General features: G+C 35.6%; 1 protein-coding gene, 2 long non-coding RNA genes and 1 other non-coding gene across 4 annotated transcripts; 2 read left to right on the top strand and 2 right to left on the bottom strand.

The window, feature by feature from the left end:
* Positions 1-30,756: 30,756 nt before the first annotated feature.
* Positions 30,757-35,245, bottom strand: LOC113317852. The gene is made up of 4 exons (XR_003344050.1): positions 35,008-35,245; positions 34,773-34,893; positions 33,132-33,238; positions 30,757-30,928 (listed from the first exon to the last, which is right to left on the bottom strand). It is a non-coding gene; the product is annotated as an uncharacterized LOC113317852 (long non-coding RNA).
* LOC113319905 lies at positions 32,055-32,194 on the bottom strand. The gene has a single exon (XR_003345877.1). It is a non-coding gene; the product is annotated as a small nucleolar RNA snoR134 (small nucleolar RNA).
* A 5,781-nt stretch (positions 35,246-41,026) lies between the features above and the next one.
* Positions 41,027-42,334, top strand: LOC113317633. Its single transcript, XR_003343785.1, has 3 exons — positions 41,027-41,222; positions 41,968-42,097; positions 42,212-42,334. It is a non-coding gene; the product is annotated as an uncharacterized LOC113317633 (long non-coding RNA).
* Positions 42,335-60,104: 17,770 nt separating this feature from the next.
* Positions 60,105-60,707, top strand: LOC113318466 (glutamic acid-rich protein-like). The gene has a single exon (XM_026566630.1). It carries the CDS (start codon positions 60,105-60,107, stop codon positions 60,705-60,707), a length of 603 nt encoding a protein of 200 aa, XP_026422415.1.
* Positions 60,708-72,089: the final 11,382 nt, after the last annotated feature.

Below are 72,089 nucleotides of genomic sequence, written 5' to 3'. Positions count from 1 at the left end.
AAGGTCAAAAGAGAGCAGCATTTCGGTCTTGTTATTATTATTGTTACCATCTTGTTCTTCTAATAGTTGATTAGTGACCCTCCAGAAAAGATCAGCACCGCAGAGGGTGGCGGAAGCTGATGGACAAAAATTTCTGGAAACTCTTGTTACCATGCGACTAGGAAAAGGAGAAGAACCTGGTGGTGGTGACAATTCAGCAGTACTAGTAAGACACTTTCTCCAGGAATTAGTACCCAATATAAAGACCATGCAAAGAAACCCATCATTGGTTCTTGAAGTAAAAACTAGTACCACCTTATACTCTTGTGACAATGAATCAAAACCAAAACCATGACACAATGGGTTGTACCCAGATCCTTCATCAGTAGGATTCCGGTAAGTGATTCCGAGTGTCTCGCCCCTGATGGGGTTGGTGACACTTACTGCCCCATAAGTACCAACATATTCATTCGCTATTTTAACACATACTAAACCATTACAATTACCTACTGGTTCATTCTTGAGCTGGAAAGTTGCGATATTGCGACATTTAAAATCAAAGGCATGATATTTTTTACTCCTTTCCAAACTAAAAAAGTAAGTGTTTTCTCCAAGGGGTTCCTTCTTCAAAGAGAGACTATGGAGACTGAAAAAGAGACTTAATTTATTTTGATTTTGAGATAAATGAATGGTAGCAAATCGTTTATCATTGAGAATTGTGTTGTACCATAACTTACTCATCAAACTGCATTTGGCTAGAGCCAGGCATGATGACCTTGTCAGTATATTTTCGATTACGAATTCCTCGGGAAGATGTTGAAGAGGATAATCATTTTCACTTACTGTAACTCTTCTCCTTTTCTTCTCTGTGATGTTTTTCCCTCCTCCTTTTTCGACCGTTTATTTTCTTTTCCTGTTTTTCAGCACTCCACCATCATCGTCGATTTCACTTACTAAAACTCTTCTTCTTCTTCTTTTCTTCTCGGGTTCTCCTCCTCCTTTTTCAACCTTTTCTTTTCGTTTTCTGTAGATAACTTTGCTCTGCACCACACCACCATCGACAATTTCAGTTTCAGTTTCCCTGCTCCTGCTTCTCAAACACATGGTGAGATTGTTCTTCGACCCATCATCGGCAATCTCATTTTTCCTGTTTCTCAAACACATCCTCACTTCTGAAACTCAATAGAATACTAATGTCTGTCTGATATGAGGTTTAATTGATCGAATCTGTAGTATTTTTGTCTGCCGATATCAGACCAGAAAGCTTACGAATGATATTAGACCAGCGTCATCTATTTATTTTTTTGAATATTAACCTGGCCGAATCGCAACTTGTGTGTAAAATCAATTGAGAGTTACACTTAAAAAAAAATGCTTTGATCGATTGATCAAGTGACAATGTTTAGTTCTACAAACCTTTTTTTTATAATACTAGGCTTTCTTTTATAGGTTTCGAGAATTCCTAATTGCATCAGGACCGATAAATAGAAAATCACCTTACCTAGGAAATTTACCAAAACTAAGAAAAAGTAATTTTTAATTAATGAACAAACTTTTTTTTTTTGAAAAGAAAAGGTTATATTAAGGGGAAAAGAGATGTACAAAACTTGAGACAAAGCCACATATGTATCACAGTGTCCCAATGAAATAGGATTTGATTAACCAAAACTAAAAACAAGGGTTTTCAACAAAACTCATACTCATGTATACACATGTATAAAATTTTAATATGATCAAAGTATGAACAACTCATGAGATCATCAAGCAAAAAAAAAGAAAAAAAACTACTTGTCGGAGCAGGCCGGAAACTGTCCGGACGGTGATCGGACGGCCGGTGACGACGAGAGCTCCAGCGAAAAAATTCCTCCCTGCTGACGGCGTGAAGAAGAGGAGGGGATGAAGGTGGTGGTCGGTCCTAGGTGAAAAAGAATAAAAAAAAAGAAGAAATTAACTCCCTTTTATATTAATTTTATTTCCAAAAACCTAATTCCACGAGGATTTCCTTATTTGGGCCCGGCCCACGAATCCTAAACCGACCAAGATTCCACCATCCAAATCAGCGGTTCTACACCAACTTATACTCATTGGATGACGCTCTATTATGCCACTGTATTTTCATTCAAGCCATGGTTTGCTCATTCAGTCAAAATCCGGTAACGTCTTATCTTACGACTAAGTTCAATTACTTATTTTGTTTGAAACTAGAAAATCACCATTCAGTGCTGAGTGAGGACACATGACTGTCCCTCACTAAGTAGGGGACTTAATGTAGATGGTGGATTTTCAACAAGGGCTAAAATCGTAAAACCATAATTGTAATGCTCTTGATCCAGCTATCAGCTGAGTATTGAGGCTCATGTCTCTCGTTGAAAGCATGGAAGCTCATGCCGCAAAATGTCTGACCGAGAATGTTGTCTCTCAGAGTATATGTAGATGTGTGGTCTCTCAGCTGAGGCAATGGCGCATCTCATGAATACAGAACAATTTCAGTAATTATTTCTATATAGAATCGAAAGATTGGACGGCTCCTAGACAGCACGCCTGCTAGTATAGAGCAACAACGTCTTCAGGATACAACAAAGTGTTCCCTGACTATATAAAGGAAATGTGACGTCTGAACAAGCTCATGTTTCTCAGATAATTAATGCTCCTAGACAGCATGCCTGCTAGTATAGAGCCATCAGTTAATTGTCAGTAATCGTGAATATTCAACAATATTCTACGATTCTTCATAATATTTCGTCACTTCAATTTGTGGTTCTTCCAGCAGAATTCCATGGGTTAGTGATAAATATTCAATGTACGGGCATTTGAGAAGCTCTCGAGTAAGACCCTACCAAAATGGTGCAAGTGTACTCAGCAATAATGCACAAACGAGCACCTGAATGCGCAAACGAACATTCCAAAATACGAAGGAACGATGAACCTACGAAAAATAGAAAGGAAAACAATAATAATAAAATATTAGCAAAGGCGCTAGGGGACTGGGCTCACCGGCCGGCCAGTCACGCCGTGACCAATCCCACGCCCAAAATTATATTTTATCATATTTTATTATTTTTCTCTGATCCCATGAAAATTCTCTGGTTTCATGATATTTCCTTAAACTCATGAAATTATATAAATTAGGGAGAAAAACACACGGGACGCATGGGCTCACGGGCCGGCCGGCCATGCCTTAGCCGTTGCCGGCCCCACACGTCCTTGCCTTATTATTTTAATATTATTTGTTTCCTCATCTTATGGAAACTCCTCCACTTCAAGGAAATTCCCTAGTTTCAGCAAACTCCTTGGATTCATGAAATTTCACTAAGTTAATGAAAAATAATATAAAATTAGGGAAACCCGTGGGACGGGCCATAGCCGGCCAGCCATGCCCTAGACGGTCCCACACGTCCTTTTATTTTATTATTATTAATATTTTATGTTTCCTCATCCCATGGAAACTTCTTGATTTCAACAAATTCCTTGGTTTCAACAAATTTCTTGATTTTGTGATATTTCCCTAAAATCATCAAAATATTATAAATTAGGAAAAAAGTGCCTTGGGAGCGGCTCCTAAGCCGGCTGGCCATGCCTTGGCCTAGACGGTCCCACACTACATGATTATTTTATTATTTTATAATTTTATTCCTTCATCTCATGAAGTTTCCCGGTTTTATCAAAAATCCATGATTTCTTCATATTTTCTCAAAATGTTGCTCAACCGCACACCGGAAAATATCAAAACTCCCAGGACTGAGATATGGACATTATGGTGACGCGGACATGTCTCCTTGACCGACCAAGGATGGCCCTTAGGCTTGGAAATAGCCGGTCCCACATGTTTTAATGATTTTGACCTAATTTTCTCAATTGCTCATACTGGGTCCAAACTCTTCTCAAACAGCTTAGATCTTGCTCACATGACCATCAGCTGGTCCCATGACCACCAAGGGATGGTCTCATGCCTCCTTGGTCGGTCCCTCATATCTCCAGGTTTTACTACCTAACGCTCACACGAGCACTATTTTAATAAATGATTAAACCAGCATTTAATCATTCTTTCACCAACTGGTCTTCATGAGACTTTGGTATTTTGCTCACTTGAGCATATGGGCGTAGAATGGTCGATTCCTCATTCCGTGTATCTGGTCCCTCCTTCATTTTCATTTCACAAATGATTTTCAATAAAATCGTCAATTCAACAATTGATTAAAATTAGGGTTTCGAATCCAGAGCTCTGCAAAAACATAATTCTGAGCATATTAAAACACTAATAATTTTGCGTTGATCCCGTGATCAACACTTAAATAATTATGCGCGGCTCAGACGCCAGCATTTTAAATTAGCATTTCCATCAAATGTGCAACATTTGCTCAGATGAGCACTATTTGCTTAAACCATGAATGTTGGTTTAACTATCAATATTCAATAATTCATCAGATGATCAATACTTGCTTAGACGAGCAATATTTTCTCACACCAAAGAATATTATTTCGGCCATTAATATTCTACAATTCATCAGAGCAGCATTTGCTCAGATGAGCAATATTTGTTCAGACTAGCAATATTTGCTCAGACCATGAATATTGGTTAAACTATCAATATTTTCTCAAATGACCAACATTTTCTCATTCCATGAATATTGGTCCGGCTATAAATATTTAATAAATCATCATGTGAGCAATACTTGCTCAGTCCATGATATTGACTATTAATGTTCAGTAGTTTATCAAACGAGCAACATTTGCTCGTACAAGCAATATTTTATCAACTTAAAAATCACATAATATCTTCTTCTCAACAGACGTGTTCAACTCATGAGTCTCAGAACATTTGCAAATTATGTTCAACTCAGCAAGGACTCATCGTCCTATAAAGTCAGCAATTGACTGCACATTCACGAGACATCAATCGTGTAACATGGGGGGATATTAACTAGGGTTTTGGTCTGGCGGTCTACGGCACGTGTGTTCAAACACATGATGAGAATGTGAGCAAGTCGTGCAATCAGTTGAAGAAGTTAGCGTAGTAGTGGGTGGAAAGTTAACCAAGTCTCCGCATGATGAGCAACTGGGTTCAACACGATCTTTCACTTCCCCACTCTTTAACTTCAGCAACTGTCACACTTCATGGGATCATGGTGTTTTCAATTCGGCAATATAAAAAGCCTCTGAATCCTGATTGAGGAAAAGAAGAATTTTTTGACAAGTTCACATAGACAATCTTTCGTCTACACGAACTCATCGTATGAGCAATCACTCTCAACTGAGTAAATTCAATCATTCAGAACTTTCTTATACAGAATGCACAATACACTTACAATATCGATCACCATTGATCTCACATATTTCTCATGGTCCCTCCTACAGATCAACTCATCCTCTGTTGTGACCGAGTTGACTATGGAACGGCCATTGTCTTGGTTTAGGATGGAGTCTTACATATTGATCTCTCGAACTTAAAGCACTCCCTTCTTGCAATGCATCTGTATGAGTTTGAGCATTTTCTCGGTTCAAGGAGTCTTCTCCGCACGGTCATCTCCTCAATTCCGTAAAAACCAGCAAATCCTTTTTCCCCATATACACCTCTATATCAGCATCAAGGAATATCAATGTATATCATCTGCAAATTGCAGATGTGAAATATTAATCTCATCTTCTATCACTTGAAATCCATCTAACTGATCCCTAACAACGGCATCACTAACCAATTTAGATTAAACCTCCACCACCAACAAAAAAAAAAGGAGATAAAGAATCTCCTTGCCTCAAGCCTTCTGATGGTTTAAATTTTTCAGTTGAGCTACTATTAACCAAAACATAAATATTTTATGTTGAAATACATCATTTAATCCAAGATATCCACCTTCTCCCAAATCCATGTTTCTCAATAATACAAATTAATGTTTTCCATTTCACATGATCAAATGCCTTCTCCATATCAATCTTACAAAAAATTCCTGTCTTTTTCTTCTTCAATCTGCTACCTATACACTCACTAGCAATTAAAACCCCATCCAGAATTTGTTTGTTTTTAATGAAAGCTACTTGATAATCTGACACCAACTTAAACATCAAAGTCTTTAATCTGTTTGCAAGTACTTTAGATAAAATCTTCTTTTTTAGGAATCAAAGACAAAAAAGAAAAATTTATTCTCCAATCCAAACTTCCGTACCTGTAAAATTCCCCCATCAAATTCATAAATTCTTTCTTGATTATATGCCAGCACACTTTATAGAACTCCATTGAAAAGCCATCTGACCCCTGGAGATTTGTTGGTTCCAGCATGTTTAATGACTCCAAACACCTCTTGTTCTGTGAACTCCCTCTCCATCCAATCCTTCTCAGCATCATTCAAACAAGGAAACTCCAACCTATCTAAAGTAAATCCAAATTCATTTTGTTCAGTAAATAAATTTGAATAATAACTTCTCATTTCCAATTTAATAGCATCCTGATCAAAAGTTTCCACACCATCAACCTCCAATTTTGCAATTGTGTTCCTCTTCCTCCCTGCACTTGCAATTCTATGAAAGTAAGCAGTATTAGAATCACCCCATTTAAAATCATTTTTTTTTGGCTTTTGTAAACCATTTCCTAGCCTCCTGAGCTTCAATTTGCTTCAACTTCAAACAACATTCAGTTCTCTCTTCAAACTGAGAATCATCCAAAGGATAAGATTCCTCCAATAAATCAAACTAATAAACCAATCTTCTATGTCAGCTCCTTTTTCTGTATTTTACTATACCCAAATTCCTCCTGACTCCAATATTTCAAAAAAAATTCAAGTTTTGAAGATTTTTAAAGAAGACATAACTTGCCTGCCCTTGAAAATTCATTAAATCCCACCAATCATGTACCTTCTTAACAAATTGTTTATGAAAAATCCTAGAATTTTCAAACTTAAAGTAAGGTTTAGACCTCACATTTTGCTTTGTATCCAGCATTAATGGCTTGTGATCTGAGATGACTCTTGTTAGTACAACTTGAATAGCATCTGGAAAAACACCATCCAAATCCACACTAAGTAAAAATCTATCCAACCTGCAAAGCAAAGGGTTACTATGCATATCTGACCTTGTAAAAGCTCCACCAATAAGAGGTAAGTCAATCAACTCTTGATCATAAATGAAATAATGAGAAACTCATTGTTTCTGTTATCTCCCTCCCCTTTATTCCTCTCCTCCTCAGATCTCACTGCATTAAAAAACTAAGGAAGAATTATTTGGATTAAGGAACAAACTATAACTAATAATAAAAAAATCCGCTAATAAAAGAAAATCATTATAAAAAATAAAATAGATTAAACTTATACTATGGCTAACCACAAGAATCGAAGCATGGAACAAAAATTCCCAAAAAGACGAACCTTATTACTTAAAGAAATCATACACATCGTTGGAATGCAATCCACCTGAAAAATTATATTAATTGTCAACTTTAGAATATCAAAAATTAAATTTCTTCCAACTCACAAAAAGTGTGTTTTTTTCTTTTATTTTTTTTATCATGATACTTTTCTTATATGCTATTTTTTCCAAATAAATTCCTACGAATAAACAATGGTACTAAAATTTTCTCTAAAACAAATTACACTTATATTGGGGTACCTGATGAGTGCCAAATAATGTATATATTTATCCCTTTTTGTTGGCATTTAACTCATCTTTTGTGCAGTAATTCTACATTTTATCCCATATTCTGTATTTTCATTGTTTTCAAGAATAGATATTTTTCTTACTTAATTTTGCATTTTTAGGTAATAAATAAAGTTTGGATGAATAGCAGAGCGGAAAAGAGCAGAAAAGTAGTGAAAAGCCGGAAGAAAATTACGCAAGGAAGCCGCAAAGAATGGAGCGCACGTCCAAAAAGCTAGGAATGGGCTCAAGGAGGAAGAATTGTTCTTAAAGAAGATATGGGCTTGGCATACCCAAGGCCCAAAACCCTTACCCAAACCCATTTTCTATATCCATACCCGCCTCCATTCTCAGCCGTTAGATTGGATCCATCTCATCATCCAATGGTCGCTTCTTCATCGTGCATCAAAATCTGAAGTCCCTGTAAAACACCATAGTACCTAAATTCCAAGCCTTCAGATTAGATCACATTTAGATCCTACGGTCGCTTCTTTGCCTGCGCATCAAACCTCGATACTTCCGCTTAACACTACAACACCTAACTCCATCTGGTGTCGTTAATTTTGTTGTATCTCATAATCCAACGGTCGCCACATACCTCTCCATCGTAGCCGTTCGATTCAATCTATATGGGATCATCCAACGCCTTCCACTCACTGTTCATCAAACTCCGCTGAACCTGCCTCACAACCTAGCGACCGAACACCTACAACCCAAACAAACAGACCCTTCTCCCATTCTATCGATTTCTCCTCCTTCTTCCCCTTCTTCCCAAAATTTTCAGAGCTGCTCCTCCTTCTCCCGACCAAATCAGAGCGTCACCACCAGTTCCATCACTGCCACCACCATCTCTTCACCGACACCACCACCATCTCTCCAGGCTAGATGTTTTGCCCATTTCACATCCCGTGAAGCCCTAGGGTGTGGAGTTTGTAAAACAGCTAGCTAGGGCATCAGTAGGGAACAATAGGAGCTGAGGAAGAGCATCAGAGACGCATAAGAGAGATGGGTTCGACAGAGGAGACAATTTCAGGGTAAGGGTTAACTTTTCACAGACCCTAATTATGTACTGTTTTCAATTTTGGGAAAATGGGTGATAACCCTAATTTGATGTATTGGGTATAAAAGGGAATTGTGGGTGTTGTTGTAAAGTCATGCTGGACTAGCCAGTGTCCAGGACTTTCAAGTTCTGTTAAAATTGTTCTGTTAAAATTGTTCTGTTAAAATTTGTGCTCCTGTTTAATCATGTGTTCTGTTAAATGTTGTGATGTTCCTGTTAATGTGTGTTGTTTACATGTGTTGTTCCTGTTTTTCCATCCTAAGTTGTTCCTGTTAATGTTAATCCTGTTAGTGTTTACTCTGTTTAATGTGCCTTTGTTAGTTTAAATGCTCAACTGTTGTTTCAATTCATTGTCAAGAAGTGATGATATGCTAGGTTAGAGCTTTCAGAGCACTGAATTGATTGAGTAGTGGAAGAAATCAGTGCTCAACTGTGCTTAAGATTGATTGTACTGTCAAAAGACAGTCAATGCTAGGAGCACATCAGTTGAGCAAGCTGATTATCTTGCCATTCCATTTTTGTATGCTTAGGATGCATTGTGTTGATTGAGCATTGGGAGAAATTAGTGCTCATAGCAAGCTAATTCTCTTCCCATTCTATTTGTATGCCTATAGCCACTGCCTTGGCCTTGCATTGTCACCATTTCAGTTTCACCATCTCCCCTGCCCTTGGCTTAGGCCTTGGTTCATTTGCATTGTTCTCTGCTTGTTTAGTCATTGTCTTGTAAATTTTCTCCATTGTCTTTCCTGTTAACTGCCTTTGTTCTTCATTGCCTTGTTTTGCCCTGTATTCTTCCCTTGGCTTGCTGCAACCCTGTTGCTGCTGTTGTCTGCTTCCACTGCCCTGCAGTACTGCTCCACTGCTGCTGCCTTTTCCCTGCAGCTGCTGTTGCTGCAGCTGGTTAAGGCCTAAGTCCTACTGTTGCTGCTGCTCCAAAGCTCACTTCAACACTGAGCCCAATTCACAGTTGAACTGTTGAGCCCAAAGCTCAAATCAGTTCACTGAAACCAAGCCCAGTTCATTGCTTGGCTATAGGTCCAGTTCAATACCAAGCCCAGGTTTGAACCAAAAGTTGAAGCCCAGTTCATTAAGGCTCCAAGCCCAAGTTCATTATTAAGGCCCAGTTCAATTCATTTTAAGACCAACTGAGTCCAAGGCTCAGATCAATTCAAAGGCCCAAGGCCTAAAGCACAATCATAACCCATTGGTTACCAAAATCCATTGGTACCCAAAGCCCAACAATAGCAACTAGAACCCAAAATAGCTAAACACTCCAAAACACACCCAGTCTCTGTGGATCGACCCGTACTTGCACGAGCTACAACCGACGACCGTGCACTTGCGGTATTACATGTAGGCCCGCGTTTTATTGCGCTTCATTTTTATACACTCCTCCGGGCCCACCAGTGTCTTATATTTTCCTTTTCCGAATGATAATGTTTATCTCTATAATGGGATTTAACACAAGTAGTACGTGTTGAATCTTAGTAGATATGTCCACATAGTTGTGATCGATTACGATGCTTGTTTCTTGTGGGATTCATATCTTGAAAGATAGATAACAAGTTTATTACTTGGAAGAATCTGATTAAATTATTTTGATACGACTAGATTGATCTTGGATATTTATTTTTGAGATCGTCCTACTACTCTTCTTAACAATCAGGTTCACAGACTCCTTTGTCTAGACTTTCTAATTGAGAAGATATAAAGATATAAACTTGAAAAAGCGGGGGTCTAACAATACCACCCAATATTTCATTTGGCAATTTGAATAGACAAACTACAATATACTTTCAAGAGAATCAACTAGACAGTTAGACTCAATCTATCAAAACTATATCAAAGAGTTTTATATCTCTATCTCTTGATTCAATCCGCAATCAGCAAATAGGGATTTGCGAGCCCAATTGAATATAAGAGGATTAACTTGAACGGTACCAAAGACCAATGTTCAAGTGTCAATCAATTCACTCAACAACCCTAAGGCCGGATACAAGAACTGATTGATCTTAACGTACAACCTGTGATATTTCTATTATATAAATAAAATATAATGCAGAAAAGAAATAACACAGACACCAGAATTTTGTTAACGAGGAAACCGCAAATGCAGAAAAACCCTGGGACCTAGTCCAGAATAAACACACACTGATTATAAGCTGTTACACCAATTTCCTACTACCTATTCGGACTAGATGTAATACCTTCTTCAGCACTTGTAGAACTCCTAGCAGAATACCGATCCTCTTTAGAAATTCTTCACACAAATCTTCTAGCAGAACCCGAGGATTTCTTTAGAAGATACCACAACACGATTGATACGATTCGATATTTTGTTTGCACAAAACACCGGTTTGATTTCCCTTTAGATATGAATCAAGGTTTTGAAAATCTTGTGTTTATTTTGATAAAAACAATTACTAGGTAAAAGTAATATCAAAACAAACTTGTAGATTAGGGATTATTATACTCTTCAATAATAGGAAGAGAAACATAATAACTCTACAACAAGAACAACTAGAATAAATCTAGAGATATCTTGTTTAAAACTTCTCAAGGATTTTACGAGATGCCTCAATAGAAGTTTTTCTTTCTAGTCTTCGATTTCAACTAACAATTGTTGGTATACAATCGGAAACTGAAATCTATCAAAACCTAGGGTTTATGATCAACAACTCTTGAATGGTTTTATATCAGAAGAGAAAACCTTAGAATAGGCAAGAGATGAAAAACCTAGATTACAAGTTGTATAATCAATCACGAAGACTTAATTCAACTTGGATTTGTGATCCCCGATACAAAGACTTTATCTCACTCTTGTTTACGAAGAACAGAAGACATGGAAACAACCTGCAAAACTTACGCCTATTTTCCAAAAGGGATGAAAAACGTGCAAACTCACGAACCCTTTATTTATAATGAACAATAGCTTGGAAGCTACGCAAAGTTATTTTCCATTTTCAAGACTCTCCTAAATGTGGGAGTCTTTCCTAAGTTACAAATATTATGTATAAATAATTAATTAATTAGCAAATATTTATTTATGTGAATAAATCACATTCTAACTTAGGCAGGAATTAAAAGTTATCACAAACACTTTAATATGGTAATCAAATATGTTTGGATTAATAGCCATCTTGCTTAGACAAGGAAACATCACCAACTTGACCAAAAATAGCTTTTAGTCACGTAATTGGGCCCAAGTCCATGAACTGTTACAAACATCCCATGAATTGTTTCCTACTAACTAACTTTAATAAATCACTCATAACTTCATCGTTATAACTCGGAATTGAGTGATTCTTGGCTCATTGGATTCATAAGCTCATTCACTATAACATGAGATTCTTTATAAGTATAAAGGTTATTGTCTCCAAGGTCATGAATCAACTAACCTCAAGTATATATATACATAAATGTACATTTACCGTCATTGGAATTGTTTCATAGAGTGAGCATTTATCTTGATAGATTAGAAAGGTAGAATTGAACAAGTATCCAAATGAAATCAATCACATACCTTTGTTGATAAAGCACTTGTTGATGTCTTCTTGTAGTCTTCAATCTTCATCCTTTAAGAATAGCTTCGATTCAACTTCTTAGACCTAATCTAGTCCGAAACTATCTTTAGTATGCTAAATCAAGAATGCATTTTGACAACTAAAATTGACAACTAACTTGACATACCAACGCTAGTGGTTTCAACCGAGCAGTGCTCTAAAAATCTCCCCCTTTGTCAATTTTAGTGAAAAAACCATTTTACATATGGCTTGCACTTGTTAGAAGCAAAAACGACAAGCTTGATTTTCTTGGTTCTTCAACTCTTCGTTTGTTCATCTTATACTTGTTGAAGATCCATCATAGTATTATTACACAACATCAACTCTTCGTGTGTTCATCTTGTACTTGTTTGGTGTGGCACGACGCAGTTTAAATCCATAGCCCCTGGATATTTCAGCCCCTGCTAATTAGATTTGCGGATTTCTCAGTCGAACTGTGGGCTTATGGAAACTCTCTTCTTGGGTTAGGCAAGCTTCCTTCTTGGACTTGGGATTTATATTCATTTGTTTGGGAAACCTTTTGTTTCATTTTGGTTAATTCCATAAACCCATGAGGAAGATTCTGGAAGCATGCAGGACCAGTCAATGCAAGTTATGACAGGGAGGCATGCAGGGCCCATTACTACATGAGGCATGCAAGGGACAGTTATTGCATAAGGCATGAAATGCCAGTTATTTCAATTGATGCCTGCATCTAAAACGGAAAATTTGTAAACATATAAATGGACGTTTTACAACCCAAAGAAGGTAGGAAATTCTTTCCACAAAAACTCATGTGAAAAATACTAAAACTGACTATATCATCGGAGGGTTTTTTTGCAAGTACCCCCCCATACAATTCAATTGGAAATCGAAGCAGCGGGTCAATCTTCAATAAAATCATCATAGAAATTCGTATTTGGGGTAGAAGTAATTTTACCATACAAACATTGGCACCGACCAAGGGGATCGAGAAAAGATAATCGTGTTTTACCAAATCGAGTTATGGAAGTAATCAGATAGACTGCACGGAGGGACGATTCTGACAACGACTCCCAACAACACAGGAGAGACAAAGATGAAAGGCACGAAATTGAGGTTCAGTCAGCCCCAGCAGTACCCACTAGAAACAGGCAGGGTCGAGATCATGCTCATAACAGATCCCTGGTTCATGGACGAGAACGAGATCGTTTCTGTGACAGAACTACAGATCTGTATCGGAGAAGGGAAAAACAACCAGTGATCGGTGACGAAGGAATGAATGTTGATGGGGAAAACCCACAAGTTCGAGGAAACATAGGGCATGTGTTCGGTAGCCTGTCTAGGAGGAATGGCGATCAACAGGACCTGCGAGATGGGCACATAATTATGTTGAATGCACAATACTCTTTGTTTTGTATTCGTAAGTGATATGTTGAATTTTTTCTAATTTATATGATGAAAATGAAATTGAGAACATAATTATTTACTATTTGACATGATAGACTTGAGTGAAGTTGGGGTATGGTTTTGAAATGAATTTTTTATTCTTTGGATCTACTTTATTACAACGAAAACAGATTTCTAAAAGAAATAGAAATATATATAGTCTGACTGTAAAATAGTTTTCACTCATTTGATTTAGTGCCAATGTTTTTGAGATTAATTGTGATTGCACTAGAAATGAGTATGGTAGCTCAGTATGTTTCTTTTCTATGTGATTGACTATATATAAGTATTTTTTGTAGTGGGGGTTTATTATATTACCTCCGTACTGGGGGTTTTATATTCAGATTTACCAATCCTAGTATGGAAAATTGGTAAAATTTTGAGAAGGCTATGAGGTGTTTCAAACACACCTTACACCTACAAATACACTATCTAAATGGTTACCGCAATCCTTTAAGGATATTGCGAAGCTGATTGGACATCCTTTCACTTGAATCCTTTAAAGGATGGACTGATTCGTTCCTCTATAGTGGATAAAGGAAAACACATATTAATCCAATGTGATAGTACCACGGCTATTGCAAGAATTGAGAACGTAATAACAACTACAAGATTTGATGTTATGAGAATGGATTATATAGTGTATGGAAAGAGCTTTCATTAGTCCTTTGACGAAAGGATTGATAAGAAGATGTGAATACATCTTAGGGATGAGTTTGATGCCCATTGAGATTGAGTCATCTATGATGGATACCCAACCTAGAAATAGGTTCAAAGGGACTAGACGAAGTCATAAATGATATGGAGATGTGAGAATCATGCTTTTGAAGAATTCATCCCACGACATGACATCCTGAAGTGAGAAAAAAGTTGAGTTCAATTTTAATTTTAAAATTTTAAACTCTTAATGATTGTTTATATATCTATTTAGAGTGAGGTACTTTCAGGAAGTACTCTTGATAAACTCACCTATATGAATGTGAAAGTGTGGATGCTTTCTATGAGAATATGGGAACTTCTCTAGATCATTCATAAAAACTGGGATACAAGCACATGGCCGTAATGCGCTGGCTTTAGACTTTACACTAGTATAGTCGTGTGTGTTAAGCAATAATTTTATCTCCTAGAGTTCAAGATTTATGTTCACTCTATGGTCGGATTTCAAGAGAGCCTATTAACACTACGTAAAGGTTCAAGTCGCGAGACACCTTTGCTTATGCACAACTCTATACGTTCTAGCTATATGTTTTGAAAAATATAAGTGGGGGATTGTTGGGAATATATGTTTTAAAAACATTATTTATTTCCAATAAATTAGTGTCTCATTAAAATGGTTTTAATATGAAAATTTATTATTCCTTTAAAGAATAAATTTATTTCGTTTTTAATGTCAAAAACCGTTTTTTGTTGAATTGGTTAATGATGCTAATTAACAACTTATTAATGCATTTCATTTAATCTTATTTAACTCTTGGCTATTATAAATCAGTTTTTTTTAATGAAAAGAAATTAAAGAGTCGTTAAACCTTTTTTCTATTGTGAGAGCTTTACGTTTTTACGTCTTTTGAGTTTAAAAGAAAATGATTTTTGAGAAAGAAATACAAGTGTGTGATCATCCTTGGTTTTTCTAGAGAGTTTCTTAGCAAGAATGAAGTGTAGAAGTTTCACATTCTCTCATCGTGCAAGAGTGATTGTGTAAGAGATTGAACTCGGCTGTTTTATCCTGGGGACGACGCGACATTGAAGAACTGTTTGCATAATCTTGGGCAGAGCCGCGAAACGTCTTAAAGAAAGCAACCTAGTCCGCGACTCAGCCATAACAATGTTTTTTTTGTGATTATTTTGCAGGCATAATTCAGCAATTGTTCCAACAATTTTAAGACGATTTATTCTGCCACGGAAATCAATATGAAAACGATTGCTGAAATGCGATAAGTATCTTTGTTTTATTTCGTTTTATAAAATTATAACCGATAAAATTTTTATTTAGCGATTAAACATGATGCTTGAGATTTTAGGTAACCTGGTACCTAAAGTTAATTTTATGTCTAATCTTGAGGGACTAGGAATGTAATATGAATAATATTTTTTATATCATGAATATCTAACGTAGAAAAATAATATTGATGTGAAACGAATATTTATAACATGTTGTAGAGTTTTATTTTTATCTCCTACACAAAAGTGAATTGGGTCTTAAAATTTTAACCGGGTGTATTAGATATCATGAGGATTCTCCACGTAAAATTTCAGAATTTTTGGAATCTGAAAAATATTTTGTAAAGTATTTTAGAAAACTGAACAACGTATATGAAAAATTCTGACAGGCAGAAATTTAATCCTGATTGGATACGTTTTCTCAAATGTTTTTGTAGATAATTTGAATTCATATAACATGAAACTTATAAATCAGGATCTTATCTACAAAATCCATTTTTGAAAGTTTCCATTTGGAGTTTTAGTTTGAGAGATGTGGTGATACCAAAATCGTTATGTATGTATGTCTAAATATTTGAAGTGATACTTGAGTTTAGAGAATACAGATGTAAGAAATTACATAAATAGTCATTCTTTGATTCTTGTACTTCATATTCTTGTTTTGGTAATGAAAAATAATATCATTGTTAGCAATCAAACTAGTGCACCACATATGTTTGATAATATGCTTGATGGAAAGTTATAAACTGTGATGTTATAACTATAGAAATTTTGAATCTTTAATTGATGCATTTGAGAAACTTGAAGTACTGAATTTAGTTGATTTTTAAGTAATTATGTAAGTGCATACTTTACTTATTTTTGGTTTCAAATGATCATATATAAATGATTGTGACATGTGAAAATTACTTACTTGAGAAAGTTTTTATTTTCCAATGAAATAAAAATTGCGGGAGACTAAACGATGTTATGAGCAATGGGGTTGCTGATTTCTTTATTGGTGCGAAGAATGGACAATGGTTTATAACCAATTGAGCTTTAAAATAAATTGAGGTATGTTTGATGAACTATTTGTGGTTATTGTAGTGATCAAATAATGGCATTCTAAATTGAATAAACTGATTGTTCAATCTTAGAATAAATTTTAAAGAAACAAGATATTGAGAATTATTGTCTACGACAATAAACATGTGACTCATATAAGTTTGGAACTTATGAGATGAAATTTTATACGAACCCAAAACCCAAATAATTAGAAACCTAGTCAAAACTAATGTGAATATCAACTCTCACCAAGAAATGAACATAATATTGATTATGAATTTATTTGCTATTCTTGCATGGTATTGCAGGGATATCAAATGTTATCAACAACGATTTTCAAGCTAAGTTAATATGAATTGTGGATACAGTGAGAGCTTGGTATATATTGGTATTTTACACCATGTTTGTTTTGATAGGTTATGTTTCAAAAGTTGAACCAAATCGTTTGAAAGAAAGTGGTGTTGAGATATACTCACTTCACTAGGATTTTCGGTATGGGTATGGTCTCAAAGTTTACTTCGGATAGAAAAATTTTATTAAAAATGTTCATACTTAAGAAATGAGAAAGAATCTAGTTTCCTCCTAGATTGAGATTAGATACTTGTTGAATTTGACCATTGAATTACTACAAATGATATGTTGTAGATAAAATGTTTGAGCACAATATTGCAATTTTATCATAACATGAATTAAATTTTGAATATTTGAAATATGAGTTTTTGTCATGCTTTTAAGAAATCAATGAGTTATTAACGAATGTGAGCATGTTATATTTTCTTATAAACTTGGTGAATATTTTGAGTAACATGTATGTAATCTTACCTAACTCATAAAAGCATGTACACTTTGAAATCTTACGCAACTTGCAATATTTTTTAATGTGAGACACAGTTGGAACACACCACGAAAGTTCCTCTAGTTCCCTTAGAAAATACTTTTGCTTATCTCCCCCTAACAATGGGAAGACTGTCTCATTAAAATGACAACCCACAAATCTAGCGGTAAGAAATCTCCTGCCAAAGGTTTTAAAATACGGATTGTCGTTGGAAATTCTTTTCCAACATAGTTACTTAATCATTTTGATGACCCATCATAGTACGATGTGGATTCGTAAGGGAACATATATAGTGCAACCAAAAATGCGTAAGAACACAAAATGTCAGGCTTATATCCAGTTACCAACTGGTAGGCAAAGAATGGTTGACCAATTGTGGAAACGAATAAGTGAAGATGCGTGTAATATTGCATATTCCCAAGCAGTTAAAGGTAGGTTTGTATGCATAATCATGCCTTAGGCACCATCTGTAACCTTTTGATGATAGCCTTTGCGAGACCATAAGGTATAGGATGCTCTTGATCCTATTAATTATGCAATAACCATCACGTCCTTTTGATGTACACTAGCTAGCATTTACAAGGGGTGGTGATCCGTTACATGTATAATGTGTGCTAGTATTTTTCCAAATGCAAAACTTCTTAGGAACTATAACTAGTCCAAAATGTCAAAACATTCACCAAAGCCATAAGTCACTTTAATGGTCCGCATTCTGCAGTAATATTTTTCTAAATCACCTTGTTTTCTTTGTAATAAAGATTGTTTACCATTTTCATCTTAGGATGGTCTGGATCCTGTTTTACTTAAGACTTTGTGAATATGGGCGAAAATTGGGGTGGGGGAAGGAGGTTGTGTATCTAGTACTTTAGAAAACACTTATTGAGTGCTATGCCGTCATTTCACATTCTGTCAATCTTTCTCCGATTTTTGTTCACTCAAATAAATTGATGGTCGTATGAGTCCTTTCAAAACGACCATCATATCACAACCAATGTGGATTTATGGTTATGCCCAAAGCCTGTATGAGTCAATTCCAACATTTCATCGTCGGAGTCAATATGGATTGAATAATCCAAATACTTTAGTGATTTACATTTCACCAGATTGACTCACTAGTTTCTTTAATACATTAGAGACTATAAAAGATGCATTTAATTACATTCTAATCACTGTGAGTTTCCACATGATATCCACTTGCATGGGTTTCTGTGGAATTTAACAAGGTGTGATTATCTCTTGGTACATGTAGAGATTTTGTGAAATCTTTGTTCTATCTTGGAAACAAATTTTATGTAGTGTTTCGCTCGATGATCCAATACTCCTAGTCACATTATAAGGAAAAAGTTTGAAAGAAAAAACAACTATGAGTTAGACACTTGGATCTTGAGAGTTTTAATAAGTGGTTTGGCCTTATTACGTAATAAAAGTGGGATTCATCTCAAGTACTTTAGGGTGAATATATATAAGTGTCACCCAATATATCTCAAGTGCTTTAGAGAATTTATGTCTCGTATTTTCATTCCATAACGGCAGACATTGGATCTGGTTCAACTCAATAAGATAATCAATTGGACCGACAAAGTTCTTGTTTCCATTAAAGTTGATGTGAAAATTGGTTGCTACTATGATACACACATTACATTGTATATACTAACACCTAAGACCATGTGCATTTCCAACTCTTATGATGGGAGATACGATTACATTTTAGTTGATCTCATACTCGGTTGATACTTGTGTATTGGTGTTATTACTACCGAAGAAAAAAGTACGTCTTTGTCTCATGATACATATGTCCATTTTCACATGCTTTATATGAGTTGGTACGTCTAACCCTCATTACTTTGGGGTTCTTTTCCATTTTTAATTTTGTTACATTTAGCTTAATTTGAGAAATTTCTTTATCTCAACAAGCCAAGAGAATCTCACTATACATGTCAACCAATTACTTTAGGTTGAATAAATTACTAAAAATAGTTCTCTTGTTGTCATACTTCAACATATGCTGGTTCGTACGTATCATGAATGAAGTAGAGAAATGGAAATTTTCTGATTCATATCATCTTTTGTGAGTTCTTCCACAAAAATTGGAATACATGTGATTTTATTTGCAACTCTTTTGAAACTACTAACTCTTTAATAGTCAAGCACGTGGATTACATTCCACGAAACTATCAAATCTGGGGAGACAATATCAAGTACGTAATCATGGTGTTCAAGTACTTCTGAACCCAAAATAAATACATTGGAATTGAGTTGGTACAACCAATTGAATAAAATACACCATTCAACTATAGCCAATATCATATTCAAGAGAACAAAATATCATTAAGATCAAAATTCTTAATGATCGCCATCAACAATCATAATTTAAATTGACCATTTATATGCCGTGGACTTATCTTAAAAATAAAATAAACAAAACTAGGCATGTTCTAAAATAAAATAAATAAGCCTAGCAAGTATTCAATGTATAAACCCAGGTTACAATTACATACCTCATACTTTGGTTCCAACTTCATATACACAAAACCAGAACGACTTTGATCGTGCACGGCCGAAAAAAAAAAATCAAGGTCGGAACAGGAAAGAATTGAACCGAACCGAACCGGGTCGAACCGGTTGGCTGGGCCGGATCGGGCCGGGAGGCTTTCTTTCTTCTCTGAATTCCAAACGGACGAACAAAAATTCAGACCAGAGATCTCCACAACTGACGCACAAACAACCTTCAGATCAAGTACATCACGGTAATTTCGAATCAAACATTGCATGCAAATATGAATATTATTATATAATAATTGCTTTGAAACTGTTTTGTGTATAATAATCATCATATATTCATATGGTAAGATAGTATATATTCGCATTACTGATTTGAACAAAATAGAAGATCATGGAGAAAAAAAAAGATCATGGTATAAAGTATAGATTTTTTTTTTCTTTCTAATCAATCAATATGGTACAAAACAGATTAAAAAATCAAATCAATTCCTTGCAATTTGATTCTAGGGAAAAGAAAAAAAATACATATAGGAAAAAGTCAATCAAACTTAGCTTATTTGATTACCACGTTATCGTCAGCTAGCGGTATAATTGGTGCATGATAACGTGTTTTAGGAGAATTATAGGTGAAAGAAAGAAAGATAAGAGGAAGGAGAAGAACAATCTTATTACGAGATTATAGTAGTTACATTACATAGTTTCCTTTATATACAACCCTAGGAATCTAATTGGACCGCACATCCATGGGCCGTAGGCCCTGTAACAAACTTTATATTTTTGTTGCATCCTAGAAAAAATGTTATTGATATTTATTTTAGTTGCTTAAGAAAATCAACCATCAAGTAAAGTGTGGTGGCCCAAAGATCAAATACAACAGTCAATAATAAAAAGTTTCAACAACAAGATTTAAGTTCAAGATTCTTTTCAAGAGATTGTTCAGGTTGTATACCACAATTTTCTCCGTGTCCAACTTAATTGGAATATATGACATATATATTGAAGGGACCGAGGTGATCACGTGCACATGAATAAAACATTAGATATTTAGAAAAGTGTAATCTTTTAGATTCTAATAAGTATATTTTAATATTTAGAAGGATTACATTTTTCATCTTTTCAACTCAAGTGCAAATGTAATTGTAATTCTAATATCAGAATATTCAAATTCTGATGATCAATATAACTCACCCTTATGGGATTCTCCGTGGACGTAGGTCGAGATGACCGAACCACGTAAACATTGTTTCAATTATGATTTTGGTATGTAGATTTTATATTTTGATTTTTTTAAATCATTAATTAATTTTATATTATTAGTTAGATCAATGATGTCCATGTCATTTTTGATCAATTTATAAAAATCTAACAAACTGTGCTCAATAATGTTGTAGACGTTTAGAAGCTGGATAGCTTTGCTATAAGGATACTGAGCCGTCGCATGTTATTTTCTCTATAGTTCAACTGATGATGTTCCTTAAACAGAACTTTTTTTATCTTTCTTGGTGTATACACATAATTCATCATTTGCCACGTGCCGAAAGAATCACACGTGGAGGACGCATAGCTCGAGACATCAAGGCGCGATGCCACGTTCTCACATCCAAGGGACATTTATCATCTATTCATGATCATCATCGAGTTGATCCGACGGTTAAGAACCTGGGAGCACTGAAGTATTGATCCACTGAGAAGTACTGAGAAAACCCAAAGATCTACTTTATCCCATCTCGAGGAGGACCTAAGATCAATGGTGGAGATTGGAATTACTGACACGGATGTGACGGGAGCCGCAGACACCTGTCTAGCGCATGCAGGAATCACAACCACCCGCATTAAACACCCTAAACATAGGGTACGTGTCAACTAACATGTGAAGGAGAAAGAGACGACCCATCGTTACCTTGTGTGACCGCTGGGGGCATCGGTCGAGAACGAAGACACCATCGGGATCAGCTCGAAGAACAAGAATATAAGGTTGCAACTATCTCTGATAGTGGACCCCATGTTTTACCCCTATAAATATCCCTCTTCACTGAGAGAGGGGGGGTCGACTATTTTCTAGTTAGAGTAAGAAAGCTTAGGAGAGAGAAATTGTTAGAGTAAGTATGAGTTACATTTCTTCTCTGGCTTCATTCGACACTCAAAGTCACTTGACTATCTTTGTAACCTCTGAATACATAGTGAAACCCCAACCCCCATGGACGTAGGCCTTAGTGCTGAACCACTAAATCATAGTCTCATTTATATTCAGCACTTTACCTTCTGTTTTATTATTGTGTTTTGACTGTATGCATCGTTTCATCTATCCCTCTACGGCCAGATAATGACGAGCCCGAAGGCTCAGAATCTGATAGGCTTCGAATTTATCATGTTACACATATTTCATTCCTCCCATTGATTTTATATGAAATGCGAATATTGTATGTGAACACGTAGAAACCATCGTAATTTATATGTTCACACTTGGTAGAATAAAAAAATTTCAATCTCTTGCTTTGTTATCAATCTCATATTTTCTTTTTTTAATTTCTTTCTAAAGGGGAGAAGGCCCTTTGTGGAGGTCAATATGAGAACAATCGTAGTGAATTGTATTTGATGGTGGCAGATCATAAATTAATTGAAATTTATTTTGGTGATCAGGAAACTTAAATTGAGTTATTTCTTTATGCTTATTTTTCATATAATTGTCCGTTTTCTATATCTACGGATTCTTAAGGCCTTAACTAATAATGAGTTTGTTTGGGGTTACTATGTATCGTATGTAGTGTCAGTAGAAAGAGATTTCTTTTAAAATTATAATTACGTATTAGGAAGCTTCTTATCAACTGGTCCGAGAAAATAGAAGAAGCATGTGTGTTTTTCATGCTCCACTCCGTAACAAACGGAAGCCATAGTTTATACTCACAAAATTGGTTAAAAAGACCAAAATCAATAATTCCTAGGTGAAAAGACATCTATATTTTGATACTGTTTAAATGGGCAAAAATATAAAAATAGCCAGGATGTAAACAGTTTCATCCTACCCATTTTCAAATACTTTTTCTTATTTTTAATTTATATCAGGATGCATCCAGTTTCATCCTCGCTATTTTCTAAGTTTAAGCCAATATGAATCCAATTTCATCTTTGCTATTTTTCTATGTCCATTTCATCCGTACTAATTTTTACTCGTCCATTAGAACCATGTTTTGAAAATATTTTGACAAATTACCCAGTTTCCGGTTTATACTATAGTTTTCCAGCATTAAATCATTTCTTTGTTGTTGAGTTATGATAGAAAGCATGTGTTGCACTTCTATTTTTTATCACTCGAGTGGCACCCCAGGTGAGCTTCTATGTTGTGCGTAGTTAGCCCTCAAGTGGCATGTTGGTGTTTGTCAGGCATGTCTTTTTCTTAATCATGTCTTTTTCATTATTTGTTTTTGTATGGGAAGATAAATTAAACTATTAATCAAGAAATGTAATGCATTAAGTGAGAAGTTTCCTGCTTGGAAATAAATCCTAATTCTGCAAATAGATTATATGTAGGCCTGTCAATGGAAATCCGTTAACCGTTAGCCGAATCCGATTACCCGGTTGCCGTTACGTTTAGTTCCATTATATCCGTTATCCGTTACCGATAATGTAGCGGTTAATTTTATCCGACGGTGACGGCAACGAAAGACCTATTTCCGTTAGCCTTAGTTCCGTTAACCGCTAACGTGTGCCTAGCACGTGTAACATTCATCTATACCTAGGTTATTATACTCGAATGAACATCATTTTCATCTTCTTCTGTTCTTCAACTCACAAACGAGAGAAGAAAAACTCACCCCTCAGTCGATTAGAAAACTAGGGTCATCTCCTTCCTTTCAATTCGAGCAAAATCATCATCTTCATTCGATTAGAAAACTAGGGTTATCTTGTACTTTTTATTTCGAGTTTAATTTCAATCCTAAAAACTAAATTTTCAATTTAGGGTTTCTGAAAATTGAAATTAGGGTTTTCAATTCGTGAAATTAATCATGACCCAAAGCGAAAGAGGAGCATCCAATTGCGTTGGTTCATCAAAAAGAAGTCATCCCTCTCAATCACTTTCAGTTGTATCTGAATTACCTTATGCATATCAAGTTCAACAATCAGGAATTCAATCAACACCTGCTGCTGTTGCAACAGAAGAAGCAGTAGAAGAAATAGAAGTAGATGAAGATCCAATTATAGCTGAAGCAAAGAAGAAACTGCGTGCAGTAAGGTATGATGTTTGGGATGATTTTTAAAGGTTAACTGAAAAGAAGATGGTAAAAGGTAAGGAGATTGGGATACTTGTAGCTAAATGCAAACATTGTAATAAGAGAATGACTGCACCCAGTAGCCAAGGAACCAGCAAATTGCACTACCATGCCAAAACTTGCCAAAAAAAGCCTGCAAACAAGAAAGGACAAACAAAGATTACTACAGTTAGAACAGGTAATGCACAAACTAAGATTGATAATTGGAAGTATGATGCTGATGCTACTAGGATACTAGTTGCCAAAATGATTGCTAAACATGGTTATCCAATCACTATAGTTGAGCATCCATATTTTGTTGAGTTTGTGAAGTCTTTAAATCCTGCTGCTAAACTTTACACTAGGAATACAGTTAGGGAAGATATCATGAAACTAAGAACTGAGTTCAAAAAAGAATTACAAGACCAATTTGAGACAATTACATCTAAGTGTAGTTTAACAACAGATATGTGGTCATGTAAGCATACAAAGGATGGTTATTGTTGTGTGACAATGCATTACATAGATGATGATTGGAAACTGATTAAGAAAACACTTGCATATACTTTAGTGCCATCACCACATTCTGGAGAAGTTATAGCATCTGTAGTGAAATCAGTATGCCTAGATTGGAACATAGATACTAAGCTTTTTGCTGTTGCTGCTGACAATGCTAGCTCCAACAATGTTATGATGGACCATCTGAAGAAATGGCTTGATAGCAAAGACTGTTTAGTTCTTAATGGGGATATGTTCCAAATGAGGTGTAGTACTCATGTATTACACTTGATTGTAGGGTGTGGAATGAGAGTGGCTGCTCCATTTATAGATGCAGTTAGAGAGTGTGTAAAATATGTCAAAGCAAGTCAGGCTAGAAAAGAGAGATTTGAATTTTCTATTGCTCAAGTTAAGCTTCCTTCTTCAAGGTCTGTGGGTTTAGATGTGGATACCAGGTAGAACTCCACCTATAAGATGCTAAAGGATGCAATCTTTCTGAGACAAGCTTTTGTTAGGCTAGCTGATTTAGATAATGACTTCAAGATACTATCAAACTCTAAGGAGTGGGAACAAGGAGTACACATATGTGAATGTTTGGAATTGTTTGATGTCATTTCAACCAAATTTGCTGGGATTAAGTATCCCACAGAAAATTTATATTATAATGGGGTGCAAGAAGTTAATAGATGCATTAAGATATGGGAATCAAGTCAGCATGAGTACATCAGAGACATGGCCAATAATATGAGGATGAAATTTGATAGCTACTGGAAAGAAAGTAACACTTTGATGGGCATTGGGGTTGTTTTAGATCCTAGGTACAAAGCTAAATGGGTGGAGTTTGTTATGAAGAGAGTATATGGTGTGGATCACTATAAAAGTCACTATAACAAATTTGAGCTTGCACTCAATGCTCTTTTCTGTGTTTATGAAACAAACACTACAGCTCCAGATTATTTTGATACTGCAATGCATTCAACTGCATTTGAGAGCTGTGCAGGTACAAGTACAACAACATCATATGGATTTGGTTATGATGATTTCATTATGGAAAACAATATGTTTGAGGTTGAGAAGTCAGAATTGGAGACATACTTAGCAGAACCAGTTCTTCCTAAAGGCACAGCTGCTGAAGAAATGAGGTTTGATATCTTAAGTTGGTGGAAGAATCATTCTGCTAAGTACCCAATTCTCTCAAGGATTGCAAGAGATGTATTAGATGTTCCAGTGACAAGTGTAGCATCAGAATCCATGTTTAGTATTGGTGGCAGAGTTCTCACATCTCACAGGAGTTTATTAGCTCCAGATCTTGTTGAAGCTTTGCTTTGTTTGGGTGATTGGCTGCCAGATCTCACTCTCAGTGAGAGCAATAGTTGTGTTACTGGTAAGTTTCCTTATATCTTAATATTTTACTAGCTTTACTGATAGTTGTGACTGCACTGACATTGCCACTTTTATTGGCTTATTGCACTGACATTGCTACTTTTATTGGCTTATTGCACTGACATTGCCACTTTGCCAACTTAAGTTGCTTCACTGACATCACTGTCTAACACTTTTCATTTTCCTTTCAAAATGCAGAAGTTGAGGACTAAGGAGGAATGCAGTTGGCATTGGCAGTGGAGAATTTGGAGATGGAGGAATGCATTTGCAGTTGCAGATGCAGTTGGCATCCCTTTGTCTTTTCTTTTGCAAAAACTTTGTGTTTTAAACCTGCTTTTGTGTTGTCCTATGACATACCGGTTAATACCGGAAAATTAACCGTTAGCCGATAAGTCCGACGTAACGACAATGGTTTTGGATTTTACAATTCCGTCGGCATTTAACGGATAACGGTTAACCTCTAATTTAAACGGCAAAGGTAGCGGCAGAGCCATTATTTGTTACGTTAAGTGCCGTTGACAGGCCTAATTATATGTTGTTTATGTTGGTACATGTGCTAAATGTTTCGAATGGTTGCCTTAGTCAACGAGTCCACCGCATTGATGTGTTTCCTGTTGATGTTCGAACTTTGTCTCGTGGTAGTGCGGCCGAATGACACCATCTTTTGGAAAAGTTCATGGAGCTTAAACGTTAAAAGATAAAAATAAATTAGTCTATTCAATTATTATAATTTAAAAATGGGGCAAATCCTCGTAAGATAACGGGGAAGAATATAAATAATCAATTAGTTATGTGGTTCCACAGTAAATACCAAATAGAAATGAAAATCCATTTTCCTTTCCCCGAGTTGTTCTCCCTCGAACCTTCTTTTCCCTTCATGCCATTGCTACCAAGAACCATCTTTTAACAGTAAGTGAGATGATACTTTCAATAGATTATCAAATATATGAATACCACAATCATGACGCATTTTGATCTAATATATTTATTTTGTCACGTCTCCAATCATATATCATTTGTCCCAAATTATAGTGTAATGGCACTGACTTCAAATCATGATCCATTGTTTCTTTGGTTCTGCCATGTCCCTAATGTTTGTAAAACAAGAAAAGGTTAAACTTTCAACTTTCAATTAGTTTAAGTGACTCTTTATAAAATGAAAGAGTACTCAAAGTGATCAAGGATGATGAGTTACCTGTTACCTTCTATAAATGAATGAAAGAAACAATTAGTTTAAGTGACTAAATTTCCCTTTAAGAAATAGTAATATTTTCACATTTCGTTTTAGACAAAAATGATATTTTCATTCCGTTTCAGAAAAAGTGATATTTTCACTTTTTTAATTTGATTTATTTTTAAGCAAAAATAAAATTGTGAAAGTGTCTCTTTTTCTGAAACAGATGTAGTATATGCTTAAAAATATCATTAGAAAAAACGCATAACCAATTATGAAATCACCACAAAGAATGCATCCATTATTTTGGTTATGCAACTACTAAAACGATGTATATGCCTCAAAAATGACATTCATACAAAGAACGATATATAAAACGATATACAATCAAGGGTGTTTCGTTTTTCTTCGGTCAACCCTCCATATCATGGCAGCGGTGTTCTAGTGATTTTAAATGTTAAAATTAGAGACCACCCTTGGAGAAATAAAAAGTTGGGCACAACACCCAAGTTCTTTCTTCCCTCTTCAGTATTTCCTTCCCAACTTGAAACTTTCACTCACAATAAAACGAACAAAGAATACCCGTAGCACCAGAGCTATATGTTAAGTTAAATTTTTCTCAATTTTCGAACGAAGACCATTCAGATTTATCTTGTTTCTGTTTCGATGAACACCACATGAGGTGCATAAAAATTAATAAAACTTCTAATTCTCTATTTTACAGTAAAATAGCCATAAAATATACTTTTTTCTTTATAAAAATCTAGTTTCCGCCAACCGGAAATAACCTAATCGACCTATGTGTAAATTGAATAAGTACTCGTATATTTCACGATCTTCTGCATATAATTGGATGTTTTTTTATGTCATGGATTAATTATATTTTGTAACTCCATATATATTCAAGTTGTACAAAACAACTAGTGTATTTTTCTTGATACTTTGATCATAGTATAATGACCAAATCATCGATACTAGAGACAAGTAAACAAACTTTAATTCATATGTTATGTTTCCATTAAATACTGACTTAAAAAAATAAAGATATCAATGGAACAAGTCAAGTGTGTTGTTACAGACCTGAAACGTAAAAGGTTGTCAAAAGGAAAAATTAATGGAGGCTGCTGGTATTGTTGAAGAATTTCGTTTTTCTTGATCTAGTGATCGAGGAAATTCCTAAACTGTTCCTGTCTTGCTGGCCCTGCTGTCGGTCATGCAAAAATACTGATCAACTTGTACTGTTTCTTTTACTTTTTTCTTTCACTCTTCGTACATTTGAGTTACTTATACCCTTTTCAGTTGCTACTTAGGTTGTGGAGGCTTTTCTCATCCGGGTTTGTAAGAGAAAATAGAGAGGCGTAGAGGAACATGTTGAAGTCGTAGAGAAAAAAGGGCTTTATTCGCGTTGTAAGGCCGTTAAGGTCCGGGTATTGGAATGCTTAGGCCAATTTCTAAGTGTAACGATATTCTATGTTTTTTTCGATTTCCCTGTAGATATGAGATTGAAGACGATGTTTGCATATATAGGAGGGATCCATTTACACTTTAATTCTCCACTATCTCATATTTTGGGATCCTATTTTGTGAATAAAAACCAAATGGTAATGAATTTGAAACTAAGATTTTTGGGATATATTCCTCTTGTAAAGCTCTATATGCCTACTGAAAATTAGCGCATTCCGAAATGTATAACACCATCATCTACCGTTATAAATTTCAATGGTTAAAAATATGTTGATTTGCAGCGATTCATTTTCAAAGTTGTAGATGATGATGTTATACATTTCGGAATATGCTCATTTCCGGTGAGAACGTAGATTTTTGTAAGAGGAACATATCCCTAAGATATTGGTTTCAAATTCGTAATGGTTTGATTTTTATCCACAAAACTACGTCCAATGTGTGAATAAAAGTGTGAAGAGATCCTTCCTCATATATATATATATACTAGGTATCACCCCGGTCGTAACCTTTTTCTATTTTTTGTTGTTGTTTGGTCAGCTGGTCAGTATTCTCCCAATTTTTTAATGATTAACAAAACTGATTAAATTATAACTATCAAATATCAAGCCTATAAGTTAGTTTGCATCCGCAACCTTTGTGTTTTGTGGTTGTGTCAAATTATCCGACGCTTACACCCCATGTCGTGAGCCCTTGAGAATACCCTGGTGTTTTATTGGTCGGGTCAAATTAGCCGGGGATTACAGCCCCGGCCGTGGCCCTTTGTGGATTTCATAGGGTTTTGTTGGTAGTGTCAAATTATTTAGGTCTGTTTCCCCTTGAGGATTCCCTAGTGTTGTATGGTTTCTTTTACACTTATGGTTTATTCTATGGTTTTAGTTTTTGTTTTTAGGGATGTCTGCGGTCCCGGTGTTTTTTTGATCATGTAATATTAGCCATGACCTATGTCACGGTCAGTGGATTAGAAAATATAAGGTCAAACATAGTTTCCAATTAAAATTAGCCAGCTAAGATTAGGTTGAGATCTGAGGAATTTAGCCTATAAAGTTCGTCGGGAACTGTGCCTTGGTGGTCAGGTCAAATTAACCTGGGCTTATAGCCTTAAGGTTAGTCGTTTTGAATTATTTAAAAATCTAAGTATATTAAGAAACTTAATCACGACAAAATTAAGGTAACCCCGACCATGTTATCCGAGCGTTTTATTGATCGAGTAAAATTAGTCGGGGCCTACAGCCCCGGTCGTGGTTTCTTATTTTTTTGGAGGGAATTTGCCGGTCTATTGTTCCGGCATTTTATCAGTCGGGTCATATTATCCGGGGCCTACAGCCCCGGCCGTGCCCCTAAAATCCTTTTGAAAATTAATATTTAGTTTTAGCTTGGACGTTTTTTACTTAGAAAATTAAGTCAGATAAAAAAATCTAATTATATTAGAAAACTCAATAATGACAAAGTTAGATTATCCCGATCTTGCTATCCGAGATTCGGTCGAGTCCAATTAGTCGGTATTGTACCTTAAACTTTTTGTAAATTTGCGCGTCAATTACTCTGTTGTTTCGCTGCTCCGTCAAATTAGCTGGAATTAATAGCCCGGTAACCCATAACGATGCCCATAGGAAATAAATTAGATTAGAAATCAATATAAGGAGTGCACTGGGGCAACTCTTTTATTCTTCACGTGAGTGCTAGGGGGAGCCACATTGGGAAAAATATGATTTAGTCCAAAAATCAGTCCAAATGTACAGTTTAGTCCAGTTCGAGTCAACTAGGTACAGATTAGTCCAAAAATATGGAAAGTACACTAATAACCCTCATTATTTACTATTTAAGCCAAATATTTACAATTTAGTCCATACTGACTCATGATGATGTCAGCAATTTTGAATAATATAAAAAATAATTAAAAATAATTTATCTTTTAAATCGTTTTTCCAAAATCGATAAACTTTATATATTTGGAAAGCATTTTTCGAGAGCTACAAAAAGAGTACCCATATAATTTTCATTTTTTAAAATGACTATATAATTTTCATTTTTTAAATTTTTTAATTTACATTGGTGTGTACAATTATGTACACCGCCTCAAAGATCCAAAAAATCCAGAGTCTATGATAGCCAAACTGCCACCCTAATCTGCACAGACTGAGAAAAATACCAACCACGCCAAGCTCCAGTAAGATAACATCCAGATTTGCAGAGGTAAGTTTAGCAGATAACCTGCATCGAGGACAAATCAATGAACATAAGAAATTGCGGCTTGAAAAGAAAGTGATTATCCTTTCACAAACATCCACATAAGAAAACAAAACAAGAAAACAATCAAAATAATAATTTACTCAGTTTAAGGTCATAGACACAATCCATGTGGGCATTACTTCACAAACTTAATATGGCTTCGAAAAATCCCAGTACAGTGATTCATTGCACTTTACCAAAAACGAGATTACTAACATGCACAACAGATCAATCATACTCACACCCAGACCTACTTTTTCATGAAAAGTATATTGGTGCATCAATATATTCATCCCTGTGAAACATTCCTAAAGCCGATCATTCATAGCCACAAACAAACCTACTTTTCATTGAAAATACACTGGTGCACCTATGTGTACACCCCTGTAAAACATGCATAAAATCGATCATTCATATCACACTCGGGCACACTTTTTCATGGGAATTATATAGGTGCACCAATGTGTACACCCCTGCAAAACATGCATAAAAACGATCATTCATAACCACACACAAGCCTACTTTTACATGGGAATTATAGAGGTGCACCAATACGTACACCGCTTCAAACCATGCATAAAGCTAATCATTCACAATCGCACACAAACCTATTTTTTCATGGGAGTTACTTCCCACAGGTGCACCAATATGTGCATCATTGTAAAACAAGGGAATTGTACTTTTTCATAAGATTTTCACAGGTGCACCAATATGTACACCCCTGTAAAACATGCACAACACAAATCATTCAACAATCAACAAGTGTGCAACTATATACACATTAGCTATCTACATTGTATAATTATGTACACATTAAGAATAAATATGTTATTTCATTAAACGAAGGTTGTACTTATCAAATTAATATGTACACACCTATAAAAAACCCAACACCTTGGGAGAGTATAACTTTGAAGCAAGCTCTGTAAGTAGATTAATAAGATCATTGATAAAATCTCACTGAAATCCACTAAGATATAAAATCTATCATCATTAGCATGTTAATCATTTGTGCAGTTGATATAGAATCAAATCAAACCAGAACATGACTTCTACGAAACCTTAACTGGATAAGCAACTTTTAATACTACTCCCTGAAACAATAAGGAAATGTGGCAGTTATTTTGGCACAAATAAGATGTTGAAGAACTAAGCAAACTTGCAACACTAAATGGCAAAAATTTAGCATGAGCATTGGGGATTTTTTCGTCATCGTATATTTCAGAGAAGCCTGGGAGCAACATGCAGATAATACAAAAAAATACAAAAAAAATGAACAAATAGATGTAGAAGGTGCGCACTCAACAACTAAGTTAATACTGAGTCCCTAAATTATTGAAAACCGGAAACCAACCTATTTTTTCACGGGAATTACATAGGTGCACCAATATGTACACCCATGCGAAACATGCATAAAATTGATCTTTCATAACCACACATAAACCTATTTTTTCATAGGAATTACACGGGTGCACCAATATGTACACCCCTAAAAAACATGCATATAATCGTCTACCTAGGCACCAATGATATCCATATTGGATAAACATAACATGGAAACTCAGATGGATTTGAACCATCATCCTTCTCATATATCAATGAGACATGACAATGGTGTACAACTAGTACACATCTACCAAAACCTAGAAAATGTAACTACAAAACTTGCAATATATTTGGGATACGTACAATGGTATACAACTATGTACACATCTACAAAATCCAGAAAATCCAACATACATACCCACAAAACAGGCCATTAATGAGAAAAGACAAGGTCACCAGTTTGTACACACATATAAGTTGAATCATCTATAAAACCCCCAATAAAGCTACCCATATTGAATAACATAACATAGAAACTCATATGTATTTTAACCATCGACCTACACAAACCTTGATAAGCTTGGGCGCTCTATCCTTTTAAGCTTATGAGTCCCTAAATTTGATACATATACATATAAAACCAAATTATACCTAAAATGTTTGAAGGATAACATATCATCAACCCAGATATCATGCACAACACTACTAAGGTCAATTGTACTCCAAGTAAGTTTTAGAGTTCAATTGCGAAGGTTTTTCTTATGAAGCTCACTTGAGTGCAAAATAATTTGTCTCCACTGAATTCCATAATAGAAGTCAAACAATAAAGATACTAAACTTAAAAGATAAATAAACTTACGCTAGTGATATCCACCATTTATAAATAGATTAAGCAAAAGGTAATCATCTATGTGTAGTATCCATGTTCAACAATCTTCATTAGCTGCGGCCAACTGATTCATGCATCTGCTACAAAAAAAGATTGATGTCAAAGATGTATCAAGGTCTAATACGGTTCGGTACTATTAACAATTGATAGATGTACAACTATGTACACATTAATAATCAGGATGTGTACACCAGTGTGCACTTTAACAATTAACATGTGTACAACTTTGTACACCCAGTACATGTGTACAACTATGACCACACCTGCAAGTTTGAACATGTGTACAATTATGTGCACATTACCAATCAACATATGTACAGTTATGTGCACATTAAGAATCATGTGTACCACTGTGCGCACGTTAACAATTCAAAATCAAAATCAAAAGTGTTTAGAGTATCACGTCGTATTCCAGGATCATAATTTTAAAAACAATTTTGAATCTAAATTATGTTATCCATGTCAAATTATTGTGGTACGAACATTTAAAGCTCACTATCCAAGTAAATAGACTAAGAAAAGAAATGAAAACACTGGGTAGATACATACTTTATCCGTATTATCAAAAGCTCGTACTTTTACCCAGGATACAGCCTCATCGAGACTAGCTCCAGAATCACTCATGTAAAACTTCCGAAATTTATTTATGCATACAACATAACATCACTATTCTGCATCATATTTGCATTTCAAGTGTGATGTAATTGATTAATGTTCATTAAAGTTTGTCCAAACAATTAATCCGGAATATAATAATCCAACTAATATAATATCAACCAACAAGAAATCCTTTATCTAAGTTACCTGCCCCTAAACCAAGAAGGAGATCAGTAATACCTTTGAACCTGGAAGTTTTAGATTTCAGTATCAACATGTGTATAGTACATTTATGTACACGTTAACAATAGCAGGTTTAAATTTATGTACACGCTAATAATAGGAGATGTACAACTATGTACACATTACCGAAAAATATGAAATTTCAATAGTAGTATCGTTGATGCATCTCTAATAATTAGTAAAGTCATCTCAACCACCACATGTAGTGGCAAAGAATATAGATTTATTACATTCTTCAATGCAAAGACGAAAATTTTCCAATGGAGATAATAACGGAGCTAAATTAAATTAATATTCATAAATGGCAGAAAAATAATGATACTGCAAGTTGGTGCATCCACCCACAAGGATATCAAGGACAGTTTTTAGTTTCGGTGTCAGAGCTAAAAATCAAATTAATAGAAACTAACAAGTTCTAAGCATGAGCTCATCTAAAGTATAGAACAAAAACCAAAGATTCTCAGAATGTGACTTGAGTCTTGTGAGTACCAAAACTTCAGAACCTTAAGAAATAAAATAAAATGGGAGAAGAATATTTTACACAAATTTCTCATGGTTTGTTATAAGAAAATACACCATAAATTCCTAATCTACTACCGACACATTCACAACTAAACAAGACCAGCCGAATTACAAAAAAATTAACCTGCTAATAAAAATTCAAACGAAAATTATAACAGATTCCGAGTCGAATGCTCATAAAATCAAAACCAAAAATCAAATTAGAATGATATTTGATATAAAAATTAGGTTATTATTACTAGTACTTACGTCATGAATTGAGGAGTCAATATTTCATAGATAAGAACCAGTCCTATGAGCAGATCTGACGGAAATATAAGCGGAACAAATGACATCTTCTCCAAACGCATTAGATCCGTGCTCGGTAAATCTGTCCATGAACCAAAACAAAAATTATTTCTCTAAATCTTCAGATCTAATAAAAATGAAAAGGAGTATAAAGACTTTTTCTCTCTGTTTTTCTATGAGAGGGAGGGAGATTAACTCAAATTAAATGATAAGAACAGGTTCTCATTTTTCAAATCGCTTCCAAATGATGAAATATTCAAATTGATTTGCTAATAATTATCGATTTGGAGTTAATGCTAAAGAAAAGGAATTGACGACGATTATTTAGGTATTTCAAAGATGAATCAACTGTTGTTTGATTATCATTGAAACGACGAGATTGAAATTCCATTGAAACGACCAGATTTAGTCTGTGATTTTTTTCTTCGCTCAAAGTTGTTTCCATGAAATATGAAAATAAAAACATGGAAACGGAATCACGAACTACTTTTAACTGAGGGGTATTTTTGCCCACGGAATAAACTTAAATTGGATTGAATCGTCCAGGTTTGGATTAATCCGTACAATATTTGGTATATTTGGACCTCCTAGTACTAGGATTGAGGGGAGAGGACTAAAGCGTCCCAATCCCAGTAACTTTGGGACTAAACGTCAATTCTTAGAGCCACATTTTATAACCACGCCAATTATCTGGGACAGTCTTACAACCTAAGGGCACCAGGATTTTATCTTTGGGCAACATCGTCTTTCGCACTACGGCGCTCAGTGAAAATCAAGATATGTTCTTGTAGCTGTTGGTCACAATGACGAAAGCTCAAGAAGGATCATAAAATAAACTTTAAGCTTACAATGGTGGTTGCCTAGAAAACTTAAGATATGGCTGAGATAAATTTTGAGCTTGATAGCTATTGATTTTTGATTGATCACGATTGTGATTGATTTAATGTGCTTTGTCGAGTGTATATCGATCTCAAATTGGACATAGCACCATTGGGTTTTTCAACAACTCATGCATAAACTTGAAATCTACTCACTGACAATGGATCATGACCATGTCAATCTCGAGATAAAAATCAATTGAGCACATGGCAAATAAAAAGAAACTTCAATGACGTGAAACCGTTTCCTCCATGATATCCTCAAGTTTTCCGGTATTAGAACTTCTTATGAGATAAGGAAGAATAAGATAATTTGCAACGGCAGAAAGAGAAGAGTGAGAAGAGGGTAATGTTGTCGTGTTTGTAACTTTTCAAACTTGAAATAAAAAACGTACATGGAGAGGAGTAGATATAAACTCTATTAATACCAAGAATTAGGAATGGTTATGGAAACCCACGACCGGGAAGGTGTTTGTACCGTGTATAAAATACACTGAAGGCCCATTTATAAAGCCCGTTACGTCTAGCCCGTGAAAAAAGATTCCAGAAGTTTCTAGAAGACTTGTTTCCCAAGTTGCTTGCACATGAAGTTTACCTAATTAGGGTTACATAAACACTATAAATACATGTATCCTAAACCTTAAAGGGATATGGAATTTTAGGTTATCTAACCTGGAGAAAAACCTTTGTATCATCGCAATAAATAAAATATCTCTCAGTTCCTCCGTGGATGTAGGTAACACATGCCGAACCAAGTTAAATCCCTTGTCTTCTCTTTATTTTCAATATTTTTCTAGCGCTAATTCTCAATAAACATCATAAATCATCATGTTTATGCTTAAAAGTAATTTTGAGTACAAACATAAAGAATAAGGAAACTCATAGTAATTAAAGATAAGAACAAACTATATTTGCATCCCAACTAAATAAGGATTTCCAGCTATTCTAATTTGTTCCATTAAGTGGATTACTTACCTTTAACCTTTTAGAATTTAAGAATGAAAACTATATATATAGTGATGAAAATCACTATGAAAATGGTTCGCTGAATAATTGTTGCGATTCCCAAGATTTATTGGTTGCTAGCTTATTTGCGAACATGCAACAACCTTAGCTTATTTATTCTTTCTTTTATACTGGGGGTGTTAGGTTATGTAACTTAGCTCTGGGGTGTTAGGTTAGGTAATGCAAGTTAGGAATTCGGGTACAAACAAGATTTGGAAATCTCATCGACTTACTAAGGTCAGCTGGTAATTAAGTTTAGTAAATATTAGGTAATAACGATTTATTAATTAAATTTAAAAATACATGAAGTTTTTCCTTTTTTTTTTTCAAATGCGTTTGGAATTTTTAAGTTATGGAAGCTCAGCCGGATCAGGAAATCAACGATTCTCATACGTCTATATACAACACATAACCGACCGATCCGTGCCATGGAATAACGAAATCGATGGTCGGATTTGTAAGGCCACACACACAACACTTCTTTTTATAATATAGATATATGTCGAAAATGATTTACATCCCGCGAATTGTATCAATGTAGACAGAAGGGTGGGACCCACACTAAAGCACCCCTGCTAAACCGCCGTGTCATAAGGGGACCATTCCCTTTCTCTCTTGAGGTACAACCCGCGGGATGTATATCACTTTCGTGTGTATATATATATACGGAATGTTTAACGCGGTCGTGGTGTGCTTAGTATGTGTCCTTGCTTTGACGTGTCCCTCACGCTGCACAAAAAAAGTACGAAGGAACAAACTCAATACATAAAATCTCATTATCCTAATATGCTCAAATTACGAAAATTTTCATCTCTCCAAAAACTCCACTAAAGTCTGAAACCCTAGCCGCCTGAGATTTTTTCGCTCCGTTGGAGCGAATTTGAGCGGGAAAATCTCATCTAATCTTTTGCCTCTGCTATTTTTAGTCTTTATGATTTGTTTGAAACGATTCATCGGTGTTTTGGGTTCGAATCTAGCTTGTTTGGATTAAACTTTTACTGTTTTTTTCTTCATCTGAATCTCTATTGTTAGTCTTTAGATTTGTTATTAGTATTATTAATTGGGCTCCTGATCATCATCAATTTCTCCTAGTCTTCTTTAATTGTTCTAGGTTTAATCTTAAATTTCGTTCTTGTTTTACTCTAGGGTTATGTTTCTGGGAACTTGATTAATCTGTTGGATTTTAATTTTTAAAGTGTGTATTGTTCAAATTGGTATCTCATTTCTGGGATCTGGAAGTTTCATCAAGTTCTTCTCAAGTTATTGCTGATTTTTTCAGTGTGGAGGTACAAGCTTTTAAATCAAAGGAGTACTCAGTAAACACACATCCAAAAAACATCATCAAGGTTCCCCAAAAAAGCATCTTCAGGCTTCATGACTCCAATTATGATTAACTCTGCAGCAGCAACTGAGACACCTATACCAAAGACACCATCAACAAGATATTCAAAGACACCAGCAGCAAGACATTAACAGAAAATACCAGCAGTAGAAACATTTACAAGACCGAGTCAGAAGAAGACCCAAACCGACGCATACTGATTTCGTCACATGAAAACCGAATTAAGTGATCCCGGTTACATTTGTTACTGTTACTATAAAATCATTGATAATGGGTTGGATTTATGGATCCTGGTTTACCTATGGCATCACTATGATTTTGATAAAACCCTTGAGAAATGGTTTTATTCACGAATCCTGACATTTCTATTGATTATAGAATTGTTATTTGAGATGGATGTGTTACTTTTGATCCAACCAAGACCATTTAAACTAGTTATGTTACTTTGGAATCGAGTAGGAATAGTAGGAAACTTTTTTTCAGAATTTTTCTAGTAATTCTCTTGTAAAGTTTCTTCATTATCCCTGTTGTCTGTTTGAATATCCCTGTTACTTGTTTAAGTTCTTCATATCTGCTGGAAACTTCCGAGTTAGTCCCGTAATCGATCTCGATCATGAATCGGAGAATGGCGATGAATACTTTGAGGCTTGCCTCTTTTTAGGAATTTTTTTCTTCGTAAAGTCCCTCGACGTATGAGGCAGACCATATGTCACTTAATATCCATGTACATCGTTTATTATGTTGCTCCACGTTTCCAGATAGGCATTATCATTCGACAAAAACGAAAGCCAATCTAAAGACCATTTGATCCATATAGTGGTTGGTATCTATATTGATCCGTTCATCCTGGAAAAAACGTCCCTCTCATTCCCACTTGACTTTCAATGGATTTTCAGAATATCCATCTATCTGCCATTTTACCAATAAATTTTAGGCGGCCAAAAACAACATTTGAAGCACAGTCTGCTGCACGATTATGTGTTTTACGAAGCTCAATTCCAGACCGAGACTGTGTTCGTGGGGAGAAAAAGCTATGGGTGTCAATAGGCACATGATCACCTTAAACTGAAGTGAACCGAACTTGTCGGTTCCGGTTCTTAAAATCATATCCATTAGCAATTTTAATAGCTGATGGGTAGAATCGTCAGCTTTTGGTTCCTAATCAGGTATATATCTAAGGGAACATTATTTAAATATCCTTATTATAGGGCCCTTCCAAAATATCCTTATCAACTAATACAAATATCCTTAGGGTTGTAATTTTACCAAAATAACCCCCAAATAAATATAAACATTCAGGAGAAAAAGTAACGGTGCGATCAGTTTCATTTATTTCTCTTCTTCTCTCACTCTCTTTCCTCTTTCTGAAACCAGATCGGAACCGAAAAAAACCACTGAACGAATCGACTACAAAATCCCCAAAAAAACTGAAAGGAAACAAATCAAATCAGAAAAACGAAGTAGAATAGATAGAGAAGTAGATTAGTTCAGAGATTTTGGAAAAATCAAATTACAAAAATGAAGGAACATATCAAAAATAATTCAAAATCTAACAGAAACATCATTTTCAGTTTGATTCTGTGTTTAACGAAGGTAATCAAAAAATTCTGTGTTTGAATTTCACTTGATTTCAATTTATAGATGCATGTTACAATTCTGTGTTTGAATTTCACTTGATTGAATTTCACTTGATTTCAATTCATAGATGCATGTTACAATTTTTTTGAATTTAAGTTTGAATTTCACTTGATTTCAATTAAGTTTTGTATTAGTCTTCTGATGCATACGTTGTTGCAGTTGTCGGTAAAAAAAAATGCATGTCACAATTTGTTTGAATTGCTTAGTTATGGCGTCATTTCTGTCATGAAACATAATTGAAACAGTTATCTTAATGTCCAGTATAAAAAACTTATTAGGTATCTAGAATTTATTTCTATTTTGAAGATCTTTGCTTGGCAGCGTTTTCAAAAGCTTAATTGTATGAGTTCCATTAGAAGCTTTGAAAGTTTGGATTCGGATTTATATATGAAATGGATAAATGTTGCCACTAAGGAATATGGTAAAGCAAAGAAACCTCTTTATATTGTACATTTGAATTTACAGTAAGGATAGTCATTTCGCTCAATTTAGTGATGCTTTAATAAGATTAAGACATGCAAATTGCACCATTGCATTTGACTGCGTGCTGTCTTAGTTTATAGGCTTATATTAATTGCGTTGATTACTGGTTTTCACCATCTTTCTCCAGCTTGAATATTTTCTTATGAGAGCTGATGGAGGGTGATAGGATGGGATAGTTGGTTCTATAGTACTAGTGGAAGAAAAACGTTTGCATTACCCGGAAGCATGAGAAAAGCGCGCAACATTTTTTTGGTCGGATATGTTGCAAATGCATGTGGGATCTTCCCTAAGAATATAAAGCAGGACACAAGAGTTCAGGATATCACTTTCCGTTTTCTCTTTTACAATTGGTAGTACGGTAGTAGTTCACGATACTAGTAACTCCTAAATATACTACTACTTGAATTATTTTGACTCGACTTCAAATTCATTTCAGTTCGGGAATTTTTGTACTTTATCTTGTTTCTGTTCTACTATGTAGTGCCTAGTTTGCATCACCAATTCTAATTTTTTGTATCACCAATTCTAATTACTAGGTTTTAGTTTCAAGTTATTGGTTGAATTAGTGTTCCAAAGTCCTTGATTATGGTGTGGGTTTCAGTTTCAAGTTATAACTTCTATTCAGTTCAGCTAATTGTATTGGAATTGCTGGATTTTCAGGGAGTCCCGGGGATCCCGTGTACAGTTTGAAGCATGTTGTGCCTAGACTATCTGAGCTCCTTGGATTCAAGCTGAGTTCTCCTTAACCTTAACCTCAGCTGGTCTAGTTCATGGAATTTGTACCTTGTTAATGTTTTATTTAGCATTGGCATGCTTACCAGTTTGAAATGGAAAATGGATGTGCGGGGAATAAAATTAAGAGTTTGGTTGCTGGAATTCCAAACGGAGGTGTTTTTCTCCTTAAAAGGAGAATTGATCAATGACCTCGAGATTTCCAGGAACCTAGCATTTGTTGCTGACCTCTATGTTAATGATTGTTTTCTGAATGATGACAGAACCGATTCTTGCGTAGTCGGAGTCTCTAAGTTCTTACGACCATCTGTGGCAGGATTCCTTGTATAAAAGGTATGCCATTTCATTTTATCAGTGTACCTAATATATTTTGACAGAATCCATCATCTCTGTTTATAGTTGATCTAGTTGCCTCAGGATTTTGGAGACTAGGTTACTTCATTTGTTTTAGCAACTTTTTCATAATGCCCAGTATTTTGTTGGAACCAACTTGAGCTATTTTTCTCCATTTGTTTGCTTGGGAACAATAGTTTAAATATATAGTTTTTTCCATTTTCGTTCTTGGACTCAAGACTTTGGGGACAACTTGAGAAAGTTGCTTTCACTTTTGGAGGTAACTTGAGCTAGTTGATTCCTATTTGGAGGAAACTTTACCTAGTTGGATCCAGATTCATAGGAAACTTGATCTAGTTGTCCCTATCTTTTTAACAAGCATGTAACATTATCTTTATACATACGTCTTAGAGTAGTTGCGACGAATCTGTGGTGCAATGGTAGCATGACTAACATCGTGTCAGAGGATGTGTGTTCGACTCACTCCAGGTTCACTCATTTGTGTATGTTTTTTTTGTGCTTTTTGGAGACAAATTTGTGCTAGATGCCTTCATATTTAGAGACAACTTGAACAAGATGCCTTCAGATTTGAAGACAACTTGTGCTAGTTGCTTCCAAATTCGGAGACAACTTGGGCTAGTTGGCTTCATTTTTTTAACAACTTGTTCATATATAGTTTTTTGTTGGAGACAACTTGTCCAGATATAGTTTTTTATTGGAGACAATTCTGAAGACAACTTCACAGGTTCATGTGTTCCAGATTTTGGGAACAACTTCACCAAGGTGCTTCAAATAATGGAGACAACTTTTTCTAGTTTCTTCCACCTTTGGAGACAACTTGAGCAAGTTGCTACCACCTTTGAAGACAACTTGTGGTAGTTGCTTCCATTTCTGAAGATGAATTTTAGTAGTTGCTTCCACTTGAAACATCTTTCAGTCACTCACTTTGTCTTTATTTTAAACTTTTCTTGTTTATTTTTTCTTTGCAGGGATATTCTAGTTGCATTTGGAGTTGTTCCTGGTGAATATGGTGATATTTGGCGTTGGTTTCTGAATAATTTGAAGACAATCCTCAATGTTTGATCGTCCATTGACCATCATACCGTAGGAAGCCACGGATTTGATACTCCCATAGGATTATGTTCAACTTCCAATAATTTTTTCTTATGTTTTGGTTTTCCAGTTGTTACTTCTGTAAACTTGTTATGTTGGTTTTGCATTTCTGTCAGTTTTCTTTTTATTGAACTTGTTATTGTTATATTATATTTATTCTAAACATTTTTTATTCAACTTGCTATGTTTTATGAATGTTCTTCTTGTTTAAATTTTGTTTTTTTTGCAAGTTATACTGGTTTGTCTCCATATTTTTTTGGGGAAAACTTGTTACAGGTACCACCAAATTAAAACCAACTTAAGTAAGTTATCCCCAGTTTGGAGCCAACTTAATGCAAGTTGCCTCAATTTTTGGAGACAACTTGTGCCAGTTGCTTTCAAATGCAAAGACAACTTGTACTAGTTGTGTCATTTTTTTTCCATGACTTATTATATTTTATCCATCTCTTTTTAGCTTTTGGTACCTGTAATCATATAACAATATTGTTTGTATTTTACCTATCTCCTTTTAGCTTTTGGTACCTGGAATCATATAACAGTATTGTACCTGCAATCATTCATCTAAAACCATTCAGTCATTCATGTTAACAATTCATGTTTACATCTAAATACTTGGTCATTCATGTTAAAAACCATTTCCGTATATTATAACTGATACAAACAATATTGTATCTATAATATTATAACTAAACAAACAATATTGTATAATACAGTAATATTATAACAAACACAAACAATCTAGCTTTCATCCAAACACGTATTTGTTTGTTTCTGAAACTTCCATTCGTCAGTCGTATTGAAGATGCGAAACGCCATCTTGGTCATTTTCTTTTTTACTTTAGCAACAACTTCGTCGTGGCTCACTTTCATTAGACAGTAAAAGTTAATCTCTGCGACAACCATATTTACCTAACAAAAAAAGAAACTCAGTAAATTGCAAAGGATAATAAGATACAAGTTGCCTCCATAGAATGAAAGCAACCACCACAGGTTGTTTGGAGAAAATAATATACAAGTTGCTTCCATAGAATTGAAAGAAACCGACCAAAGTTGTTTCCACAACTAGAAGCAACTACCATAGGTTGTTAAGAGAAAGTATTGAAAGCAACCAACCCAAGTTGTTTCCACAACTAGAAGCAACTACCACAAGTTTTTTTGAGAATTGAAAGAAAACTTGGACAAGTTGTCATGAGATTCAATATTTGTTTTCAGTAACAATGACATTCAATATAAACATCCTTACAAGCTACATTGCTTGTATTCACTAACATAATGTAATCAGGTTGAACTACTAAATTGTAACCTACAACATGTCCTGAGATTGAATATGTGATTCAGCATGTCCCGTAGCTTAAAATCTGGTCATGACGCAAATCACTCGGGGCTACGCCCCTCGTGAGAAGTATATCAAGGCGAACGGTGATTTATAAGCTTCAAAATCTACATTGCATGAATTCACTAAACAATTATATATAGGTTGAACTACTAAATTGATTGATCATAAAAACCAGTAACAATATGACCTAACAAGTTCAACTACTACATTGTTCTATAACCATTACAATTTGTCTTATACCCTGGTCATCATAAATCATGGTTACTTGAAAAACCATATTCAATTTCACTTATATCAAAAATCATAATCATAAATTGAAAAAATATAAAACAAAATGTACAAACATGCCAAATTCATGGTTAATCAAATACAATATGAACATCAATATGTACACTACATGATTCGGGAAAAAAGTAAAATTAAGAAAGTATGTCTTACCCGTTTTCGAGATTGAACTTGAACAAGTCAAATAATTAGAAGAAATCAAATCAAATAGTGAATCGAGATTCGGAAGATCTCTGCAATGAAATCAACGCTAAAGAAGACTGAGGTAGATCTTCAGATTCAATGATTCATCCACAACTTCTGATTTGAGTTGAAAAATAGATTTCTCTGAGTAAAATAGATTGCTAATTCAAACGCCAAACAACTACAAACTTTAGGTTCTGGTTGAAAAACAACTATTCAGAACAGATGTTTTATGATTCGATGAAGAACAAATTCAGTTTTAAATCATGAATTTATAATCAGATTCAGCTAATAAATATGATGAAGAAGAAGTGACAGATTCAGAATGATTTCAAACAAAGAAGAACAAACAATCTTCAACGAATTTCAAATTGCATGTTCAATTGGAGATTCAAATCTGCTCTGCCCGTGCTTTATAATTTATCTCTCTCAATTCTTCTATCAAAAAAACATAAGAAACTAAACCTATTACGTTCGGACATATTAAATGTTGTGGAGGTCAAAACCGGGCTTTAAGACGTTGATAGATATTCAGCCCCTTGCATATATGCCCCTGAAGGGTGTTCGTGCAAAGCCCATGGATATAGGGGCATAAATAACATTCCCACTATCTAGGGGGTACACTCCGGGTAATGGGTACCCCAATATAAGTGTAATTGTTTTAGAGAAAATTTTAGTACCATTGTTTATTAGTAGGAATTTATTTGGAAAAAATAGCATATAAGAAAAGTATCATGATAAAAAAAATAAAAGAAAAAAACACACTTTTTGTGAGTCGGAAGAAATTTAATTTTTGATATTCTAAAGTTGACAATTAATATAATTTTTCAGGTGGATTGCATTCCAACGATGTGTATGATTTCTTTAAGTAATAAGGTTCGTCTTTTTGGGAATTTTTGTTCCATGCTTCGATTCTTGTGGTTAGCCATAGTATAAGTTTAATCTATTTTATTTTTTATAATGATTTTCTTTTATTAGCGGATTTTTTTATTATTAGTTATAGTTTGTTCCTTAATCCAAATAATTCTTCCTTAGTTTTTTAATGCAGTGAGATCTGAGGAGGAGAGGAATAAAGGGGAGGGAGATAACAGAAACAATGAGTTTCTCAATTATTTCATTTATGATCAAGAGTTGATTGACTTACCTCTTATTGGTGGAGCTTTTACAAGGTCAGATATGCATAGTAACCCTTTGCTTTGCAGGTTGGATAGATTTTTACTTAGTGTGGATTTGGATGGTGTTTTTCCAGATGCTATTCAAGTTGTACTAACAAGAGTCATCTCAGATCACAAGCCATTAATGATGGATACAAAGCAAAATGTGAGGTCTAAACCTTACTTTAAGTTTGAAAATTCTAGGATTTTTCATAAACAATTTGTTAAGAAGGTACATGATTGGTGGGATTTAATGAATTTTCAAGGGCAGGCAAGTTATGTCTTCTTTAAAAAGCTTCAAAACTTGAATTTTTTTTTTTGAAATATTGGAGTCAGGAGGAATTTGGGTATAGTAAAATACAGAAAAAGGAGCTGACAGAGAAGATTGGTTTGTTAGTTTGATTTATTGGAGGAATCTTATCCTTTGGATGATTCTCAGTTTGAAGAGAGAACTGAATGTTGTTTGAAGTTGAAGCAAATTGAAGCTCAGGAGGCTAGGAAATGGTTTACAAAAGCCAAAAAAAAAAGATTTTAAATGGGGTGATTTTAATACTGCTTAATTTCATAGAATTGCAAGTGCAGGGAGGAAGAGGAACACAATTGAAAAATTGGAGGTTGATGGTGTGGAAACTTTTGATCAGGATGCTATTAAATTGGAAATGAGAAGTTATTATTCAAATTTATTTACTGAACAAAATGAATTTGGATTTACTTTAGACAGGTTGGAGTTTCCTTGTTTGAATGATGCTGAGAAGGATTGGATGGAGAGGGAGTTCACAGAACAAGAGGTGTTTGGAGTCATTAAACATGCTGGAACCAACAAATCTCCAGGGGTCAGATGGCTTTTCAATGGAGTTCTATAAAGTGTGCTGGCATATAATCAATAAAGAATTTATGAATTTGATGGGGGAATTTTACAGGTACGGAAGTTTGGATTGGAGAATAAATTTTTCTTTTTTGTCTTTGATTCCTAAAAAAGAAGATTTTATCTTAAGTACTTGTAAACAGATTAAAGACTTTGATGTTTAAGTTGGTGTCAGATTATCAAGTAGCTTTTATTAAGAACAAACAAATTCTGGATGGGGTTTTAATTGCTAGTGAGTGTATAGGTAACAGATTGAAGAAGAAAAAGACAGGAATTTTTTGTAAGATTGATATGGAGAAGGAATTTGATCATGTGAAATGGAAAACATTAATTTGTATTATTGAGAAACATGGATTTGGGAGAAGGTGGATATCTTGGATTAAATGATGTATTTCAACATAAAATATTTATGTTTTGGTTAATAGTAGCTCAACTGAAAAATTTAAACCATCAAAAGGCTTGAGGCAAGGAGATTCTTTATCTCCTTTTTTTTTTGTTGGTGGTGGAGGTTTAATCTAAATTGGTTAGTGATGCCGTTGTTAGGTATCAGTTAGATGGATTTCAAGTGATAGAAGATGAGATTAATATTTCACATCTGCAATTTGCAGATGATATACATTGATATTCCTTGATGCTGATATAGAGGTGTATATGGGGAAAAAGGATGTGCTGGTTTTTACGGAATTGAGGAGATGACCGTGCGGAGAAGACTCCTTGAACCGAGAAAATGCTCAAACTCACACAGATGCACTGCAAGAAGGGAGTGCTTTAAGTTCGAGAGATCAATCTGTAAGACTCCATCCTAAACCAAGACAATGGCCGTTCCATAATCAACTCGGTCACAAGAGAGGATGAGTTGATCTGTAGGAGGGAACATGAGAAATATGTGAGATCAATGGTGATCGATATTGTAAGTGTATTGTGTATTCTGTATAAGAAAGTTCTGAATGATTGAATTTACTCAGTTGAGAGTGATTGCTCATACGATGAGTTCGTGTAGACGAAAGATTGTCTGTGTGAACTTGTCAAAAAATTCTTCTTTTCCTCAATCAGGATTCAGAGGCTTTTTATATTGCCGAATTGAAAACACCATGATCCCATGAAGTGTGACAGTTGCTGAAGTTAAAGAGTGGGGAAGTGAAAGATCGTGTTGAGCCCAGTTGCTCATCATGCAGAGACTTGGTTAACTTTCCACCCACTACTACACTAACTTCTTCAACTGATTGCACGACTTGCTCACATTCTCATCGTGTATTTGAACACATGTGACGTAGACCGCCAGACCAAAACCCTAGTTAATATCCCCCCATGTTACACGATTGATGTCTCGTGAATGTGCAGTCAATTGCTGACTTTATAGGACGATGAGTCCTTGCTGAGTTGAACATAATTTGCAAATGTTCTGAGACTCATGAGTTGAACACGTCTGTTGAGACGAAGATATTATGTGATTTTTAAGTTGATAAAATATTGCTTGTACGAGCAAATGTTGCTCGTTTGATAAACTACTGAACATTAATAGTCAATATCATGGACTGAGCAAGTATTGCTCACATGATGATTTATTAAATATTGATAGCCGGACCAATATTCATGGAATGAGAAAATGTTGGTCATTTGAGAAAATATTGATAGTTTAACCAATATTCATGGTCTGAGCAAATATTGCTAGTCTGAACAAATATTGCTCATCTGAGCAAATGATGCTCTGATGAATTGTAGAATATTAATGGCCGAAATAATATTCTTTGGTGTGAGAAAATATTGCTCGTCTAAGCAAGTATTGATCATATGATGAATTATTGAATATTGATAGTTAAACCAATATTCATGGTTTAAGCAAATAGTGCTCATCTGAGCAAATGTTGCACATTTGATGGAAATGCTAATTTAAAATGCTGGCATCTGAGCCGCCCATAATTATTTAAGTGTTGATCACGGGATCAACGCAAAATTATTAGTGTTTTAATATGCTCAGAATTGTGTGTTTGCAGAGCTCTGGATTCGAAACCCTAATTTTAATCAATTGTTGAATTGATGATTTTATTGAAAATCATTTGTGAAATGAAAATGAAGGAGGGACCAGATACACGGGATGAGGAATCGACCATTCTACGTCCATATGCTCAAGTGAGCAAAATACCAGAGTCTCATGAAGACCAGTTGGTGAAAGAATGATTAAATGCTGGTTTAATCATTTATTAAAATAGTGCTAGTGTGAGCGTTAGGTAGTAAAACCTGGAGATATGAGGGACCGACCAAGGAGGCATGAGACCATCCCTTGGTGGTCATGGGACCAGCTGATGGTCATGTGAGCAAGATCTAAGCTGTTTGAGAAGAGTTTGGACCCAGTATGAGCAATTGAGAAAATTAGGTCAAAATCATTAAAACATGTGGGACCGGCTATTTGCAAGCCTAAGGGCCAGCCTTGGTCGGTCAAGGAGACATGCCCGCGTCACCATAATGTCCATATCTCAGTCCTGAGAGTTTTGATATTTTCCGGTGTGCGGTTGAGCAACATTTTGATAAAATATGAAGAAATCATGGATTTTTGATAAAACCGGGAAACTTCATGAGATGAAGGAATAAAATTATAAAATAATGAAATAATCATGTAGTGTGGGACCGGCTAGGCCAAGGCATGGCCAGCCGGCTTAGGAGCCGGTCCCAAGGCACTTTTTTCCTAATTTATAATATTTTGATGATTTTAGGGAAATATCACAAAATCAAGAAATTTGTTGAAACCAAGGAATTTGTTGAAATCAAGAAGTTTCCATGGGATGAGGAAACATAAAATATTAATAATAATAAAATAAAAGGACGTGTGGGACCGTCTAGGGCATGGCTGGCCGGCTATGGCCCGTCCCACGGGTTTCCCTAATTTTATATTATTTTTCATTAACTTAGTGAAATTTCATTAATCCAAGGAGTTTGCTGAAACTAGGGAATTTCCTTGAAGTGGAGGAGTTTCCAAAAGATGAGGAAACAAATAATATTAAAATAATAAGACAAGGACGTGTGGGGCCGGCAACGACTAAGGCATGGCCGGCCGGCCCGTGAGCCCATGCGTCCCGTGTGTTTTTCTCCCTAATTTATATAATTTCATGAGTTTAAGGAAATATCATGAAACCAGAGAATTTTCATGGGATCAGAGAAAAATAATAAAATATGATAAAATATAATTTTGGGCGTGGGATTGGTCACGGCGTGACTGGACGGCCGGTGAGCCCAGTCCCCTAGCGCCTTTGCTAATATTTTATTATTATTGTTGTTTTCCTTTCTATTTTTCGTAGGTTCATCGTTCCTTCGTATTTTGGAATGTTCGTTTGCGCATTCAGGTGCTCGTTTGTGCATTATTGCTGAGTACACTTGCACCATTTTGGTAGGGTCTTACTCGAGAGATTCTCAAATGCCCGTACATTGAATATTTATCACTAACCCATGGAATTCTGCTGGAAGAACCACAAATTGAAGTGACAAAATATTATGAAGAATCGTAGAATGTTGTTGAATATTCACGATTACAGACAATTAACTGATGGCTCTATACTAGCAGGCATGCTGTCTAGGAGCATTAATTATATGAGAAACATGAGCTTGTTCAGACGTCACATTTCCTTTATATAGTCAGGGAACACTTTGTTGTTTCCTGAAGACGTTGTTGCTCTATACTAGCAGGCATGCTGTCTAGGAGCCGTCCAATCTTTCGATTATATATAGAAATAATTACTGAAATTGTTCTGTATTCATGAGATGCGCCATTGCCTCAGCTGAGAGACCACACATCTACATATACTCTGAGAGACAACATTCTCGGTCAGAGATTTTGCGGCATGAGCTTCCATGCTTTCAACGAGAGACATGAGCCTCAATACTCAGCTGATAGCTGGATCAAGAGCATTACAATTATGGTTTTACGATTTTAGCCCTTGTTGAAAATCCACCATCTACATTAAGTCCCCTGCTTAGTGAGGGACAGTCATGTGTCCTCACTCAGCACTGAATGGTGATTTTCTAGTTTCAAACAAAATAAGTAATTGAACTTAGTCGTAAGATAAGACGTTACCGGATTTTGACTGAATGAGCAAACCATGGCTTGAATGAAAATACAGTGGCATAATAGAGCGTCATCCAATGAGTATAAGTTGGTGTAGAACCGCTGATTTGGATGGTGGAATCTTGGTCGGTTTAGGATTCGTGGGCCGGGTCCAAATAAGGAAATCCTCGTGGAATTAGGTTTTTGGAAATAAAATTAATATAAAAGGGAGTTAATTTCTTCTTTTTTTTTATTCTTTTTCACCTAGGACCGACCACCACCTTCATCCCCTCCTCTTCTTCACGCCGTCAGCAGGGAGGAATTTTTTCGCTGGAGCTCTCGTCGTCACCGGCCGTCCGATCACCGTCCGGACAGTTTCCGGCCTGCTCCGACAAGTAGTTTTTTTTCTTTTTTTTTGCTTGATGATCTCATGAGTTGTTCATACTTTGATCATATTAAAATTTTATACATGTGTATACATGAGTATGAGTTTTGTTGAAAACCCTTGTTTTTAGTTTTGGTTAATCAAATCCTATTTCATTGGGACACTGTGATACATATGTGGCTTTGTCTCAAGTTTTGTACATCTCTTTTCCCCTTAATATAACCTTTTCTTTTCAAAAAAAAAAAGTTTGTTCCTTAATTAAAAATTACTTTTTCTTAGTTTTGGTAAATTTCCTAGGTAAGGTGATTTTCTATTTATCGGTCCTGATGCAATTAGGAATTCTCGAAACCTATAAAAGAAAGCCTAGTATTATAAAAAAAAGGTTTGTAGAACTAAACATTGTCACTTGATCAATCGATCAAAGCATTTTTTTTAAGTGTAACTCTCAATTGATTTTACACACAAGTTGCGATTCGGCCAGGTTAATATTCAAAAAAATAAATAGATGACGCTGGTCTAATATCATTCGTAAGCTTTCTGGTCTGATATCGGCAGACAAAAATACTACAGATTCGATCAATTAAACCTCATATCAGACAGACATTAGTATTCTATTGAGTTTCAGAAGTGAGGATGTGTTTGAGAAACAGGAAAAATGAGATTGCCGATGATGGGTCGAAGAACAATCTCACCATGTGTTTGAGAAGCAGGAGCAGGGAAACTGAAACTGAAATTGTCGATGGTGGTGTGGTGCAGAGCAAAGTTATCTACAGAAAACGAAAAGAAAAGGTTGAAAAAGGAGGAGGAGAACCCGAGAAGAAAAGAAGAAGAAGAAGAGTTTTAGTAAGTGAAATCGACGATGATGGTGGAGTGCTGAAAAACAGGAAAAGAAAATAAACGGTCGAAAAAGGAGGAGGGAAAAACATCACAGAGAAGAAAAGGAGAAGAGTTACAGTAAGTGAAAATGATTATCCTCTTCAACATCTTCCCGAGGAATTCGTAATCGAAAATATACTGACAAGGTCATCATGCCTGGCTCTAGCCAAATGCAGTTTGATGAGTAAGTTATGGTACAACACAATTCTCAATGATAAACGATTTGCTACCATTCATTTATCTCAAAATCAAAATAAATTAAGTCTCTTTTTCAGTCTCCATAGTCTCTCTTTGAAGAAGGAACCCCTTGGAGAAAACACTTACTTTTTTAGTTTGGAAAGGAGTAAAAAATATCATGCCTTTGATTTTAAATGTCGCAATATCGCAACTTTCCAGCTCAAGAATGAACCAGTAGGTAATTGTAATGGTTTAGTATGTGTTAAAATAGCGAATGAATATGTTGGTACTTATGGGGCAGTAAGTGTCACCAACCCCATCAGGGGCGAGACACTCGGAATCACTTACCGGAATCCTACTGATGAAGGATCTGGGTACAACCCATTGTGTCATGGTTTTGGTTTTGATTCATTGTCACAAGAGTATAAGGTGGTACTAGTTTTTACTTCAAGAACCAATGATGGGTTTCTTTGCATGGTCTTTATATTGGGTACTAATTCCTGGAGAAAGTGTCTTACTAGTACTGCTGAATTGTCACCACCACCAGGTTCTTCTCCTTTTCCTAGTCGCATGGTAACAAGAGTTTCCAGAAATTTTTGTCCATCAGCTTCCGCCACCCTCTGCGGTGCTGATCTTTTCTGGAGGGTCACTAATCAACTATTAGAAGAACAAGATGGTAACAATAATAATAACAAGACCGAAATGCTGCTCTCTTTTGACCTTCACAAGGAGAAGATTCAGCTCATTCGACTCCCATCTGAATCTACTCTGGCGTCCTGGACGACGAATGAGCATCAATATTTAGTAGATGAGCATCAATATTTAGTAGCTGATCACCATCAACTCCTACAGTTTCAGGTATATCCTTGCATTGCACGTTTTCAGAAGATAGTAATGAGTAGCAACAGTGGTTGGAGTAGTTGTTGTAAGATGCATCTGTATATATTGAAGGACAAGGTCAAGCAAGAATGGACCAAGGGGGAGACTTTTGATGTTCAGATTAAGGATCGGAAAGGCTTACTACCAGAAAGCTTACTACCAGGCTTCTGTTGTTACTTCGAGCCTACAACTACTACACCTCCTATGCGTGTGCTGGCTCTCTAAAATCATCTATTATTGTATTGGTTTGATGGGGAATGTCTTACATTCTACAATCTGCAAACAAAACATTTTGAGGTGGTAAGAGGCTCCCGCGCCTATCCGTATATTTTTCAAACTTGTAATATGAAGCAACTAGGGCTGTCAATGGGTACCCATTACCCGGACCCGGAATCGGACCCGGTATATTTGGGTCCGGTTCCGGGTCCTAAAGTTGGACCCATTAGCTACTTAGGACCCGACGGGTAATTACCCGATTGGACCCGAATTTAAACGGGTCCAAACGGGTAATACCCGTTGGGTACCCGCGGGTATCGGGTACCCGTTTATTCATTCTTTTATTCATATTTTTAGCAAACTTACAAGTATTTTTGCTAGTTTTAGCTTTGATATTTTACCCATTTAAATTTTTTCTCTTACATTTAATCTTTATTTAGTACATTAATAAGAAATAATAATAAATTTTTATAAAAATTATTTAAATCCAAGCCAAAAAGAGAAATATATTAAGTTTTTGAGGTTTTTTAAATAGTTTTATTAAGACCCAATGGGTACCCGAAACCGACGGGTACCCGGGTATTTAAACGGGTCCGGTTCTGGGTCCACAAGTTTTGGAACCGAACCCGGAACCGTTAGGAACCGGACCCGACCATTATAAGTAGGGTACGGGTCCGGGTCTAGTGATACCCGGGAGGACCCGGACCCGTTGACACCCCTAAAAGCAACCGTCCCAACGACCAGACAGTGTTGTTGGTTCTGGAGATGATTTTCTTTGCCCGTACCTTAATTATCAGCTGGACGCTCAAGTGGAGAACTTCCTTTCACTGAAATCCTTCATTCCAGAAGGAGAAGTGAGTATAATAAACAGTACAGATGGTTTAAAACAACTTATGTTAGATAAGTTACCTGCGGGATGGGTGCTTACTGGAAGAACGGCGAATAATACACGAAGGTATCATGCTTACTTTTAGTCACTTATGTCCTGTTGTTTGGCTCCAGTCAGCACAATAGTCAAACTATTTTTATTTATTTATTTCTGTCTTGATGTTTTTTGCTTTCAGTGTATGGACTACTCCTATGTTCGAATTTGAATTTGAATTTGATTTGTATGGGTTACTTATTTGGATGTAACCAACTTATATTTAAATCTGTGCAAGTTGGTGTCATCTTGGTTGAGATGCACGGTGAAGGGCTTCTTAGTTTTTTGCGATTTTAGAAAAACAGATGGTTTATAATTGGAGCAGGTAACAACAGATATTTTCGACTGCACAAGTCCTAGATTATGCTATACGAAAATTTAGCTTCCACTCTACATATTACATCTGGTTAAGGTATATTACCGTTTCTGTTCTATAAGATATACCTGTTTACCGTTTTTCAGATATATACTGCTTTTTGCAATGTTCAGGCTTTGATGATTAATGGCCAGGTTTGGTTTCTTGTCGGGACTTTATTTTGAAATAGAGCAGGGCTGTTTGAAATCCGGGAGGAATGTCCATGTATATTTCCCCTTCCAAATCACCGTTAAGAAAAGCATTCTTCACATCAAACTGTTGAAGTGGCCAATCCTTGTTTGTTGCCAATGATGACAAGACACAAATAGTGTTCATCTTAGCAACAGGAGCAAAGGCTTCTCGATAGTCAATTCCATAAGTTTGAGTATAGCCCTTGGCTGCTAATCTTGCTTTATATCTTTCAATAGTTTCATCAGACATGTACTTCACAGTGAATACAACCAACAATCTTCTTTCCTTCAGGTAGTTCGACCATCAGCAGTGTTGTGCTTTCTCAGGATAGTCTGACTTTTCTTGTGAACCAAAAATCTGGATATTTAATTTTCTTTTCTTTCTCTATTCTGAGCTAACAATTAGACGCTAGGTTTTTGCTGTAAGGCTAAGTCTTATGGGCTAGATATCTAGCTGCTAGATTGGTCATCGACGTCAGCTTGGGCAACCTCCTAAGACTAAGTCCTATGGGCTAGATTGGACTGCTAGATTGGCCAAAAAGTGTTGCAAATCATGAAAAAAGTGTGGGAAAAATGTTAACACTCTTTCTGACTACTTCTCTCTCCTAGCATTTGCTCGCAGTTGAATTATCAACGAGATTGAAACGCTGAATAGTGCGGCGCTCAAAAAGTAACACAAACGCTGAATGGTTCGGCGCTCAGAAAAATCACAAAAATCTAACGGCTGAGATTTAAGCGCTGAATGGTTCGGCGCTCAAAAAGTAACCAAAACGCTGAATGGTTCGGCGCTTAGGAAAACACTGAATGGTTCGGCGCTCACAGATGACGTGGACTAGATATATGGCTGCTAGATTAGCAGTCCACGTCATCTGTGAGCGCCGAACCATTCATCGTTTTTCTGAGCGCCGAACCATTCAGCGTTTTGGTTACTTTTTGAGCGCCGAACCATTCAGCGCTTAAATCTTAGTCGTTAGATTTTTGTGATTTTTCTGAGCGCCGAACCATTCAGCATTTGTGTTAATTTTTGAGCGCCGCACTATTCAGAGTTTCAATCTCGCTGATAGTTCAACTGCGAGCAAATGCTAGGAGATAGAAGTAGCCAAAAAGAGTGTTAACTTTTCCCCCACACTTTTTCATGATTTGCAACACTTTTTGGCAAATCTAGTAGTCGAATATAGCCTATAGGACTTAGCCTAAGTGAAGAATTGCTTGGCAAGTCTACAACTGATGCTGCAAAGGCTGTGAAGATTAGATTTCCTTTTTTTTTTTCAAACATCTGTTGTAATAGTCAAATAACATAAGATGCCATCTATCTGATGGTTTTCTTTGGCTGACTTTTCAAAAGAACTTCAGATAGGATATATTTGGAGGTGGACAAGGTGTAGAGAAGATCGGGACATAGATGCTCACTCATCAGGACATCATTAATTCTGAAAGTGTTACTTTGGACGCCGCCTTCTCCAAGCATTGTTGAAATCAATTTTGATGTGCTGCCAGTGCTGGAGATTGTGAATATGAATTTAAAAGAGGCCTGATCAAAGTGTTAGTCAGCAAACCCATAGAAGCTGAAGCTTGTATCGCCTTGATTGGAATAGAGTTTGCTCCTCAGCAAGGGATTCATAAACACTCCCGGAGGGTAACTCTTTATCCTCGTTTAATCGGGCCCCCTAAAAACAATTAGGGGCCCTGACCAATTTATACCCACTCCAAATATGAAAAGAGGAGTTCAAAAGTGTGCTGAAAATACTATTTTGTCCTTTGTACTAAAAACCTATTAACTTCAGAGTACGTTATTTAAATGTCCTTTGTATCGTCTTGACTGGAATAGAGTTTGCTCCTCAGCAAGGGATTCAGAAACACTCCCGGAGGGTAACTGATGAGTGCTAAATAGTGCATATTTATATATAATTTTGTTGGCATTTAACTCATCTTTTGTGCATTAATTCTACATTTTATCCCATATTCTGTATTTTCAGCGTTTTCAAGAATAAATATTTTTCTTACTTAATTTTATATTTTTAGGTAATGAATAAAGTCTGGATAAATTGCGGAGCAAAAAGAGCAGAAAAAGAGTAAAAAGCCGCGAGGAAGCCGCGAAGAATGTTGTGCACAAGACCAAGAGGGTAGAAATGGGCTCAAGAAGGAAGAATTGTTCTCATAGAAGTTATGGGCCTAGCATACCCAAAGCCCAAAATCCTTTCTCAAACCCATTTCCATTACCCAAGCCCGTCTCGGATCTCAGCCGTCAGATTGAAGCCTCTCAGCATCCTACGGTCGCTCCATCGTAGCACATCAATTTCCGAAGCTCCTGCTTTACATCGCAGCGCCGATCTCCATCTTGGGCCGTCCATTTCGTTGTATTCCTCCATCCGACGGTCGCTACCCACAGCATCCCATCTCATCGTTGGATCCACCTACCATCGTCACATCCTACGGATCAGCTCGCCGGACATCGAACCTTGATATCCCGCCTAACACCCTAGCAACCGAATCATTTAACCTCAACCAAACATCCCCTCCTTCCTCTCCATCGACCTCATTTTCTCTTCCACCCCCTCACCTCTGCAGAGACACCATCTCCTGCAACTCTCTGCAACTCCACCAGACCTCGAGCTCCACCATACCACGAACGCCCGACAACACCACCATCTCCATCATCAGACTACAAAGCCCATCCCCCTATTTCACCCATTTCATTAACTCTACTCACTGTTAGGGTTTTGAAATGAGAGAAGTAGGGTGATGGTGACTGAGTTCATAGCAGAAGGAAGTATGGGTGATTCACAGTTCATAGCAGAATACAGTATGGGTCGAGCTGATTTTGGGAATCTGTAAGTCCAAATTTTTGTATTTTCAGAAAACCTAATTTTCTGTTTTTGGGGATTCACCATTAGGTTGAGTATCTGATATAAAATGGTGCACTGTAACATTGTAAAGGAGGGGAGAGAGGAGACCCAAGTTTAATTTCAGTAAGAATTTTCTCTATCAATTGGTTTTTGTTCTGTGTTCTGTCCCTGTAGCTTTTCTCCATGTATAATAACCCTCTTAGTATCATGTTAGGCTCTCTAACTATGAACTAAACATCTTAACTGGGGCTAAGATGAAACCCTTAGCCTGAATGCTAATTTGTGTGCTGATGTGCTGCTGTTTATGCCAAGATAATTGTGTAAGATGAATTTTTGTTGATGAATACATGTTGCTTTCACCTAGAATGTCAAGCATCCTAGGTAGTTAGAATTCCTCTATGTTTGTTCACTGACTCTACATTGCTTGATACTGTGTTTTGATTAGTTGTGCTTTAAACAGACAACTAATGCTTGCCTTGATTGAGTGATTGGAGGTAGTTTATCCATTTAAAGAAGCTGAGTAGTGCATTGGTTCACATGCTAGTATGGGCTGAGAGGTGAATTCTCAACCCTAGTTTCCATTCATCTAATTCTCATCATCCTTGTTACTGTTTACTGTTCAGAATTTTTACCCTCTTCTCATTTGCTTGTTCATTTCAGTTCCCTGTATAACTTTGCTTCAATCTCAATGATTGAATTAGTGTAATGATTGCCTCCAATTCTGTTGCTCAGTTAATGTGGATGATTAGTATTAATGATTTATGATTAGTTCTCTAGAAATAAATGCTAGTATTAATGTTCAGTTAGTGGTTAATGATTAATGGTAATGAGGCAGTTAATGTTAATGATTGGTAGTTATGATTAATGCTTAAAGGAATAAAGACTGTGTTGAATCTGAGGCTAATCTGAAATCAATGCAGTGAAGAATTAATGTTAGTGGGAAATTAATGTTAGTCTGTCTAATAAATGTTAGTCTGATTATGATTGAGGAGTTAATGCTAGCTCAGTTAATAAATGTGATTGGTTGTGAAATTAATGCCTGTTCTGTTAATGGATGTTAGTGAAAAATAAATGCTGATTCTGTGCAATGATTGGGAAGTAATAATTGCTAATGATTAGTGCTGTTGAATGCTAATGATTGGTTCTGTTTAATCTCACACTAAGAAAGATCAAATTTGCTCCCCCTTGTCCCTGTGGAACTGACCTGTGCTTGCCCTGTGTTGCTTGCCGACACTGTGCACTTGCAGTTAGATTATTTTAGGACCATTCCTAGTCCCAACAGTAACTCTTTATCCTCGTTTAATCGGGGCTCCCTAAGAACAATTAGGGGCCCTGACCAATTTATACCCACTCCAAATATGGAAGGAGGAGTCTAAAAGAGTGGTGAAAATACTATTTTGTCCTTTGTACTAAAAACCTATTAACTTCAGGGTACATTATTTATATCTCCTTGCTTTTCAAAGCCAACAAATATATACTTTCCCAAAATAAATATGTCCCTACTAATTTCAGGAATTATTAGATTACTAAACTTCCCCCAATATAAATATCACATTAAACAAAAACGGACACATTAAGTCCCATTTCCTTCACAGTCTTCTCTCTCGTTCACAACAGTTCCATTTACATTTACCAATTCTCGAGATCTGACAGTTATCTTCTCACTAAAAATCAACGAGATAATCAATCAACTGGCGGTTACAGAGAATTAATCCACTAGCCATTGCAGTTGAAACTGAAAATCAACGAGATAATTGTTGTTATTCTCTCTCTGATAACAACCACGATCTGAAAAACTGAAAAATCAGCCATATAAATTAGGTTTCATCACGAGTTTCACTTTCGTTTCATCAGCAGAAAATATATTCGGACAATTTGAGGATTGCAAAAATCGAACAGGTAAAAACTAATTTTAATTTCATATTTAATTGATGCATGTATGTTTTAGTATTGATTTTGTTAATGTAATAATTATATGTTTGTATTTGGTTGATTTTCACACTGGAAATTACTGATTAGGTTTGATTTTGGTCTTGTCTAGTTATTTTTTAGTTTTGGTTAGTTATTTGTGGAAGGAAATGATATATCGTCAAATCTGTGTAGGTTATATATGCTAGTTATGTTGAAAATTGATATTTCTCTTCAAACTTTTAGTATTGTTTTACTCAGATTCAATTTCGATCTACTGTTGATGGGTGAAAATGTGTGTCTGAAGGAGTTTTAGAAATTTTTGTATCAACAATTGTACTTGATCATTGGATAAACAATAGCAGTTGATCCAGTTTAGGGGATAAGCAATAGCACTTGATCCAAATAAAAAATTGGATAAACAATAGAAGTTTATCCAATTCAGTGATGTTTTGAGTAAACAATCACAATTGATATAATAAATCTATGTAAAATACCACAGTTGATCCAATAAGAGGTAGTTAAACCAATAAGAAAAGCAGTCTAAACTACCCTAAGCTACATATTGTATTACGTTGCAAATCACTCGGGGGCTACGCCCCCTCGTGAAAGTATATATGGAATTGATGCATGTATGTTTTATAATATGGAATTCATATAATGTTTAGAAGTGATGCATGTATATTTTAGTCTTGATTTTGTCAATATAATGATTTTGCAAATTTGATCTACTGTTGGTGGGTATTGATGGCTGAAAATGTGTTTCTGAAGGAGTTTTAGATATTTTGCAAATTGGATAAACAATAGCAGTTGATCCAAATAAAAATTGGATAAACAATAGAAGTTGACCCATTGTATGCATATTTGTTGTACTGTTAATGGGTGAATTTGTGTTTCTAAATGGTTTTTGTATCAACAACAGTACTTGATAAAAAATAAAATGGATCAACAGTAGAAGTTTATCCAATTCAGGGGATAAACAACAGCAGTTGATCCAAATAAAAATAGGGTAAACAATAGATGTTTATCCATTTCAGTGGATAAATAACAGTAATTGATCCATAGAAATGAAATAATTGGTAGTTATGTTGTTTTCTAATATGAAAATATGAATGCTAACTATAATAATTGTTGACCTTAGGTTGAGAAGACACAATGTTTAGGAGATCACCAAGAATAAGTAAGAAGAATGAAGATCAAATTGTCTCGCAAGAGAGTAAGCAAGATAAAGAAACAAAACGAAATGCAAAGAACAATAAAATGACAGTTGAAAAAGAGGCAACAAGAAAGAGGAAGAACAAGAGTGCAAATGAAGTAACACAAAGAAAGGTGAAACACAAGAAGACAGCTGAGGAAAAACCAGAAGAGTCGGAATCAGAATCCGAAGAAGAAAGACAAGAAGAATCAGATGAAGATGATGATGAAGAGCCGGAAGAAGAGGAAAAAGAAGCTGAAAAGGAAAGACAGAAGAAATTCATCAAAGGAAATGCAAAGAACAATAAAGATACAACAAGAAAGAGGAAGAACAGCAGTACAAATAAAGAAGTACAACAAAAGTTAAAGTTGAAACTCAGGAAGATAGCTGAGGAAAAATATGAATCACAATCCGAAGAAGAAGCGCAAGCAGAATTAGATGAAGATGATAAAGAGTCGGAAGAAGAGGAAAAACGAGCAAAAAAGAGCAAACTGAAGAAAGTCATCAAAGGTAAAAACATACATTGTAATATTTGTGATGGTACATCTAACTATGTTGTTTAAAACAAAATAAAAAATAACTAAGTTTCATGTATACATGAAGGTCAAAGGAGAAAGTAACAAATTCAACGAAGAAGCAAAAGGGAAGGTGAAAAACAAGAAGGTAATTGAGGATGATTCAGAAGAAACGGAATCAAAATCAGATGAAGAAGAGAAAGAACAATCAGATGAAGATGATCAAGAGTCGTCGTTGGAAGAAGAGGAAGAGAAAGATGAAGTTGCAAAAAAGGTCAAACCAGATAAAGAGCTCAAAGGTAAAAACCTCAATTTGAATACTTGTGCAGTTTTATAACATATGTTGTTTAAAAATCAAAAAAAAAAAAATGATAATCCTCTTTTATGCAAGCAAGTCAAGAGCAAAAGAAAACAAATTCAAAGGAGGTCTCCAACCATTGGCGGATATGGGGATTTTTCTATGCAAACTGTTTGAGGGAGGTAATAAGAAGAAACTGATACTTGCGCAAGCACTAAAGAACTGTCCGTTCTGGGAGATAATCAAACCATTCTACGTAAATAAAAAAGTAAAATAAGTGTTAAATGGTTGAAGAAGATTAATCTTGCAATGCAGCTGATGATGAGTGCATTCAATAAAGAAACCTTAAAGTTCAAATTTGGAAAATCCGAAGAGTGCGGAATCAAACCAAGAGATTTCTCTTTCATATTTAAGATGAGAAGGCTTATAGAGAGTGAAGAATTGCAGCAGCAACTGAAACCAAAGAAAGGACTTGACTACAGTGTTTTCTTGAATAAAAAGTTCAGACCAGAAAAGCCGGTAGATTGTGCAGATCCAATAACGAAAGCGGAAGTTGTACACAAACTGAAAATTTCAGCAGAAGATGAGTCTGATCCGGAACATTTTGTGAGAGTTTTTGCTATGTGGTTGTGTACAATTTTCTTATTCCCAAACACTGGAACTACAAGCTTCCCAAAGAAATCGTTGCCTCATATTTTACTGATGGATAAAGTGTCATGGCCGGATCACGTTGTAGAACACTTGAATTCGAACTTGGCAAATAAGAAAGAGAAACAAGTAACTGTCGTTGGATGCACAACTCTCCTAGTGGTAAGAAAAAACGTTTAAAATGTTTATTGTTGTAGATAGTGAAATGCATACTGTTGGATAAAAATAACATTGTTGTTTATATTATGCAGTGTCGGTTCTGCGAACATACAAAAAATTACATCAGCAAAAGGGATAGTTTCGAAAATGCAACTCCTAGATTCCTACGATGGGACCAGTACACATTGTGCAAGAAGCTTGTAACTGAGTTTGGCAAAAAAAATCTCAAAGACGAAGATCGATATGACTTGGTTCAAGCCTGAGGTAATTTTTTTTTACTATATTTATCTTTACTATTATGTACCAGTTTATTTGTGGATAAATAGTGGGAGTTGATCCATGTGAATGGGGTAAACAACCACTACTAATCTAGTTTTAGTGTCAGTTTTATATGGATAAACAATGGGAGTTGATCCAAGTGAATGGGGTAAACAACCACGGTTGATCCATTTTTAATGTCAGATTTATATGGTAAACAGTGGGAGTTTATCCATGTGAATGGGGTAAAAACCAATGTTGATCTATTTTTAGTGTCAGTTTTTTTGTGGATAAACAGTGAGAGTTTATCCAAATGAATGGGGTAAACAACCATTGTTGATCCAATTTTAGTGTCTACAAAAATATGATTTGTGTTGATAATGCTTCGCAGTTTTATCAAGACTGTGTTGATCCAGTTTCTGCTGATGAGAACTATTTAATTGACCTGTCGCACCTGCAAGAGAACTAGAAGAAAAGAGGCTTAAGTTAGACGAACTAGAGGAAGAAAATGTGTTTCTTGTGTGCGATAAGGAATAAATTCATTACATAGGAAAGGCTCAAAGTAAACTGTTCGTCAACGACACGATATTCTTGAGAAATCTGTATGAGAGAAACATAGAGAAAATACAGTTGCAAGCTGGAGAAGCGGAGAAACTTGCTGAGATTGACAAGAACATAAATGAATGGCAAGAAGCGGAAAGTATTTTTCAGGAATCAAGGAAAACACATATTCCAAAAAATTGATGAAGGAATTTGATAATTTGGATAATGTGTTTACAGAGCAACAAGATGCAGGAACATCTGGAAAAGGAAATGAACATGAAATGAACTCTGCAGCAAACGATCAAGCAACAGATGGGAATGAAGCGAGAGTAAACATGGAAGTGAACAATGAAGACGCTCAAGAAATGACCACTCAAGAAATGAATGAGTCGTTGTCAGATGGAACTCCAAGTACTTTGGGAACTCAAGATACTCAAGAAAGGTATTGGCAGAAGGGTTTTGAGACTGCAATGAAGATGACGGAAGAACCGAAATCTGAAAAACCTATGAACAGTTGGAAACACGGATTTGATGCAGGAAGAAAACTAAAAAAGCCGATCATTTAGAGCAGCTCAATACTGTGGTCGAAAACATTGTAACCTCTGTTGGAATAGTAAAAGAGAAGAATCAGTCTGTTGAACAAAATGAGGAGAAGAACGAGCAGGAAATGGTTATGTATGATACTCCTACAATTACGACAATAAAACCAGATGAATCTGGGTATGTGCATACGAGTACAACTCCGATTTTCAGTGAAATAATGTTTGAGGTAGATCGTACGGCAACACAAGTAATATAAGAGGATTGTTTTGGAAATAAATCACAAGCTCCAATACTGCAAGGGTTGAACAATATTTATAATGTGGATGTAATTGAAAAGCAAACTGAATAGGAAACAGAATCAGGGGATCAATTAGAAGAAGCAAAAGCATCAGAAGCAGAAGAAAAGAGAGTCAGTTCTCTTGTAAAACGGGTGAAGAAAGGATAAAGGCCAAAGATAAAGACGTATAAACTTCCAAGTCAATCACCTACGAAGAGAACAAGGAGACAAAGGAAAGGTGGAAAAGGAAAAAAGAAGAAGGTGAAGAAGGAAAGTGAAATAATTGACCTCGAGAATGTCATTGACGTCACACCACCCAAACCGAAAAAACTGACAGGGCCATAAAGACTGAAATTGTGGAAAAATTCAGTGACAGCGAAAAAGAAACCATCCAGGCGTTCTTTGAGAATGCAAAAGAATGGTATGTAATACAACTCAGATGACATAGTTTTTTCTTTTGGGTTATATGCTAAATCTTTTTAATTACATTTTCATTTGTTTTTTTATTTGTTGAAAATGCAGCGACAAAGCTTATAGTTTTTATTTCTGCAATAATGATTTAGAAATAATCATCAATGGAAAGCATATACAACATCTAATGAATAATCAAAACATTCACGGTGAAATTATTGATTACTACACCACCATGCTGAATACAAAGATGGAATTTCCGTATAAACCTCAATACTGGAACCACATTATTCTCTCAACAAATGATTATGTAAGTAGTATAAAATCTTGGTTTCTTTGTGGATTAACAATGGGAGTTTATCCAAGTGAATGGGGTAAACAACCATTGTGTATCCAAGTGAAATTTACTTGTTTTTATATATAGATCTCTAGTTAAGATGATTCATAATATGTCAAACTATGGCATTAGCCAAGAAAAATATAGAAAAGGTATAGAGTAGTGGGATTCCGGAAAAGCTAAGGAAAAGTTACACAGGGAATGTTGAAGACACATACCTCATTATACCAATGTGCTTGACTGATCAGCAAGGTGTTGGATACCATTAGGTGGTGCTTGCGTTGGTAAAAGGAAAATGGATAGTGTACAACTCTGCAAGGCGCAATGCGGCTTACAATTGGCAGTATTCTGTGATGATAATACCACTGACTAAAGTGTTGAATGAAATGGGCCACAAAGATCCAGAGACATGTGGTGATATACTGACAAGCTTTTCACACTACATTGTACCAGCACAAGACGGATTCGATTGTGCATTGCACATTTGCATGTACATGAAGAATTTGGTAAAGCGTGGAAACTGTGAAAATCTATCTGAAATCACTAACTTAGATGAGAAGTTGAACAAGAAGAGAGTGAAGATTGCAGTAAGAATCTTGTCAGAATTGGGTGCATGGAAGAAACCTGATTCAGCTGCTGATGTTATCCTACTTCCTGATTCTGCTACTGACTCTGTTACAGAAATAATGTAATTACAAGACTCATTTGAACCATTAGAGTGAGCTTGTTGTCCTTTTATGGTTTGTAAAGAAATGAAACAATAGTTTTTAAAATATCTATATTAGTAAGTAAATCTAATTGTAGGTCTGATTATGAATGAATATGTTATTATGAAACATTATAAATGTATTATTGCTCTGATTATAAATGAATGTTACAAGTATGTAAAGCTTGAGCAGTTTACTAGCAAATAGAAATAGAACCATGCCAATTATTTTTTTGTTTTGTGTGTCAACAGCCATTGTTGATCCATTTCAGTTGGATAAACAATCACTGTTGATCCATTTCAGGTTGATAAACAACCATTATTGATCCATTTCAGTTGGATAAACATCTATTGTTGATCCACAAGAAAAGGATAAACAAGTGCAGTTGATACAATTTATACAAGAATCTAAGAAACACAACCATTGTTGATCCATTTCACTTGGATAAACAACCATTGTTGATCCATTTCAGTTAGATAAATATCCATTGTTGATCCACAGAAAAGGGATAAACAAGTGCAGTTGATACAATTTATACAAGTATCCAAGAAACACAACCATTGTTGATCCATTTCACTTGGATAAACAGCCATTATTGATCCATTTCAGTTGGATAAACAACCATTGTTGATCCACAAGAAAAGTATAAACAAGTGTAGTTGATACAATTTATACAAGTATCCAAGAAACACAACCATTGTTGATCCATTTCAGTTGGATAAACAACCATTGTTGATCCATTTCAGTTGGATAAACAGCCATTGTTGATCCACAAAAAAAGGATAAACAAGTGCAGTTGATACAATTTATACAAGTACATTTCATGTAGAAATCAATAAAACTGCAACCTGCATACTGACATATACTCAAGAAACACAAGAATAAAATTCATAACAACAAATAAGAATCTATGTTATTAAAAAAATTAACAAGTCCAAACCAAAAAAGCATTTTAAAAAAGAAAAAGAAACAACCAACTAGTCAGAAACCTAAAACAAGTTGTTCAGAATATGAAAACACCAAAAGAACTTCAGAACAACATCATCTTCAAGAACTTAATAATCCTGGAATTAGAATCCTTGCGAAACGTTGGTGCACGAGGAGCCAAAGGATCTCTGCGACATGTTCTCCGGTTGTGAAAGGTGAGCATTCCACATTGGACACACTTCCTCCTTGCGCACCTTTTCACGACTACCCCGATACTTAGCACCTTTAGGCCTTCCAGATTGTTCTCGACCACCATTGGGAGGCATAACCATTTTTATTAATTCCAGGTGGCTTCTAAGAGTCCGGAATAGGATATATGGGTCGAGAAATGATCTCAAATACTTTCTCACTTGATCTACGAAACTTGTACGAACGGCAGTCGTTTATCCTCTTGTTAAACCTCGCTTGCATACGAGGAGTAAGCACTATAGTCCACTTGTTAGACTCCAATAACCTCTTGTAATTATTTTCCATTACCTTAGCACGAATAGAATTAACTATCTCAAGTGCTGGAAGCGACTTGTCACGCTTAATAACATTATTAAAACTCTCAGCAATATTAGATGTGTTCTCACCCCACTTGTCTCCTGGAAATGCATGAGCAGCCCGTTTCTCTAATGTAATCTTCATCATCCAAGCAACCACTGAATCCAACTTTAAATTACTCATAATCTTCGCAACAGTAAAAAAAATTCCTTTGTTAAGGCAGTATAGCACTGTTCGAATAACTTGACTGTTGTTTGTCTGCTCTTGCCCTTTGGAACAGGAATATTTCCTTTCATATGGTACAGACAGAAGGAATGGTAAGCATTTGGGAAGACTTCAGGCACATGCTTCAAAAGGCCGATTCCACGATCTGATATGATGGTCAGTGGACGATCTTCACGAATAATACCCTTCAAATTGGTTAAGAACCATTGCTAACTCTCACAATTTTCACAAGGAACAAGTCCAAATGCAACTGGATAGATCTCTACAAAAAACAAAAAACAATATAAGTGGCATAAAGCTGAAATTGATACATTTCAGTTGGATCAACATTAAAAGTTTATCCATTTAAGTTGGATCAACAATGGATGTTTATCATTTCAGTTGGATAAACAATGGATGTTTATCCATGATGATGGATCAACAGTAAGTGACATAAAACTGAAATTGATACATTTCAGTTGGATCAACAGTAGAAGTTTATCCATTTCAGTTGGATCAACAATGGATGTTTATCCATGTTGATGGATCAAACAAACAAGTTGGTTACTAAAACTACTAAATGAAAAAGAGTAAAAAGTTAAAAGTCATACCTTGGTTACCAGTTTTGCTGCATGCAACCATAAGACCACCTTTGAACTTCCCAGTGAGAAAGGTACAATCAATAAATAGCATTGGACGGCAGTAATTCTTGAACCCAGTTATGGAAGCTTAAAAAGAAACGAAAAACCCTTTTGAACTGACGCGTCACACTATCATACTCAAAATTGATGACATTTTCAGGATTGTAATGTTGAATAGCATCTTTATACCAAACAAAGTCTGAATAAGATTTGATGTCGTCACCCCAAAGAAATTGCTTGGTAAAGTTTAAACCATGGTATGCCTGACTATACGTGAGGTCAACCCCATATTCATTTCGGAATAAATATATAACATCAGAAGCATTCTTCTTCTTTTTCGATGCTCGTAAATCATCTGCCAATATATTCTTCATAAACGATTTTCTCATCCTAACTTTTGAAGGATCAGATGAAGCTAAACCACATGAATGCTCTGCAAAATATGTCTTGCATTGGAATACACCATTTGATTTGGCAAGGAGAGAGGCATGAAACCTCCAGCGACAATTTTCCTGCTCCTTGAACTTGCACTCCACAGTGTATCGTTCAAAGTCACTCTTAAATAATTTATATTTGTGACCACTATTTATTTCATACTTTGAAACAGAATCCTTAACTTCAGAAATACCACCTTCAAACAATTTCCCTACTCCAATTAAGATGTTGACCCCAAGCATCAGACTTCTTCGGTACCTTTTTGATAAAACACGCATCATCAGTGATGTCTTCCACAACAACTACCTCATCACTTGAAATACAACTTGATGATGACGAAGAAGCAGGAACATGAGCAGAAGAATATAATGAAGGAATAGAATCAACACAAGTCCTGAAATGGATTTTATACTTCAACAAGTCAATCCCTTGTGAGCTGCAGTAGTGAATGAAAAACCTCAAATCCAAATCGGGATTGATGACATTTGAAATACCATCTACAGTGTAACCAAAAAGTATAAGTTCTTCAGGAACATAAGGCCACTTTTGTGTCACCACACTTATCATATCCTTGACAGTAGTTGAAAATGAAACAGGATGAAAGACGGTCTGATTTCAAAATTTGAACTCTGCAACAACCATCTTTGGCCTGCAACAACCATAACATATAGTGGTGATCACAATAAATCTGTGTAAAAAATCACTGTTGATCCAATAAAATGGATCAACAGTAGAACTTTATCCAATTTAAGGGACAAACAACAGAAGTTTATCCAAATAAAAACAGGATAAACAATAGAAGTTTATCCATTTCAGTGATGTTTTTGAGTAAACAATAAGAGTTGATCCAATAAATTTGTTCAAAATACAACAGTTGATCCAGTAAGAGGTAGTTAAAGCATGAATTTCAATGCAAACCAACAAGAAATGCAGTCTAAACTACCATAAGCTACATATTGTATTACGTCGCACCTCACTCGGGGGCTACGCCCCCGAGTGAAAGTTAAATTCAATGTAGAAGGTGAGAAACCTAAAATAAAAGCTACATTATCAACAAATTGAATGCATAATGATTACCAGCAAATGTGCCAAAGAAATAACAACACAAAATAAGAACATTTTGTGTTAAAAAATCTGGATCAACAACAGCAGTTGACACAAATAAACTTAAAAACATCACTGTTTTTATATCAACAATCAAGGTTGATCCAAATAATATATAGTCTTCATCAGTAGAGTGTCTAAAATACATCTGAAACATGAATCATCAACATTTCAGCATAAATTTTGGATCAACAATAACAGTTGACTCAAACAAAATTCTTTAACATTTCAGCAAAAACATAAAACCAAAATTGATGAGCAGATTTAAGAAAAAGAAAGTGTAAATAACAAATCAAAAATTAAAATGTACATGTTTAATAGATGAATAAGGATCTCGAGATCAAACTATATCAAAATCAACCAATCAATCCAACGGAATAATCACGAAATCAATCTTCCCACATAAACTCACGATCTCTGCATCAACAACAAAAAACAAAAATTGGACATAAAAATCAATGAAACGAACATGCAATCATCAAAAACAACAATATGAATCTTCAAATAAACATCAACAATACCAATTTGTTTCAGAGAAACAAATCCAGTGATTTCTGTTGATTAATAATAATTGAAAAACAGAGACAAAATCTCTGATTTCGTTGATAAAGATGAAGAATAAGAATGAGGAGAAGAAGAATTCCAATATCTGATTGCAGATCTTGTAGATTCACTGAAGAAGAATTCGAAAAAAAATTCTCGAATTTTTTTTTTCGTTTTCGCTCGGCAGCTGAAGAACTCTCTCTCTCTCTCTCTAGTTAAGTTTTAATCTATTTATAACTGAATTTTGGTTTTGTTATTTAAATATATACATGGGGTATATTTGGAAGTCCCTAATTTGATATTGGGCCTCTGATGGGCTTGTACAAGGAGAGGGATAGAATTATTGTGTGATAAGGATATTTGTAAAACCCATCAAAAGTAAGGACAATATTTCAATTGCCACTTAACTTTAAACTTAATGCCCCAAGTCATTTTCTAAATCAAATGAAAATCAGAAAACCCTCCACCTACCCTCCCACCGAGCGTCTCTCCCTTTCCCATTGACGATTCTTTTTTTTCGTCGTCTCGATCCATCGTCGTAATCGTTACGAGAAACTTTAATCGACGATTAACATCTGCTACAAACATGGCTCGAACGAATGAGTACAAAGAAAACTTTACTAAACCTAAAACCGTAAAGAAACCAGAATTGAAGATTCATTTGAAAACCAAGGTTGCAGTATCGAGCCGGCAAGAATTATAAGAAGAAATGGCGCCGATTAGAAAGTAAATGAACTAAAACCCACCTTTGTTTCGATTTTTTTCTCTTTGTTTTGATTGTGAGGTTGAGTTTTTGGAATCAATATTTTCAGTTTCAATGAGTGGGCCGTCACTCTGTACTTTGTTATTCCTTAACGACTCTGTACTTCAATATATACATTATAAAAAATCGTTAATTTTTTTGATGTTTAGGTTAACGACCCTAATTCTGATACTATAAATTATTTCCCTAGATTTGAGTCGTTATCTATGTAATTTACTCTATTGACGACCCTGCTTGAACGAACTTTTTTAATTAGTAACGATCCCTGATGAAATACGAACATCCTCGTTGTCCCAAATATTGGAAGTGTCGTCAATAGATCTGCTCTAGTCGTCATTAAGTTGTTTTGCCTTTTTTTAGAGTCGTTACATCTGTATAGTAACATATAATGACCCAATAGTGAAAACGACCGTACTCTCTATTCAAATATTCATAGGGTCGTCACATATATCACCGAAATTCGTCAACTTGTATCTTAGGGTCGTCGCATTTCTCCACTAGAGTCGTCATATGTTCTTTGAGAGTCGTTTTTGTTTTAATGAACAAGGTGACGACCCTTGTTCTGATAGCATGAAATACTTGACTTAGTTGTTCCTTTTTTTTATATGTATCATTGTAGTCAAAAGAAAGACAAGGGACACATGCCCACTCCTCCTTCCAGACCTCCCCGGCACACAAGATACTTAATTAGTTGTCAGTCCATTCCGAGGAAAACTGTCGTATGAGGTACCCTTGTCTATTAATGAACCAAGAGACCCAGATAATGATAGTTTGATTCTTCCACCCATGTTGTATCTTCTACCGGAAGCGACACAGAAGAAGAAGTTCTAGAACAAGAAGAGATTGATGGTGGTGATGATGGTGGAGGTTTTGGTGGTGATGATGGTAATGGTGGTGGTGGTGACGATGGTGGTGATGGCAGTGGTTATGGTGAAGGTGTTGGTGGTGGTGATGACGATGACGAGTAGGAGGAGCATGATGATGAAGGTAATGATGGTAAGAGTGGTGGAACCTGAGTGACATCGTACATATGATGATTATTGCAGTCACATTGAAAATCCACAAGCGAAGAAGATGTTTGCTGATCTTTCTAAGCAATGTAAGAGGCCCCATAAAACTCGGGAACAAATGAGACAAGAACGTGCTCAACAGGGTCAAGAAAGTCATGGTGGAGGAAGCCAAGGTGAGGAAATCCCGGAGGAAATAGAAGATATTGATTCCCAAATAGCTAGTGCAAGTCAAGGCCGTCGCAAGAGAAGCCGTACATCAGCTGGTGAAGGAAGTCAGGGAAATCAAGGAGGTCGAGGCCGAGGTGCATGTCGTATTCTTGAGTGAGGAGGTGTTTTTATTGGTTCGTTAAGTTGAACTTATGTTTGTTTGGTTGGTTATCGTTTGATACAATTATTTATTCGAATGGCTTGTTAAAACATTGTCGCTTTGTGTAATATGTTAGTAGTTTGTTTTATATATTGGTGTTATTGTTATCAACAAATATATCGTCAAACGAATGATCCAGCAAACAAACATAAGTTGAAACACAACAATAGTCGTCATATTCTAATATTATACAATGACGACTTTAAACTATTTACCTCTAGAGTTGTTATTTTATGGCTATAACATATTGACGACCTTAAGTTACAAAAACATCCAGGAGATGGACCAAAATTTGTATGGGGGAGTCGTCAATTTGAACATATGGCAGAATAACGACTCTATCAGTGAATTAAATCAAGAGACTATCATTTTTAGGTATATAGGGTCGTTGATTTTTATAAGGAAATAAATGACGACCCTAAGTTACAAAAACATCCAGGAGATGGACCAAAATTTGTATGGAGGAGTCGTCAATTTGAACATATGGCAGAGTAACGACTCTATCTGTGTACTAAATCAAGAGACTATCATTTTAGGCATAAAGGGTTGTTGATGTCTATAAGGAAATAGATGATGACCCTAAGTTATAAAAACATCCAGGAGGTTGACCAAAATTTCTATAGTAGAGTCGTCAGGTTGAACATATATCAGAGTAGCGACCCTTTAAGGGAGTAAGTAATTCGTAAATCTGGTTGTTAGAGTCGTTAGA

Source organism: Papaver somniferum, chromosome 10, assembly GCF_003573695.1.
Source record: "Papaver somniferum cultivar HN1 chromosome 10, ASM357369v1, whole genome shotgun sequence".
Classification (NCBI taxonomy): domain Eukaryota; kingdom Viridiplantae; phylum Streptophyta; class Magnoliopsida; order Ranunculales; family Papaveraceae; genus Papaver; species Papaver somniferum.
This window is presented reverse-complemented; position numbering and strand designations above follow the sequence as displayed.

Excerpts from the sequence above, each read along its gene's own strand:
- LOC113318466 (XM_026566630.1), top strand. The coding sequence starts at position 60,105 with ATGTTTAGGAGATCACCAAGAATAAGTAAGAAGAATGAAGATCAAATT.